At 38.9% G+C, this 72,089-nt stretch overlaps 1 protein-coding gene across 1 annotated transcript; it reads right to left on the bottom strand.

Moving 5' to 3' along the window:
• Window positions 1–35,722: 35,722 nt before the first annotated feature.
• Window positions 35,723–44,838, bottom strand: LOC106028439 (uncharacterized). The gene is made up of 2 exons (XM_013156308.3): window positions 44,219–44,838; window positions 35,723–38,828 (listed from the first exon to the last, which is right to left on the bottom strand). The coding sequence occupies exon 2, from the start codon at window positions 38,759–38,761 to the stop codon at window positions 36,887–36,889; it is 1,875 nt and encodes a 624-aa protein (XP_013011762.2). The 5' UTR covers window positions 38,762–38,828; window positions 44,219–44,838; the 3' UTR covers window positions 35,723–36,886.
• Window positions 44,839–72,089: the final 27,251 nt, after the last annotated feature.

The raw sequence follows: 72,089 nt of genomic DNA, 5'->3' as shown, positions 1-72,089 counted from the left end.
TTAAATTCAGCATTACCATATGCCAGCATAAAAGAAACATATAAAAAGATTTTTAAGAAAAAAAAACAGATAACTATTACTGCATTATTTGTTTAAATTCAAAAAAGTTAATTACTTCATTTTAACAAGAATGTCTAGATAAAACTTCTGTTTTTCCTCTTGGCTCAGATCTTACTTAAAACTTGGAAAATCAGTCAAATGGGTCTCTATTTTTTAATAGAAGTAATTTTGCAAAGTATTTTAAATACTTTGCTTTGTAATCAGCAATACCAGGGCTCAAATCTGTATTCTAACTGTTAGTAGTTACAAAGTGTGGGGCAAGTTACAAATGCCTACAATGCTCAGTTTCTTCACCTGAACAAGAAAAATGATGATGCTTTTGTTACAGAATTACATTGTGAGAAATGCAAGTGATAACTTGGAATTTCAATAATGGAATGATGTTTTCGTAGCCTAGTTCCCAGTACATGGTAAGTGAACATTAAATGTTGGTCATTATTGTTTCTAGAAGATAATTTTCATATTAGCTTATTCATCAAGTTACTCTTGAAGAAATACTCAGTATGAATGGGATTGCAGGGGAAAAAAGGAATTAAAAGCTAAAGCTGGAGGGAAAATGATTATTACAGTTGCTAAATCTACTTCAGTACAATTTGGGATTACTGATTCACAATAACCCTCCATGACTACTTGTCCTTTTTTGTTCATTATGCTAAAATCTATGAACAGTATTTGGTGAAATAAAAGGAGAAAGAACCTATACCTTTTCATGATGCAGTTGAGCTGTCCAGCTTAGGTTTTGTGTCTTGAGAAAGGGTGGAACAAGCTAAACATCTAACTGACCTTTCCAATAAATGTCTTCAGTGGTTTCTCAGAAATAATTAAAATGATCAGAATCTAATCAATCAGGATCCAGAGCAGTGTGTCATAAAACCCATTGTTTCTGGGGATTTAGCTCAGCAGCCTAAGCGCCTGCCTGGCAAGTGCAAGGTTGTGGGTTAGAGCCCCAGTACAAAAAAAGAAAATAAAAAAAGAAAACCCATTGCTGTGTTCAGTGTAAATCTTTTAGTTATTGTGCCAAACACACATCACAGGATAAAGTTCCAGAAACCAAAGAGGTCTCAGAAGAGAGGATCTCATCCACATCAGTGCCTATTCACCAGTCACTAAGGCAGCATTTTAATATTTCAGCACTCATGTGGCCATTCCATGGTGTGCCGTTGAATGTCAGCTTTGCACATCATTTTCCCACAGTTGATTCTGATCTCCACGCATCAATTCACTGGAGTCTCACTTCCTTGAGCATAAATTTTAATGATGAACGTAAGTTGGTGTGTTTTAAAGCTCCATAGACAGTATCAGACGATAAATAAAAATTAGAGTTTTGGAGCTAAGATGACCCTTTGAGTCTTGTCAATTAACAGTTAAATGACCTTCAGTGAGTCACCTAAACACTCCAAAGCTCACTCGTGCATTTAGATATGCTTTTATTTGATAAATGTCTATTGAGTGATGAGTGATGCACACTACTGAAGTTTCTCTTTTAAAATTTTATTTTATTAATACATGTGTATAATGCATAATATTTACATCCTTTGTGGGAAATTGATACATATATGCAACACATTTGAATTCCTTCTTTCATCCCCTTTCCCTTTCTCCTTTCCCACATCACCCATTTCTTGATCCCTAGTTTTTTAAATATGTTTGCAATACATAATGTTTATATATTATGTGTGAAATTGATATATATATATATATATATATATATATATAAAACTGAAGTTTCTTATCTCAAGTTTAACATTCTAGTGGAACAGGTACCATATTTAAAAAATGTCTTAACAATATGCCTGTACATGAAGATACATGTTACTAAGGCAATATTAAATGAAAAGAATAGATGGAGAGGTAAGATGGAGAGGTATCATTTAGAGAGATAGTTAGAAAAACTTTATCCATGTGTATAATATTTGAGCTGATATCTGGAGAAGATAAAGGACTCCTTTAAGAAGAGCTGGCCAAAGGCATTGTAGGTGAGTAAGACAACCAATAAAATGGCTATAAAACATAAATACATGTAGAGTGTTCAAGGAATAAAATAAAGGAAGTGTGTAAGAATATATTAAGAGATATTGTCAGAAGAGTAGAGTGGCCAGATCATGCAGCACTGGCCAGTCATCAAAGTTGAGATTTATATCTTCTCATTGGGGAAGTTGTTGTTTATTTCCCAAAGGGACTTGGTATAATTCAATTTTCTCACCAAAAACATGGGATGGTATTATTGGCAGTGGAAGAGTAAATGAAATAAAGCATGGAAACTGCTCAGCAAAATCTTTGGAACCTTTGAAATCCTTAATAACTAGTATGTTAAAAAATTTTGAATTCTATTGTTCATCCACAGAACATGATTGCCTCTCCAGTGTAAGAGAAAGAGAACAAAAGTTGAGAGGAAATGGTAGAGTACAGCAGTGTATTCTGATTTCAATTGGACAGCTGTGGGCCAGAACTCAGAGTAACAGTCATTCTTTAACTTTTTTTAGTTGTGGCATGCTGGGACTGACGTGTTTATGAGCTTGATGAGTTAGATGAAAGGCTTTCCCAGTTTTGTGTGACACTAATTATGCTTAAATTAAATCTTCTTGATTGGTGCAAAAATACCTTGAAATCTGTTTCCTAGGCAGGAAGCCAATGTCACAGAGTCAAACCCCAAATACTGTCACTGGTGTGGTCACATCTCTGAAGACTCTGTTTACCTCACCTAACATGAGATTTTCTAGATTCACAGTTCCATTGCTATGTGTCATTAATAAACATCACATAGTAGATTAAAGGGAAATCGAATCATTCTCTTTTCCTGAGACTACAAGTCTTCTGATAATATCTGTTTTTAGTATATTTTCACTCATCTTTCAAAACCATGTTTTGAAAAAGATATTTTATCTTGAATTAACAATGACCTATTATTTCTTCAAGAGGCAAGATGTCTCCCAGTCATTCCACTGCCTCCCGAATGTCCTTGTATGTGAGAAAATATCCTCTTTTTGAAGAAGTGATGAAAGAGCAGAGTTCAGTGCACTGAGTATACCTCCTAAAGCCCTTAGCTGTCTTTCCATTTCTTAAAATATTCAAGCTGTCAAGACTACTCTACCTCAAGACCTGAACCAACTAATGTCTGACCAGAGTACATAGAGATTGCATGAAAGTCTAGATCATGAGCACACCTACTCATACACCCTTGAGAACAAATCCATGCAGGCTGGTAGGTGAGAAAGGTCTGATTAAAAAGGCTTAAATTGCTATAGTATCAAAATATAGTAAATAAATGTTCAGGCATCTATCACGCAGCATTGCCATAGCTCTCCTCTTGTTACTATAACCACAAGGTCCAGAAAGTAATTTTGTGTTAACCTTTCTGCTTCAGTCCCTGAAGTGTCATTGAGACCTCGGAAAATCAGTAGAGGTTGATGAGAGCCTGTATCTGGTATTGGTCTTTAGCTAGCAATGGCATCTAAAGGTCAGGGACTGGGTCCAGCCTTCCACGGAGATTTCAGAGACAATAACCGTGAGTGAACATGCTAACTTTAGTGCAGAAATCTCAGAACAGGGAATAGTAATTTATTACTAAGGAGTAGAAAATGTAGCAGTTACAGAAAACTAAAATCTGGGTATTTGTGTGATCATTTAACATTTTTCCTTTGAGAGGATGCAAAATCAAAATCAAAAGAAAACTTTGTTGAATCACCATAAAATAGAAACTGTTGAAAACTCCAAATCACCAGCATTTTTTCTACTATGCGAAAATTGCTTCACTGATTTTTTGGGTTTTTTTGCTCTAGCAATAGAAATCAATTCTAACTAGCATATGTTAAATATGATCTTAATGCAATCATCTGGGGAAGCTCATACGGAGAAATTAAAGAAGAGTTGAACTTTACATAGAACAAAACCCAAAGCAACTATAGGAATCAGGCAGTGAGCTAATGGTTGTTGTTTTGGGGCATGAATTAGTGTCAATAGTCCTTCCTTCTTTTATCACTCCATCCGTAATTCAGCTTTCTGGGAGAGAAAGTTTACATTAGCTTGAATCAGATGTCCACCCCTTGTTCACTGAAAGGCAGAGATTCTTAATGGTCCCACAAATATTCCATGTGCTAAAGGTGGCACCTGGATTTTAGGTTGACCAAGGAATGGATGCAATAAAATGAAAATCTGAAGTTGTTTGATAAGCATGGAATAAAAACTACAAATACACACAGAGGCACATACACAGATACATATACTTTCCATATATGTATAATAATATACTATGTTTTTGGACATCTTAGGGCTTCATGAACTCCAGTGAATCTACCCCTCAGGTGTTAATTTCTTCTACTTTAAAGTTCTGTAAAACAAAACAAAAAAACACCTCTCATTAATAACTATGTGAAAAATATGCTAACAACAGTGTAGAAGAATCAAGTTGAACAGAGAATGTTGATATATTTAGGGCATAGTGGAAAATACAGCACTTACATAAAAGTGATATCTCTGTTTACATAATATTTTTCTGTGATAGAGGATAAAAATTATTAGCATTACAGAAATCTATGTTCAGATGCGATATAATGACTTATGTTTAAGTATGACATTAGTGTTCAGATCACCCAGTCCAGACTCCTCACACTTAGGACCACTATCTACCAGCCGTAATCAGCCCAGGGCCAGACATCAGCCAGTGAAGAGCAGTCCCTCCCTGTTCTTCAGAGCCTGCAGAAGCTATGCAAACCGGCTAATTTATGGGTTGTTGTCCAGGTTCTCCTGTTTTTGTGGTAAATGCAATAAAGACCTTTGTTGACATTTCTCCTGCTTCGTTTGCTCTGCCTCTGAATCTGCTGTCCCCAGTTAATCTATTCTGCTTGTCTCTGTGATGCGGCATGCTTTCTGTTTTTAGAGAATGTGAATTATCTTCTTTCATGACTGTCATTTACACATCTGAGTGTCTTAATATATTTGAGTAAAACAAAATCTCAATATGCCTGAACCCCTTACACACACATGCACACAATTCCCTTAAACACAATTCTGCTTCTTTCTACTGCTCAACTGAGTTACTTATGTATTCTAAAGCTCTTGTGATCATTTTCAGAGATGACTGGAGACTCTCCAGGTAGCCTATTCTTAAGAATTCTTCAATAATATGTTTGACAGGGCTCAGGACTTAATTTGACCCAGTCTTAAGACCAAATACATATAGCTATCCTGTGGTGATTTCAGGCCCTCTCCCAAAGAACGAGAATATGTGTATGCTCGACTATTTGATTTTCAATGTGTAATATTTGCATAGAAGCTACACACATAATTCATGTATTTTAAATCATTCCTAGATTACTTTTCATGCCTAATACAAAGTAAATGTTATGTGAATCATTGTTATACTCTGTTGTTTAGAGAATAATGACAAGGGAAAAATGTTCATGTTCAGTACAGAAGCAAATTTTAGACAACATTTTCCATCTGGAGTTGATTGAATCCGTGGATACAGAATGCACGGAGCACTCCCAATGCCTCCTAAAATTTCAAAATATTCAAAATGCTTTCTTACTTCATTATCTGCCACCAAAATCCAATCCAAAAGCAAAAGCCTTTCTTCCTTGATGAAGAAACTTTCTCATAAAATATCGAAATAATTTCAGAAGAAAAATAATGAACTGGGTCTCAAATGTCACTGAGAATAACACAATCAGAAAGTTTAAATATCCTGTGACCTTTTCAAACCTCCATGCTACCTGTAAACACTGACATCTGATTAAGCTCGCACCATGGCATGAAGGTCGGTGTTGATGTGTCACCTAAAAGAGTTAACACAATTTCCAAAGATCCTCTTCTTGTTCCTAGGGAATAGTTCAAGCAACACCAGTCCCTGCTGGCAATCAGTTCCAGCCCTAATGCTTTTAAAGAGAAAAAATGTGAACTGTGTGTGGGTGCAGGGGCTGCCTTTGGGGATGCTTTTACTTTAAAAAAAAATCCATGCTAAACACTTTAGAGAGTATGACTGTGGATGGTGCCAAATGAAAAATGGCATAAGAGCCTTCAGGGGAATCTGTTCATGCTGAAGTCTGAAGTTTTTAAGTTCCTCCTGAGGGTGATTCTAAAGCAAAGGAAATAGTTAATTAAAACAAAAAAGACCTTGAATTTTGTGAAGGTGCTTCGTGTTGGGAGGCAGAGATTCTCCTTCTCTTCTCTTCTCTTCTCTTCTCTTCTCTTCTCTTCTCTTCTCTTCTCTTCTCTTCTCTTCTCTCTCTCTCTCTCTCTCTCTCTCTCTCTCTCTCTCTCTCTCTCTCTCTCTCATCTCTCCCTCTCTTCATCAAGGTACTATTTCACGTATTTTGACTTCCCATGTTGTACATATGTGGTAAAAGAGGGCAGAGAAATAGGAATGAGGGTCATAAAACTGACCATAGTCCAGATTAGTCTCCATACACAACACTGTGTTCACAGAGTAACAATTTAGCTGGTTCTCTTGGTCCTTGTACCACAGAGACAATTAAAAAGAAGGGGAAAGAGATTTCACCCAAGGATTATTACTGCTTTAGGCAATTTTCCACTTTTCTGTTCATTGTTGGGCCCTTCTTCGGTGGCTAAAACTGTCAGGTACGAGCCTTCAGAACATGTTAGGTAAGAGAGAAGAAAGTTCTCAGGTCTCACTCCTGACAACTGACACTGATGTGAGCCAACCAGCAACCGTCGAATAAATACTGGCACTTTGTGGAGGTCCCCCCAATGGCTAGCTTAGAAATTTCCTAGACATGTTAAGGTTTTGGCAAATCGTCATATATCTGAACGTTCCATTTGGCCAGTAAGCCCTTTTCAGAATCTGGAAGCATCCTTCAGCCACACTGAAAATGAAGTTAATATCTGTGATTATGGCAGAAATCTACTGTTTGAAAAATGAAGTTTCAAGAATGTTAATAGAGAGGGAAAGGAATAAAAACTTCGTGAAAGAAAGTCATCACTGGTTCATTTCTTCATTCAACAAATGTTTGTTAGTAGATTATGAAGGTGACTGTCATGAGAGGTTCTAGGGCACATGCTTGAGTGAAGAGTAATTTTAGATAATTTTTTCTTGCTCATCATTAGAAAAGAAGCAGGCTAATTGTACATGATGTGTAACTATAATGGCACCAGAGTTAGAACTTAAAGTAGGAACAAAGCCTATGGCACTCTTTGGTAGACCAGTGGCCAAAGGCTGCAATCAGTTTTCATAGAGTCTGGGGGAACATTCGGGTAGAAAATTTCTGTTGGCTTTCTCTTGTGTCTGGGAACTTCTTGAAGCTTCTAACATTTGTATCTTATAAGAACACTTGGCAGTTAATTTTGTTTTCCTAATTCTTATTTTAATTACAGGAAAAGTAAAATGCAAAGAGGTTAAATGAGTTTCATTCATTCCATTCAATACTACATTGAACAGCCGGCAAGTTCCAAATTTTCACTTTGTTCTAGAGATGTAACCATCTGCAACAAAGACCAGACCTTAGTCTCTTGAGTACTCTCATTCTAAACATGGGTAGAAAAGCAGGCAGAAAACGCATAGGTGATTCCAGAAAGAAGACTTATTCGTATTCACACAGTCATGTGAACCAAAGGGCGATTTTTCTCCCAGATTCCCATGTATGCTTACCACACTGTCAGAAATTTCCAGTTTCTAAAAGCCAGACTTGTTCCTGTGTACCAGAGTTTACCAACAGAATTTAGAATTTATTAGTGTCTTTGATTTTTTTACCTGTGTTATCCTTTTACCTTGCCCTTGCTAATATTTCCAACTCAATTCACCCCCACGGCAATGATAGGGCATCTGGGCAGGGGAGTCATGTTTGACCTGCCCACGGTAAAGCTGGATGCTGGACTTGTGGACCTCTAAACCTTGATTACTTTCATAGAACTCTTTGGAATATTAGTGTATCTTTAATTTTGCCCAGCACAGTTTTCTTAATTCTGTACTCTTTTGAAAATATGCATATAAATGTCATAGTTCAGGGATGGTGGGCCTATGAAAAAAATTTTATACTCATCCCCTGATAGCTGTCTAAATATGAAAATAAAATTGTATAAGTATGCTAGAAATAATAATAAGACTTTCACCTTAAAGCACGCAGGACTGATAGGGGAGAAGTATTCTGTGCATGTGGTAGAAAAGATTTCTATGCTATTTACTTCTGATGTCAGCCCTGTTAAGAGTACTCTAGCGGCCTCTTTGGACAGTTGTCAATTGCAAAGTTCCATTAAAAAACAACTTCCAATTGAAAAATAATTTTTTAAATGTTCTTATAGGATAAATTGTGTTTGTCCCTATCTCAAATATGTAAATTGAAGTCCTAACCCACAATATTTAAGACTGTGGCTACAGTATTTAGAGACAGAGTTTTAATACAATAATTAAGGTAAAATGAGCTCTTGTCACTGGTCCTTAATTAAATCTGATTGGTGTTCTCATAAGAAAGAGAGATTAAGACAAAGAAAATGCACAGGGGGAAGACTGTGTGAAGGCAAGGGGGACAAGGTAGCCACCTATATGCCAAGGAGACAGCCCTCAGGAGAAATCAGTCCTGCCAAAGCCTTGTTCTCAGACTTCTAATTCCATAATCGACAAAATCAGTTTGTGTCTCTTTAGCCACCTAGTTTGTGATAGCTTATTGTGACAATGCTAGCATACTAATGGAGATATAAGGAATACCCTATTGAAATATAAAATAAACATGTTACAGCTAGTTCTATGGAAAAGTCAAAAGGACAGGAATACTTAGAGTCCATCAGGAAAGGTAAAGTGAGTTTGGGTATAATTTTTATTTCTATGGATAAGAATTATTTGCCTTACTACCAGGATGCTGCAACTTACAGATCTATAAAATAGCTGAAAGACAATGAAAGGCAAAGATACCCAGAAGAATCTGCTAGTCAGGATGCCTGCTAATTCTTGACTGCCCATTCAAACCTTTCCCAGTTGTAAATGATAGAAACAAAGCTGAGGACACCAAGAAACCTGGAGCTCTCACTGCTTTTCCCCAAAATTATGGAGACATGAAAGTGCTGGGCTTTGAGCTCCCTCAGACTTACCCAGGTTCTCATGTTTACTCCACTCACACCTAGGAGTTAGCCTCCCTGAAGCAGGAGATGCTAAGGACAAAGAAGGGCCCCATATTCAAGGCCGGACACTCATCTAAGCCATCTTCCTGATTCCCTGTCAGAGCCTTGCGGTCTAAGAAAGTGAAGCAACTGCGTTGGCAAGTGCCTTCAGCATCAGAGGAGGGACCTCAGGGCAAGGTCTTTTTGTTTTGTTTTGTTTTTAGTTACATTTAATTTTTTCATATGAAAGAGAAAGAAACTGAAAAAGAAAAACAAAGAGACATAAACAACTACAAGAACAGCAAAAGACTCAAAACAATAACAGTATGCACTTTCAAACCAATATGATCTGAATTTAACAATGATTGTAATATTGCATATTGTGATCATCAAAAGAGTTGCTTAGATTACCAGATATTGACATAAAATTGATCTAATCATATAAGAATTAACTGTTCTTTCCCAAGAACCAAAATATTTAGTAGTATTATCATCTTAGCTACTTTATGTGTATATAAACAAATTTATACCTATTTCCTTTCTTTTTCTCCTTTCTCATATCCTAATTATTTTTCCCCTTGGGGTAGTTCTTACTCACAATATCTATTGAAGACCTTATTTACTATTTAGGTTTTTTTATACTAGGGAGATATTATAGCATTTATACAGATGAGTCTGTTTTATTTCACTTCTGAGCATGGTCTCAACTCTCATCCATTTATGAATAAAAGCCTCAATGCAGTCCTTATTTATAGCTGAGTAGTACTCCGTTGCATAAAAATACCACATCTTTTTTATTCATTCTTCATTTAATGGACATTTAGGTTGTTTCCAAGGTTTTTTGAAATACAAATTCCTCAAGCTTTAAAACTCAAAGTCAAGATTTTTTTTTCTATTTTCTATAGATTTTTAATCTCTGACATGCCTCCTGGAGGTACTGAAGGAAAAACACAGCAGGTACGTGGAGGCATTAGAGAAAGGGAAGAATTGGGAGTGTCACCAAACATTCGTCATGCGAACATAGAATGTGTTTGTCGCTGTGCCCAGTAATTTCACTTGCTCCCTCATTTAATCTTCTTAGTGCATTTCATATCTGGGGACTATTATTAGCTCTCTGTTCTCAGGAATAAGAGCTTGTAAATGAGGGTTCCAAGTTGGAAGCCCAGTTGTTTGTGACTTGCAGACCCAAAACTGTAACCCTATTGTACCCATGCTTTCTTTGGTGAGAGGAGGAAAGCTGAGCATACATAAAGCCCTCATCCTTTTTCCCAAGCCATGTTCTTATGCCAGATGAAACTTCTTGAGATATAACTTTAATTGGCTCCCATATCTCCAATTCAGTCTTTCCTGAGTTTGACTGTGAGAATACTTTATGAGAGGCTATTTTGGTTTCCTAATGCTGTGCAATAAATCCCCTCTCAACTTAATGTCTCAAAAGCAATGAGTCATCATTTTTCAAGATTAATTTTGTGTGCTGATTGATTTCTTTGCTGGTCTTCTGGGGTCACTTGTGTGGCTTCACTCAGCTGACATAACTGGGCAGCGAGGGACCAAGAAAGCCCCGAACAGGTCTATGAGCCTCAGACTTTTCTTGTGGAGAACAGAATTTATGTTCTACTCTCTATATCAGTGTGTTCCTCAAATTTGCAATTTAGTTACTTTCTTCTTTGTGAGACACAATGCCCAACATCTCTAATTTAAAAGAATAGAGACTTATTTTGGCTCACATGTCAGTTCATGGTCAGCGGGATCCAGGGCAGGCTAATATGGCAGAAGGGCATAGTAATGACTGCTCACCTCATAGCAGGTAAGAACTGGGAAAGGAACTGTACCCTCCTGGATCATGCCCACCAGTCTGCCTCTTCAACCCACAGCCTACCTTCAAATAGCATGTTAGCTATCATGCCCCATAATCCAATCACCTCCCCGAATCCCCACCTGAGATCACATGAGGCTTTGGGGGAGCATCTAGAGAAAATCATACCTATCTTCCTCTGCCTCATTTTGCAGTTTACCATGTAGTACAGGATTGCATCTACTTCCTTACAGCATGGCAGCTCACTTCCAAAAAAGCATCCAGGAGACTTCTAGGCCTTTTAGCAGCAGTATTTATGCAGTGTCATCAAAGGAAGTCACATATCTAACACAGAATCAAGGAAAGAACAGATTCCTGCTTTTGCTGAAAGCAATTTTTGCAGGTCCTATATTGGCATTGCAAAAGAAAAGGCACACACTTTTGCAAGCCTATCTTGCTGACTGGCTGGACATATCAATCTGAAAAGTCAATTTTCATTATTCCTCTGATTAAAATTCTCAGTGGATCCTCATCACATAAAGATAAAGTTCTAACTGCATCCTCCGATATTTATGGTCTTTTTTGATAGTTCTCAGCCCCTTCACTCCTACTTCACCTTCCGTCTTTTTCTTTTGCACAATCCTACTGCTCTATATCCCTAAACACACAGATCTGTTCAGTATTATATAAACTGTAGAAAATATTTAGTTTAACTATCCAAAATCTAACAGGAAGACAGCATTCATGGTCAGCCATAACCACAGTGGTTGGAATGCTTCACATCTAAACTACTCTAATGGGGAATTTAAATTAATCATTTAAGAATATGTAGACAAAGAGAAGTTTTTTGAACTTGTCCCTTTCTATCAGCTATAGGGTGACTAATGTATCAGTATAGTATATAATTATTGTATACCAGATCCAGTGTATTTAAAATGTGCTCTCTACTAGAGACCAACAGATAATCATAAAGAAAATATTCATAAGTAGCCACAACATAACATTTTCAAGCAGTCTTTTTTAAGTATAAAATTTGATATAAATATTTATTCATATGTCAGGTCATTTCAGCAAAGTTATGAAATGAAGCAGACAGATGCATTTATCACATTTAAAATGGTACTTTTCAGCATTTTGATTTACATTATAAACTTCCTCAGAATTCGGTATTCATGGACACAGCACTGGGGAAGCTATTTAATGATCATAAGTTTTATTTAATAAATAGGTTGGGTTTGTCAAAATGATGAATGTTAAATAGTATCCTTAAGAACATGACAGAAAAGGGATGGAGACCACTATATTTTATTCTGGTATTCTTGTCCCTACTGCCTTAGTATTTTTAGCAAGTTTTCCCACAACAGTCATAGAACTTCCAGAAAGGACACTTGAAATTGGGCCATTTTTCTTCTAAACTGTACATGTTATCATTCATCATCTGTTTGCAGTATTGAGTACAGTATCATATATCTGCTCCCGTTGTCACAAAGCAGTTATCAAACACTGGTGACAAAGGGTGAGGAAAGAGTTTTACAGCTTTTTGTTATTATCAAGGACTAAAAATTATCTAGTTTACCCATCTCAGGCCGTGTTCCCTTGATGTAGAATTCAAGAAGAAAACAACTTGCATCCAAATTTAACCTTCTCAGAAAAGCTAAACTATGAATTTTGGCTTGTGTTAATGACGTGCTTCCATTTCTCTGCCAAAAAAGGACAAAACCTCAGTCAGTAAGTAGGTTTCACTACCTGAAACACTTAGGCTTGAAATTCAGAAATACCAAGATTTTAGGAACATTGATGTAAGGTATCAAAAAACTTTGAAACAGCCAAACATGTATCTTTATGTCCTCATATAATTTTTATTAAAACCACATTACACCAGTTCATAGATTTGATTAAAATCCTAAGTCACCAGGTTTTATTTCTTAGAATTTCTTAGATCAGACTACTTTGAAAATGTACAGATACACAAACAAAATGCTACTCTAAATAACAGGGGCTTTGTGGATCTATAGAATCCTTAAACTTTTAGTACCTCTATTAGTCATCTTTCCATATCACTGGGACATGATACCCAACCCCTGCAATTTAAAGATGGAGAGATTTGATTTAGCTCAGTATTTAAGGGACTTAATCAATGGCTGGATTCAAGGCAGAAAGAGCATGGTGGAGGGGCATGGCAGATGAAGCTGTCACTTCATGGTAGCCAGAGAGCAGACATCAGGGAGGAATCAGAGAGGAAGACACTCCTTCCAAAGGCATGCCAAAGAGACTCAGGTCTTTCAACAAGGCTCTGCCACCCTACAGAAATTAAGCTATGTGAATTAATCCACTAGTATAAAGACCCCATGATTCAATCACGTTCCAAAATCTTTTTTTTTTTTTTTTTTTTTTTTTTTTTTTTTTTTTGTCGGTACCAGGGATTGAACTCAAGACCATGGGCTTACAAGGCAGGTGCTTATGCTGCTGAGCTAAATCCCCAGCCCGTATTCCAAACACTATGTTGCTTAAATTGTTCTGTTCTGACCTGTTATTATATTGTTATGTCCTTTTTTATCTTAATCTCATTCTTTAATTTTTTAATTAAAAAGTATATTCTATCAATTAATCTAAAAAAAAATTCATCTCCAAAATGGAGACTGGGAATATTTTAAAATGAAACTATAACAGCAACTGAAAAAAAGAACTCCTGATAGAAACAAACTGCCTGATCTAGTGCCTGCCCATGTTTCTACCTTTGGTTTGTTTCAAATTTTATAACTGTCTTTCTGTTTCATCTGCCTTGGATTTCTTTTGGCTTCTTAAACATGCCAAACTCATTTTTGTACCGGGCCTTTTAACTGGTCCTTCTCTGCATTAAAATGTTTTTCTGAGATCTTTGTGTGCCTGGCTTCTGATTACTCATGTCACCTACGTAAGTGTCGTATTTTAATGCCGTGATCTTAGTGGCATGACTTTGGGAAGTCAAGAATATTTATTGCGACTCCAGATCACCCTTGTGCATTTGCACATGCGTGCAACACTTATGAACACAGACACAAACAGAGGCAAATAGAGTATTGTGTTAGCCTGTGTTAATCTCTTCATAACCTGGTCATGATTGCAGGTACCATGCCTAATTTGCTCACCATTATATCATTATTAACTGGTATCTAAAATATAATGAATATATAATTGTAGAGTAAATGTATGAATGAATGAATGAATGAATAACTAAAAGACTAAAAAAAGTCTTTTGAGGTCAAGCTACATTTTCCATGAAATTAACTGAAACCAATTTGTGCTAATAAACATTGCATAGCATTTAAAACTTCACCATAGGGAAGGTTTATATGTAATTTTAATATCTTGCCTACCCTTTGGCACCCTGAAATAAAGACATGGTATGGGGGCAAAAAACCCCAAACAAATGTAATCAACAAAGAGATCAAATGGTTGGGAAGATTTTAAATAGCTCCCTTTGTTCTTACTTTTTAAAGTCATTCACATGTTTTTCAGGTGATCAAAGGTGCAGTGTTTAGCAGGAGGAAGTTCTTAAGAGGCAAGTGTTTTGACAAAGTCTATACCAAAAGATAAACAAAGTGAATAGTAAATGAGTAGCTTGCATGAAGGTATGAGAAAGACATATTTTGCTGGAGCAATTGCTCCATGGTGCTGAAATGAATCATGAGAGACTTTGAACAAGCAAGGCATATAAATCACAAGATTTATCACTTCATACCTGCTGTTTTCCACATGTTCATTTTGGCCCTGGAATTGGCAGCTGGGATTTGTAGGTTCTGGATAAAAAATAAATGATTAACATCCCATTGTTAAAATTCGACATCCTGAATTCAGCTATTGTTTTACCAAATTGTTGCATGAGAGTGCTGCTCTTTTATATACACTCAGGGCATCTTTATTCTCATAAGAAATCTCCTAAAGTCTAGCAAGGTGGCCTTGATCTCTAGGAACTGATTTTTCTCTCCAAAGATTAATACTATGTAAGGGTAAGGAACCACAGGCAGAAAACTTAGCCGTTTTCAGGGATGGTGCTTGTGTATTCTCAAAGTTAACTATCAGTTCTGGAAGGGCCCACTCATTCAGTGCCTAGGAGAATGCACTGCAACTGATAAAGGGTGAATTGAATTGATGGCTTCTTCCATTGTCCAGGACAATGTGCTGATGATGTCACGTGTACTTGTATGTCAATTCTCTGCTGGGTTAATTCACATTGTTTTCCCATCATCAAATTTAATTACTTAACCAAGTCAAAACCCAGTTTTGAAACTATGCTTATTTAATAACAATCCTTTCTATCCCTAACCCTTATCACAGTAACTGATACTTCATATGAACATGTCCTTTTATTTAATATCTGACTCCTTGGTCAAAATGTTAGCTCCACAATGGCTGGGACCATGGCTGTTTTGTTCCCTTTTAAGTTTACTGGTGAGAGTGCATAACATGTAGAATTCCAGTCAGTCAGACATTCAAACATTCACTAAAAAGGGTCCCCTCACAAATAACTTATTGTCCAGTGCGAGAAATAAACACACTTACTGGCCATTACAATATAATATGGTAGGGGCTACATTAAAAATATAAGCAAAATCATGAAGGTTACACACATAACAATATATACATCTGGATAAGTAAGTTAGGGCTGACCAAGAAAGACAACTCAGAATATTTAGATTTGATCATTTTGTAATAACAAGTAATAAAACTGCTTAAACAGGGGAGCCGGCAACAAACTCGCTGTATTAGAAGCCCAGAAGCCCAGTCCTGCCAGCTACAGCACAGAAGCAGGAGTGACTGCTCTAACACTGCAGACAAATAGGGCACTTGGCGTAGTCTTGGCTTCTGTAAAACCAGATGAGGAGTTTATAGGTTCAAATTTATTATTATTTGTCAAAAAATGGCTCCAAACAAGAGTCAAGGTATCGTCTAGAGTTGTTGTTATTAATTTTAAATGTGAATTTAATTTTAAAAGGAACTAGTCTTTATACAAGACAGATGTCAAGTATGTATCTATGATTGTGCTGGGTTTTTACTGTGTCAGGTTAGTTAATTTGGCAGCTTAATCTCACTCAGGTGTCTCTCTTTCCTGGATCCCACTGTAATCTTGATCCTGAGGTCCTCCTGCCAATGCTATTCTACTGAAGATGACACAGTCAAGGAATAGCTGTCACCAAGCAGCATGTGCCTTGCATTTTGGAGCTTCAATTTTCAGAATTGTGAATTTGAGCTGAGTGTTTAAGTATCCTCAGGCAATGTCTACACGGGCACTTCTAGAGAGGCAGTAGATGAGAGCATGAAATATGGACTCAGACTCTTGGGTTCTAATCCAGTGGCACCAATTCTTGGATATGACTGGGAAATTTAAACTTTCTCTGTCAATGTCTGCAGGAGAAACAAGGATAAGTGATTCTTCAACATAGATTTGTTTGGAAACTAAAGACTTAATTTTTTTTCCTGATACACTTAGAACAATGCCTAGCAAAATAAAGCTGCTACTGCTTCTCCTGTTCTTTGATCCCCTCTTTGGATGACATTCAGATTCTTTTGAGCTGCAAGTTGCTCTTCTGTGTGCCTTTTATACCATTGAAGGGTTTTGTACATTTAGTATAACCATGTGTGAAATGTTTAGCTCCTTCCAATACTAGTCTATCTCATGTCTCATTTCCATGGATCTCTGTTTGTCTGCTAGGTGCCTGCAACAGCTACAGCCCTTGAATGAGTTCACCTGTGCTAGTAAAATACCTAGTTTAATTGTGTTCTCATTAAGAAACTTACCATGTAAATTTTTAACCGGGAAAAATAGTAAATGCAATCAAGAAGTCCATTTGGAGAGAAATTTTAATGGTAATTTCAAATGGGTTACAAATTGAGGTAGCTACTTTGCTTCATGTGTGTTAGGTAAGTCATTTGTATGCTTTCAGTCAGTCCATCATTCCATGTAACTCAAATTTTGTATATAGAGCAGCTAAGTAATGTACAAGTAGCTTGGTCCTTTAAGTTCCCTACACTCTTTGGAGTGCAACTAAAGATCTCCAAGATTTTCCATAAAGTTTCCCCTGTTGTATTTATCATAAAGCCTTCACATAATAAACTTTTCCAAGTAGCTCCTTTCATCTTATCTTTTGTGTCTCAGTAGATGTGCTTTCATTTATTTTATTGTTGCAATTATATTTTATGGGATTTCTTACTTCTGCCCTTTTAATATCAATTTTTGCATTAATGGCACTGCTTTTTATTATGTGAGAGCTATTAGTCATTAACCAATGAACAAAGTACAACTTTAAATATTGCAGACCAAAGACTAATAGTCATTTTTCTAGGATCTTAGATATAAAAAACCTGGAAAGATGTCACCTGTCAAAATTCCACTTTTTTCAACTCAAAATTAGCATTAGCCTAACTCAATCAATGTAAATGAAGAGACATATATGGAGATATATATACATGTATAGTTGTACTTTACACAAATATGAACTTTGTATATTAATATCTTTTCACAGTTTGACCTTGTACTATGTTTTTGAAAGTCTCATAAAATTGAAGGGCAATTTAGAATTCACAAGAAAAAGAAATATGAAATTGCATTTAAAATAGGGAAAATTAGAGAACAAATGTAATTGCTTCACTGTCTTGCAAAGTACAAAGTGTCAAATGAGAATTTGAGTTGTATCTCTATTTATACTTAGACACACACTCCACTCTGTCTCCTAACTATCCTAAAAATGATCAGGACGGGTCATAATGTTGAATTGCTTTGTGATTCTCATTATCACCTCTCTATCATTACACTTTTGGAAACACGATCACTTCCTCCTTTTGCCAAAGTCTATTTTCTCAAATCCAATGCAAATCTATTTAAGAGGAAAAGCAGGAAATGCATTTTAATTTTTTCATCAACAGTTATTTGTCAAATTCCTCAACTGCTGAAATTTTGCTAAGGAATCAAATGAAGTGATTTCGATAATACTCAACAGAGGTAATATGGAAAGGAATTTTTGTTTTTGCATTAGCAGCCTCACAGTTTCAAAGAATACAGTTAAATTCTGAAACCCTTTTTTTTCTTGAATAATACAAAATTTTAAGCACAGTTCTTTGATGAAATCGTCCAAAACTAGTGTAAGATATGTTGATCTAATACTCCTTTTAAAATTCTATCCCAAGATGGTTCCTCTCAGAATGGGGGTACAACTGTCCTATAAGTTTCTAGTTCTCACATTAGAGTCCTGCAGAGGGTAGATACTGAATTTGTTTTGATTCTCAGGATCAAACACCATGAATGGCACATGATCAAAACATTAAATATTCACAATCTGAATGCAATGTTAATATTGATTTGAGACCTTAAAACATAAAAAATATAAAAATGTAGTTTTTTTCAGAGGAGAGAGGTATATACAGGAATGCAAAACCTGTTTTCCCGATTTATGAATAAACTTCTAAAATCCAGTACATTTCTAATTTTATTTCACTTCTATATTACTTTACTATTGCTGCATTAGAAATTACAGCTTAACAGCTTTCATGAAACATCTCCCATTTAAGATCTCACAGGAGTATCAGTCATCAGTCCTGATGGGCTAAATAAGGATTTCTAGACATGATCTCATTAGACAAAATCAAGGTATTGTTTAGATTGTATTTTTATCCAGAAGCTCTGAGGGACAATCTGCTTCCAAACTTATCCAGGTTACAACAGAATTCAGCTGCTGGAATGATAGCTCACCAGTTATCCAGGATGCTATATGAAATGACTAAGATCGGTAGGGATTAGTCTTAGAATCTTAGCTACCACTAGAATCTTAATTACTGTAACTTGCTTTTGTAACAAACAAATACTATACTTATGTAAGTACTTGATAAATACTGAAAAATAAATGAGTGAAATGCATATCAGTAGAAGCCCTTGCCACCAATAAAATTAGATGAGGAACCACACTGGAGAAGAAAAGGAACCCTATCCCCAAAGCTTGACTTCCTATTTCCTCTTACCCACACATCTTCAGAGCCTGGTCCCTTCTCCACATCTTTGAAACATAAAGAATATCAAAACTGAGAGCATCAATAAGAGACTTTATTCTAAACTATTTTGGTTATGGTGCTGTGTCTTCTTAGTCACTTTTCTATTTCTGGCTAAAGTATCCACAACCTTTAGGTTAAAGGAAAAACGCTTTATTTGGCTTAGAGTTATGTCCAAGATGGGATGGTTCAGAGGGAGAAATGTTCATTACAGCATGGTGCAAAGGGAATGAAGTGTGTTCAACTAATGAAAGCCAGAAAGTGGAGAAGGGAAGATTCAGGGATGAGAATATCTTTCCAGCTCATATCCCCCATGAGCTACTTCCAACCAGGCCCCTAACCTCTAACAGCACATTTAATTGCTCAGCTTATTGATGAGTGAATTCACTGATGATATAGCACCCACACAATTCAACCATCTTTCAAGCACATAAGATTTTTGGAGAACATTTTAGATCTAAACCATAGCATCTACCCTGAGCCAACTTTGTAAGCACCTCCATTCTGATGAAACTTCAAACTTTCACATATGCTTTCTTGTTCTTGATTTTCACTATATGTCTGGTTGAAAGTAGCCAACAGTACTCATGCCACAGCCTAAAAACAGCTTCTTTGAAATATGCTCTACCAGATTAATTAGTCTACCACCCTTTATCTCACTCTCCCATAAAATCTTGAGATATGGGAAAAATTAACAGAAATTTTCAGCCAGGGTATAACACAATGACCTCTACTCCAGCTGTCAGTGGAGTCTTTGTTTAAAATTGAAATCTCCTGAACCTGACTATTGTAATCCCAAATGTCGAGTTTAGTCATCCAAGTATTGTAATGCTCTTTTTAGTTTTTTTTCACAATCCAAAAAGTTATATTTGTAATTTCATTGAGACGTTATTAGAATCCCAGCAAGTTAATTTTAACCTACCAGCACCAATGCAACCCACCACGAGAGTAAAGACACCAAGACATATTCCAAGTTAAGGGCAGCCAAGGGGTCCCAAATCCAGTCCCCCCTTGAGCACATGCAGACAAAGGCTTTGATTCTAGGCTTCTCCCAGAATTTATTATCTTGTGAAGAAGGGGGCCGGCTCAGGGATGAGTGACAGTGAGGCAGGAATTATGAGAGCAATTTGAGCTGGCTGGCCAGGTGCAAGAATGGCATCTCTGTAAACTACAGAGATAAAGATATGCAGAAAGATCAATTTACACAATCCAATCAAGGTAGCAATGGAATTGCTCTTGAGAGGCTATTGCTTTGGTTTCTGATATGTAAACTCCTATGCCCTAGGGAGCCATAGCATTTTTTATCTCATACCCACTGGACATTCCCAGAGCTATTGGCTCTAACATCTCGAGTGCTCATATCCTGTACATATTCTGTATGGAGAACACCTTGTGAGGAAATAGGACTATCTGTTGGCTTTAGAAATTGCATACCAGCACATCAGCTAGCCTTATTTGCAATACTTAGAGCCAATTGAAGAGAAAAGGAAATACCCTAGCCAACTTTTTACATATCATGAAATGAGTCTCCAAATAATCAAAGTCACAGAATTTGTTTTGCATTCAAAGGGACTCACTGGAGTTGTCTCCCACATCTGACCTGAACAATCTTCATTTTCTTATAAGCATCCTGGTCTTCTGAACACTAATCACTATCACACATCAAGCAATGCTCACCGAATTCTGGGAATCCTTTTCCTAACATCTTCAAAATTTCCAAACTCCTCCTGTAAACTAGTTCCAAAGGCTACTAAACCACATGGTCATGGATAATCACAACAAAAATCCAATCTCTCTAGTGTCAATCTATGTTTGCCAATTTTCAGTTGCTAGGTCAAAATACTTGATACCCACTACTTACAGAAGTAGTTTATTTTGATTCACAGTTTCAGTGGATTCAGTCTGTGAAATACTGGCTCCAAGCCAGAAATGCCATGGTCAGGAAGAAGAGCAATAAAACAGGGATCAAAAACAAGAATGTATACCTCCATGTCATGCCCCAGTAACCTGCCTAAATGGATAAACCCACTGATGGGTGCAGTATACCCTTGTTTTAAACATCTTCCAAACACACATGAGACTTTTAGGGGATATTCAGCTCTAAACTATAACATGCTGTATAGCTACAAACTAGCTTTTATTTATTTATTTATTTTCATTTTGGAAGTATTCATGCCTAGAATATTCTTGGCTTCTTAAAAATGCTTAAAATAGTACACAGGTACAGAAAAATATATGTAAAATTATAATGTCTAAATCAATGTATCTTCTGGTATTTGACAATGAAAATGCAAGCATGTCTGACATCACACATAATAGTGTAGACACCAGCTAAATTAGATGTCATATACAAAACTATTTTTAGCCTTGAAAATTTCTTATCCTACAGATACTTAAGTTAGATTTGAATGTGACATTTGAAATCAAATGGCAGCTGTGCCAAATGATTTAGAAAAGTGATTTTGTTGACTCTAAAAAGTGGAATTAACAAATGTTCAAGGTTCTTCCTGAGACTTCGTTCGAGGCACTGAGCTGAGCAGTATTTTGAGCTGTTTTTCACAGGTACGGATAGATGCTGACCTGTGACAGATTTTGTGCATAGCTACAGAAAAGGCAGAAACTGTCAATGTGATGAGTTAAGAGTTTTAAGTATCACTGTGTCCTCTCAGCAGTTAGAAAACCATTCCAGTTTGAGAAGCCTTATAGCTTCAATACCCAACTGCTACTAGGATTTTCACACTTTTAGACTTAGGACCTGGTTGGATACTTAGTTTGAACATCTTTGCCCTTTTAACTCATTCCCTGCTTCTGTCTGATACTTCATGCAGAGATGTAGATAAGCTAAGGAGAAGGTAATTATATTTCCTCATTAATGTCAAATAGGTTAGCCATTTGAGATAAAAGAAATCAGATAACTGGACTAGTGGAATTCATAAATAAATGTAAAATCTAGGTGATTTTTTTCGTAATGTCATGAGAATATCCAGTAGTGGTAAAAACTTTAAGGCCATTTTGCTGGCTGAGGTTACAGTTATGAATTAACTAATGATCTTACTTCAAGAAGTTCGTATTTAAGAAAGGAAAATAGCTCTTAATCAACTAATAGTCTAATTATTTAAATGTAGGGTGACCAAAAACTCATTTTTTCATTAATTTTTGTAAGATAATACAACATGAAATTTAAAAATGACAATTTTATCAAATTTATTCAATATAAGAATCTACTGACTGCAAGGACATGTTCCTGAGAGATGCTCTGCCTGGTCAGTATGAGAACAAACACATTCCTAGAGTGATACTTTATATAAATTGTCAATTGATTAAATAAAGCATGTTGTATATTTTATCATTGAAAGGGTACAAAGTGATTAGATGAAAACAGGATTCCACAAAACCACTAGGGAGGGTTCCAGCATGATTTGCCTGCATCAAGAAGTGTTTTCCAAGGAGATGATGCATAGTGGACAAAATGAATCCAGAGAGAGGAAACAAGTATTTGAGATAGAGGAAATTTGAATTTCCAGGGCCAAATATATGCAAAGATCTTAAGAAGAGGAAGAGTATAGAACAATGATAGTCATTGTGACTAAGGATGAGAAAGTGAGTTCAAAGTGGCATGAAATAGGGATGGAAAGAGAAAGAGCAATGTTAAAAAAAAAATCCAGCTCTTACTAGTGTATCATACAGTCTGGACTTTCCTTTCAAGTCAGGAGAAAGAAATGAGTTAGACCAGGCTGGGTTACATCATAGTAACAACCCTGCCCAGTTTTTGTGATAACACAAGAAAAAATGTTATTCTCTACCCATACTGTATCTGTTCCACACAGCTCTGTGGACCCAAGCAGTGGAGACTCCGCTGTTTAGATCTACACCACCTGCATGGACAGAGAATGCAGAATTGTGCATGGGATCTTCATGGTTTAAGCCATAAAGATGAATGTCTCTTTCTTCATGTTTTATTGACATAACTATGTCTATGGTATGCACTAACTGCAAAAGATCTCTGTAATGTAGGGGAAGAAATGGAATATTGGATAGGTATTATTGTCTACTCCAGAGCAGACATAGAACGGCTATGAACAGGATGGATACCATTCAATTTTCTGAATGGTTTTTGGGTAAACAGCAAGCCTGACTCATACATGTCATTTTTGTTTCAGACTGTGCCAATATTTGATTAATAAATTATGAAATACGGCAGAGTGTGTATCTAGAATAGAAATGAGTTTATAAAATTTTTCAAAACACACGGATGGTCAGAAAGGCAAATACAGTGTATTTTATGTGATCTGTGTTCGTTAAAATTTGTTGAATCATCTTACCAATTGGGATTTTGTTACAGTCTGGGGAGCTACATAGGGATACAGCACAGGCTTTCCCTTCAGTCTTGTGATGTTCAATATTTTAAATCAATAACTTGAATAAGGACTTAGAAACGATGTCACTGTCAATGCAGTTTTCAAATTGATCTAAAATAGTATTAAATGCAAAAGATCATGATGAATTGATGAATGATATAACAAAGCTGATGTATTTTAGTAGGGAAGACTCTACTTAGAGTCCTATTTTAGTGCCACAAGACCAGTTTATTTCACAAAGGCAATCTCAGTCATGTCATTCTGTGGCTGTATTCTGTAGCAACGTGTGTACTGGAGTCCAGGCCCAGGACCACTGGTCTCCCGCTTACAAGTACACAACAGAATAAAACAGACAAAACCTGTTTCAGCTACAAGGAGCACCACCAATGTGGTCAAAGCCCAACAAAAGTCTAAGACCATGAGGCATGATGTCTTTGATTTTTATTAGGTGCACAGCTTGATTGAAGGACCTGCTGGTGGGTTACAGGAAGCAGTGGGAGTAAGCTGTTGATGCAGCCAAGGCTCAAAATTGAAGAACAATTCATTTTTGGGAAATCAGACAGGCTCAAGGCATTAAGGTTAACTGGTAACTTGAGTGTTAACTGGATTACAGAGCTAGACAAAATCTGCACAAGTTCTCATCTGCTGTGTTATCTTGCTTTGAGATGACATTGGTCTCAACTCTGGCTGTTGGCTTAAAGATCAATCTGTCCCTACTCCATCCGGGGGCCTCACCACAAGCCATGTAGGTCTACAACATTCTCTCAAGTTATTTTTAGGCCAATTTATTAATATTAGTTATTACCTGCTCTACTATGTCAAGCTGGACCTCAGCATGTGTGAAGCAAATCATTGCCAATACGATAACCTTCAGTTCAATATGAATGAAAACCACACCAAAAAACTAATGTATCTAAAGATCAAGATAGAGAAAGCCTGCTTCCTGCCCCACCCTTCATGCTGATCAATCCAGAGGTGAGATATTTATAGCAAAATCATCAAACAAAAAACACTAAAGCTAAACAATGCAGAATAGGATTCACAGGTTGTAAACTTAGACCTACAGAAATATAGTTAATTAGATTGGAAAGTAGGCAAAGCGAGAGAAGTTGGGAAGAAGTGTAAAAGTAATTGAAGATAGTTGTAAGACAAATTGGAGCAAGGTCACAAGAGAAAACTGGTGTGGCAAAGGAAGGGAAAATAGAGTGAAATGAGGTGTGGCTGAAGGAAGAGACAGACTTGAGGGGGACAGAGTAGTGATTAGCTTTAATCACGGAACAGCTTTCAAGTAGGAGATGGATGAAAAGTATTTGACCTTAAGGTACAGAACCAGGGCCACTGAATGCAAATTGTAGGGAAGTGGACTGGAGCTCAATATTCTAGCATCCAGCTATGTCAAGAGGAGCAATGAGCTGCCACAGGAGAAAACATATTCCCTGTTGCTGCAAGAGTTCAAGCACAGAAGAAAAAGAACATGCAATATTAATAGGAAACATGAATAGAAATGCTTGCAGGTATTGTGTTAAACCCTAACTTACATTGTCATCCAATATTCACGAAACCCTGTGAGACAGGCATGGTTATTTTGTCTATTTTGTTGATAAGGAAAGAGATTCAGAAAGAGTCAGTGATTTGAAACAACCAGGATTCACTCTCCAGCAGTCTATTGTAGTTGTCTCTGTGAAGGTTTCCTGCTTGGAAAGCAACCCTTTCAGGGAACAGAGGCCTAGGAAGTCACACGGGGGAAGTTTTCTTCAAAAAGGTGTGCATGGTATGCCACACACCTGAAATCTCAGTGCTCTGGGAGGCTGAGGCAGGAGAATGGCAGTCAACTTCAGTCTGGGCAACTTAGTGGCTTGATGAGACCCTGTCTCAATAAAAAAAAAAAAAAGTAAAATAAAATAAAATAAAAAACTGGGCATCTAGCTTAGTGTGAAGCCAATGGACTCAATCGCTGGTAGTTTCCCCTAAGCAAAAAAGAAACTTCTTCAGTTTTTAGACTTCACATAAATAGAAAGACTGGCTCTAGACATGTGAGAAAAGCAAATTAACTTGGAGCAATAAAATATAATCCACTTGAAAATATTCTACAGTGTCTCATTTGGAAAATGCCCCATGGAAGGGTCTCCATAATCTATTGAATTATATTTCCTGTCTAATTAAAGTTTCTGATTAAAACCCCTTACTGTTGGGGTGGCTGCCCAGCACCTCAGGGGGCCTGCTGACTGTTCTCAGAACAGAAAGCCCTGGGACCTTTGCACTGGCTCTCCTATTTGTCCTATTATTTATGAGTGATTTCAGGAATGTTTAATGGTCCATTTCCAGTTTCTGAGTGATTCTAGGAATGGTCAATGGCCTATTTCCAGTTTGCTTAAAGTTGTCTTCTCATGTATGTTCTATGTGCCACATAAAAATACACACCCCTTCTTCCTGAAAATGGTCCCCAAACATGCCCCTTTACTCTGCTCCCCTTTCCTTCCTCTGTAGCATTTAACTGTTAATGTGCTCGTTGTTCCCTTATTTAGTATGATCACTGGTTAGCATCTGGTTTCTATTGTTTTTCAGTCTCAAGGCACAAACATTTTGTTTTTGTTCAGCAGGGCATCAAAGACTCCGTGAAGGTGGCTGGCACTTAGTAGGCAGACAAAAAGTATTCCTGGGATGAAGGCAGAATGTGCTCAGACGTTATCATGGTTTGCTAAAGATTACATTGGAAGACAATTTAGCACAAATATATCCCATCATCCATTCACCTCTTTGACAGATTATCTTGATTAATTACAAAAAGACAACTACGGTCATGGTCATCACAGACTTTTATTTTTCCCTGTTTGTGATATATAGCAGAGGTCAACATAGTTTTTGTTTTGTATTGTTTTGTTTCTTTTGGAGATAGGGTCTTGCCTTTATAATGCAGGCTGACCTTGAGCTCACTGTGTAGCCTAGGCTGGCTTGGAACTTGTGTTGATTCTCTTTTCCAAAACTCTCCACCACTGGGATCAGAGGAGTGCACAACCACACAGGCTAACTGCTTTTTAAAAAAAAGGTCAGATTTGAAATATTTTAGGCTATTCAGGCTGTACACAGGCTATACTCAGCACTGCCGCTGTAATGTGAAAATAGTTACCTACAATATGTAAAGAGAGTGTTCCAATAAAACTTTATTTACATAAAGCAGCATTCAATTGAATTTGGTCCACCATTGGTAGTGTGTGAAACTTAACTCAGTAGTGTCCAGTAATATTAATGTGACTATCACTCTAATTAAGCCAACAAATGTTTATCCTAGGCCTCCTATGTGCCAAAAATAGTTCTGGCTCTGATAAACAAGCCCTTAAGCAAACAAACCATGCTAATCTTACAGATAGCAGCAAGGGAAAAGGCAAGTATGTCATTTATTATGCAGGTAAAACACACGGAACTAAAGAACCCTTTGCTGTCATTCTCTGAGATGTTGTCATAGCAGACTATACGACATAGTAATTCATATGGAAGTATAAAGAAAGTATTCCCTCCTTAGATGACAGAAACAAAAGGTACACACCAAAACAAGACGTATCTAATGGTGGACTAGCTGAAATCAGATAGGAGTGTGGGATCAGTTAAGCAAAAATATAGCCTCATCCTGTCTGAAGTGCTCAGTGTGGCTGTGTCAAAAGCTCAGATCTGTACTTAGAATCTATTTCCTGTTCCGCTATTGACTCCTGCAGTTATGCTCGCTGAATTGATTCCCCTTCCAGGAGTTAGTTTTGCCATCTCTAAGTGAGTAGGTTAGGCTAACGCCAGATTAGCAACCATCAAATCAGTGTTGCTCTCTCCCATGTGTTGTTCTATATCCATGGCCAAGACAGTAGACATTTATCATGGCATATTTTGCTGCAACACCTAGATGGAGCATGAGAATCTCACTCAATGGGAAGTGTCAGGTGACAGGACAAAATCACTAAGCACCAATACTTGAGGTAAAACATTCTTGAGATGTATGGATAAGATGCTCTCCAAAACTCATTTCATTTCTAAAACTAATACATTTAAATACTAAAGTTAGATTCTGGAAAATAGAGACAATAAGCAACCAGGGCATATTTTAGCTTACAAGGTCAGCCCAGAAAATTTTACGAATGTGCACCAAAGGAATTTTCTTTTTTGGGGGAAATCTTTCATCGAAGCATAGTATCTCAAAAGGTATCCACTAAAATTTCTTCTGTCATATTATGAGGTTACTATAAACACATCATAATAGGGGTGGGGAAATATCCAAAAATTGAAGTGCTTCTCTACATGGTGCTTAAATATATTCTATATCTAATAAACAATAAAAACCAGGTGAGGTAGTGATATAGGGGAATGGAACTCCCAAGCTACTATATGTCCAGAATGAGTTAGTGTTGCTTAAAATAGAAGAATCAACCTCAGGAACAATGGAGGTTAATAGCAGAAATATTTATTGAGAGAAAGAAAGCTTCTGTCTGAGAGAGAGAAGCAGAAGGGGTCCCAAGTGGGTTGCCAAAGATTCTATGTTTTCTTGGTGAAAGATTCTTGCCCTAGTATAAATTACTGTACAGTTATGACGGTGGTCTAATGTGACGGAAGGTCAAAGTAGTCACACTTACCACATCCTCCTCCTTCTCCAGCCCTAATTGCAACTCTCTTTCCTGTTTGTGAGCAAAGAGAATTCCAGTCAGTTCCTCATATGTCATCAAAATCCACCAGATGCATCACTTTTGATCAGAAGTCATATAACCCTCAGCCTCCTTGTATCTGGTGAAGGAGACAGCCCAACCACCATGGTTGTGTGCTCCTTTTAATGTCCTCAACTCAGTAAACTTGTTCTTTTTGTTTTGTACTTTTTGCTTCTCTATTGCAATAGAATACTCTAACACTCGGGATTTTTATAGAGTAAAATCATGAGGTGAGGCAGGTCTAAAGTTGGAGAAAACTGGAAACTTGCAAAGCAGATGGGCATGAGGCAGGGCAGAGCTATGGTCAACCAATAAGTTTAATTGTTCAGGTAAAATTGACCTAATCAGGGACAAATGGGGAAGCAAGTCACGTAGCAAACTAGCATTCTTCGTGTATCAATAACTCTTCCTATAGGGGATTGGAATAGTGACTCCTGGCTTCTCAAAGTGATCCAGATTTTATCCCTGTGGATTATATTTAAGGGTGTGGTTGAGCTTGTTTTGCCTTCTGTCCTGAGATCTGGCCCATAGCAAGAGGTGTATCTTCTCCAAGGTCATCAGACTTCTTGTCCTCTGTGCCAGCTTCTTCAAGGGCCTAGCCCTGTCTGACTGCCTATAATATTTCTAACCAGTTCAGCTGCCTGTCTCATTAGCACATTACTATAACCCCACTATTTGGGAGGCTGAAGCAGAAGAATCTAGGTGTTCAAATCCAGCTTGGAGTACCTAGTGAGTTCAAGGCCAGCCTGAAGTACACAATGAGACCCTGTCTAATATATATTTTGCATATATATATGCAAAAGTAAATAAATCGACTAGTAAATACAATGACCACTATAGAAAAGATTGGCACATGATCAGGAATAAGAGAATCTATTTATGAAATAGCTGATATACAAATAAAGTTTAGCACCTGCCATTTTCTTTATTGGCTGTTTAAATTGGCCCAGTGGCAGCCTATAATACTTTCTTGCTCATTTGAATCACCAGTCCCAAGGGAACCTTTTGATCAGCCACACAGTTCCCACTCAGGAAAGTAGGTTGTTTACCAGGACAGTATGCTTTCCGAGAAAGGTAACAGATCAAGGTAAATGGTTGTCTTTAAAACTGGAAGCTTTTTGAAGCAATAAAAAAAAATGAGAGAGAGAGAAAAACAAACAAAAAATCTTTTGTTGTACCCTACCATGGCCTAAAATCAACTTTATTGAGTTTCCATGGGGAGGAGAAAAATTTTGTTTTTGAATTTTACATGCCCTTGAGCTAACAAAACTGTTCTGTAGAAGATCATTCATGAGTTCCTGGAATCTCAGTCTTCTCTCCCACGTATTGTAAGGTGCACTTGGGCCATGGTAGGAGCAAAGAAATTGGACCCTCAGTGGTCACATACACAACATCTGAAGGATGGGAAAATAAATGGGTGTACTCCCCCTTACGCTCACCATTTGGTCTTCAAATGTTCTCTGCCAGTGACTGAATCACAGTGGTCCTTTATCTATGTCCTTCTTCCCTCCTTTGTCCTCTGCCTTCTCTTGTTTCAAAGAGATTACACCCATCCATAATGTCTGTCTTTCAGAGGATGTGCTTTCTATAGCATATTCTGGAGTGAATCCTATACAATGCCAAAGCACTTCTACAAATACTGATCATATTTTCTGGCATAACTTTGGTATGTCAGTCACTAACAAAGTTACTCTTGTTGACCAAAGCTTGGGAAAATGAACAAAAGGTGTAGATACTAGAGGAAAGAAGACTCAGTCCCTTCAAGAGAAGAGCATCGTTTGGAGGGACCTTACTTCTTCTTAGGCTTAGGGTATATCTATCTTGATCTTGGGTCACAAATATATTGGAAGGATAACATCATTTTCCAGGCACTTAGAGCCCAATATCAGCAATAGAATTAGGCTCAGAATGAATTTTTAGTTGGGTTAAATGACTTTTATACTCTTATGCTTACATAGTTCTTTTAGAACTTGATGAAAATTATGAAATTTTTCTTCAGAAAAATGCATGATTTCCTAGAATCCTGTACTGCCTTGAGAACAGGCATAGAGATGGCTGAACTCAAGTTACAGTGGAAGTTTAAGAACTCTTTTGGTAAGACATCTTGTATGACATCCAAAAGAGTTGCATTTATGTGATATTATCACCATGCTGTGTGATCTAGATTATAAAAATGAAGTGAGGGTTCCTCTAGTTCCATAAGTGAGGTATTAATACAAGTCCCTTATTCCTAAAATTAAGGTGTCCATAGACTTCATTCCTTTCTAGGACCTGGAGAGGAGAATCATGTCCTTGATCATTAACACTGTTGTGGTCATGGAACTGCAATTCCTGTTTCCTTGCTGTCAAATGAGTGTTATACTACTTCTAGAAGTCACACTGACACATCAGCTCATGAGTTCTTATCTCATTTTTGAAACTAGATTCTCGGGCTTCAAGATCTTCTCCAGACTTTCTTCTAATGCACTCAGACTGAAGCTTCACTGGTTCACATTTAAGGACCCTTGCCATGATCTTGGGTCTGTCTTCATAATCTGGGATCATCCCTCCATTTCAAAGTTGACTGGTAACCTTTATTCTATCTGCAACTTTAATTGACTTTTCCCAATATCAAAGATTGGAACATGGACATCTTGTGTTGAGAAAAGGGATGAAACATTATTCTGTTTAATCACATCTCTCAATGATTTTATTTTATTAAGCAACAGAGAAAAAAAACCCTTGAGGATTTGCTTTAGCTAGAATGACCTCAATCAATACTAGTGTGGAATGCTCACAACAATAATAGATAGAATTGTTAACAAGGGAACTTAAAATGGGTATAGTAATTATTTCTGCAGGACTGACCCCACAGGGGCAAGCATTGAGTGCCTGTTGTAAACAAGGTTTTTCAGAGCACTTAAAAGGCCACCAATAATTGGAGAGCATAACTTTATACCTGCAGGACGAATAAAAACCAACTAGCCTCGGGTTAGATGAATGAAACTTTCCAGAAATAGCTTCACATGTGAACTGTAAGTCTTAAGGAGCTCAGAGAAATGAAGATGTAAGAAGATTACCTTAGATAAACTCAAAATATAGTTCTGATGATGACAAAGATACCGTTGTCAAATATCAATGGGAAGAAATTGAATAAGATTGTTTTCTAAAATGTATCAATGTAAAAGTGATAATTCAAATTTAAAATGTGGTTTTACAGAAATAATTTAAAATGCATATATATTTAAATTTAACATACTCTTAAAATTACAAGTAGGCAATTCATTCTTATATTTTAAAATTGAAGTAGCCAAATAATTCAGAAATTTAAAAAATGAACACATCATTTGAAAACATGAATTCACTTTATGCTTAGGATTATCTTAATTGCCGTATCTAGTTATAACAGAATGAAACTTGTGATCTTAATTACCTTTCTAGCTTACCTTTGGCTTTAAAAAAAGCAACCATACTAAAATGTTTATCGACAGAAATTCCCTTCAGATACAAGATTGAAGGTATTAAAATAATTGTGTTAATGTTCCACTTAGGATATGGTATTATGAAAGAAAAATCATAAACAGAACAATTCAAACCAGATTCTCTTGTTCTTTTGTATTAGAACAAAAATTCTGTCAAAAACTTAGACAAGTTTTAATAGCTACAAAAGTAGAAGACACACTGGATAGTAAAATCTAAAATTAATATTTCACTCCTTGATCTCCAAACCTTCTCCCCAAATTCATCAGTGTTACAATCTTTTGTCCAAACCAAAATTCAGAAGAAAAAGTGTTCAAAAAAGTTGGGTGATATGATATTACTGGATTGCATTTGAGGACATAGCTATCTGCAATTAGAGGAGAGAGGTGTGTTGCTGGAAGTCACGGGATAAAACAAACCAGAAGGGCTTGCTTGGAAGCAGAGCACAGTGGTACATAACTGTAATGCCAGCACCTGGGTAAAGCAGGAGGGTTCTCATTAGGGTCAATGAGAAAGCTAAAGACAGTGAAAATGACATTTTAAAAAAGTCTTCACAGAAATAATGGCAGAAGATCTCCCAAGTGTGGATAATGAATTTTGCATGCAAATAAATAAAGTGTATAGAAAGTCAAACAGCCATTACAAAAATAAAACTACACCAGAAATATAAAAGTCAAGATCCCAAAAATTCAGCATGAAAACAGAACATGAAAAGCTGTTAGAGAAAAGAAACACATCGCCTATCAAGGAAAGCCCTTCAGAATCATGGCAGATTTCTCAACACAAACCTTCAAGTCAAGAAGAGCTTAGAGCAAAGTATTTCAAGTCCTGGAAGAAAATAAATTCCAACCCAGACTGATGTATCCTGTAAGACTATCTTTCAAAGTTAATGAAAAATAAGATACTTCCATGAAATTGAACAAATGAAAAAATTAATGATCACCAAACCAACCATAGAAAGGGTACTGAAAAATATTCTAGACAGAGATAAAAATGTCCACATTCCTGGAACAACAGCGGAAAGAAATCACCAGGCAGGGAAAGCAGTTAAACACAGAGAAAAAGTAGGGAACCAACAGCAGAATGATAGCATGAGAAAGACAAGCCAATATCATATCAGTTATAACTGTCAATTTAAAAGGCCTCAAATCACCAATCAAAAGAAACATACTGAAAGAATGAATCAAGAAACAATACGTCAACTCTATGCTGTATACAAAAAACACATTTAACTCAAGAAAATTCATAGTCAAAGTCAGAGGATAGAAAACAATATCCCATGAAACAGAAACACCTCCCCCAAAACAGCAAGGGTAATTATTCCATTTGCAGACAATGTAAACTTCAAACCAAAAATGAACAAAAGAGATAAATAAGGTCACATGTTAGGGGAAAGTTTCAAGAAGATGAGATAACAATCAGAAGTATGCATGCACCAAATATGGGAGCATAAGCCAATTATTAATACATATGAAAAATCAAGTAAGTTTTCATCATTGCCATGAAGAGATAGATGAACTAGACAAAAAAAATCAGCAAAGAAATAGTAGGACTGAACCAAACTTGTGAACAATGGATTTAATAGATGTCTTCAGAATATTCTACACAATACCATTAGAATACACATTCTTCCAAGCTACACAAGGGTCATTCCCTAAAACAGACCATATACCAGCCCATAGGACATGCTTAAGGAATTGAAATCATTCCATGCATATTATGTGACTACAGTACAATAAATTGGAAATTAATGGCAAAAGAAACCATAACAACTATAAACACATGAAAACTAAATATCACCTTCCTAAACAACCAGGGGATAAAAGATGGGATTAAAGAAGAAATTAAAGAATATCTACAGCTAGACAAGAATGCAGACACAACATACTTAAACTGATGGGAACACAATGAAGGCAGTCCTAAGAGGAAAATTTGTAACATTGAATTCCTATATCAAGAAAAGATGATGAACTCACATAAACAACCTAATATTGCACCTTAAGCTTCTTGAAAAAGAAAATCAAGATGAGCTCAAAGCCCACACAAGGGAGAAAATTATAAATAGCAGAACTGAAGTTAACGCAAAGGAGACTAAGAAAACAACACAAAGAATTAATAAATTGAAGAGCTGGTTTTTGAAAGAATAAATTAAATTGATAAACCCCTAGCAGGCCTTATCAAAACAGGAAATAAAATACTCAAATTAATTCAATAAGGAATGAAATGGTAAAATCTCTACAGATCCTATGAATGTGGAAGATCATCAATAGCTACTTTCAAAATATTTACTCACAGAAGATAGAAAACAAGAAATTGACAGATTCTTAGCAATGAATGAATTGCAAAAGCTGAACTAAGAAGATACAAAATTTCTAAATAACCCAATACCAGTTAATGAAATTGAAAATGTAAATAAATACTTATCAACAAAGAAAAGCCCAGGTCCTGATGGATTCACAACTGAATTCTACAAGAAATTTACAGAAGATTTAATGACAATACTTCTCAAACTATTTAATGAAATTGCTAAAGAAATAATACTCCCTAACTTGTTCCTGGAGGCAAGTATTACACTTGCCTAAAATCAGAGAAAGACTCAACCTAAAAAAGAGAACTACAAGCCAATCTCTCTAATGAATATAGATACAAAAATCTTCAATAAAATACTACCAAAACAAATGCAGCAAATCATCGAGAAGATTATTCACCATGACCAAGTGGGATTCATCCCAGAAATTTAGGGATGGCTCAACATAATGCGAGTCAATGTGCACAGTACTTTATATCAGTAAAGCCACTGACAAAATTCACATGATCATCTCAATAAATGCAGAAAAAACATGATGATGAAGTCCAACACTCATTCATGATAAAAAACCCTATGGAAAATCAGAATAGATGATCTTTATTTCAGTCTGATAAAAGCCATCTATGACAAACCAAGAGCCAACCTCATGCTAAATGGACAAAAACTGAAAACCTTCACTCTAAAATCAAAAACAAGACAAGGATGTCCACTATCACCACTTTTATTCAACATAGTTCCTAAAATGTTAGCAAGAGCAATTAGACAAGAGAAAGAGATTTTAAAAAATAAGAATAGGAAAGGAAGAATTTAAAATATTATTATTCATAGATGACATGATATTCTACATAGAAAACCTCCAAAACTCCACCAAATGACTTCTAGATGTAATAACCAGATTTAGTAATGTAGCTGGGCAGAAAGTCAGCACTCAAAAATCAATAGCATACCTGTACACAAGTAACAAACTCACTAAGAGAGAAATAAGAGAAACCACATCCTTCACAATAGCATCCAAAAACTGAAGCTTAGGAATCAATCTAACAAAGCAAATAAAGTGCTACGGATTTAGCTTAGTGGTGCAGTGTCGAGTGTCTGCCTGGAAAGTACATGGGCCTGAGATCCATCCTCAGTACACCTTCCAAAAAAAAAAAAAAAAAAAAAAAAAAGTAAAAGATCTGTACATTGAAAATTAGAGTACTCTGAAAAAGGAGAACAAAGAGGACTTCAGAAAATGAAAAAAGCTATCCCTTGATTTTGGATAGGAACAATCAACATAGTGAAAATTGACATACTCTCAAAATTGACATAAAGATAATGCAATCACAATCAAAATATTATTATCATATCTCAAAGAACTAGAGAAAATCTTCCTAAAATTAATTTGGAACCAAAAGAGACCTAGAATAGCAAAAGCAATTCTGGCAACCAAAGCAAGACAGGAGACATCACAATCCCTGCCTGACTTGAAATTATATTACAAAGCTACCATGATAAAATCAGCATGATACTGGGAAAAACAAGACCTGAGGTTCATGGCACAAATTATAAGATGCTGACACAACTACAAACACTCAGCAAACTTATCTTTGGCCTAGGGTCACAACACGTCAACTGTAAGATAAATGGCTTGTTTTAGAAACGATGCTGGAAAAACAGACTGTCTACATGCCAAAGACTAAGCATAGATACTTGTCTATCACCATGTACTAAAGTCAAAATAGAGATCAAAGATCTAAATATTAAAATAGAAACAATAAATCTACTAGATGAGAAAGAAAAAAGTCTTGAAGACATAGGTGTAGGAAGAGAGTTACATGAACAAAATACAAACTGCACAGGAAGTACTTCAAAGAATCAACAACTGGGATCTCATTTAAAAAACTTATGCATTTCAAAAGAAATAACTAAAAGAGTGAAAAGAAAACCTACAGATTGGAAAAAAAAATTGCCAATTGTCGGTGTCGATCCCGGCCGGCAGGAAAAAACACACGACACGAGTAGTCGGCGGATAGCCTCTGATTTATTTTCTCTCTCCGTACGCCCTGTTCCGGGATCTCGGATCCCGCCTGAGGGAAGCCTCCTCTGGTCCGTTCCCTACGGCTCCTTGTGTGCTTCTCTCAGCAGTCCCTCTTCTTGGTGTGTGTTCTCGCCCCAGGGGTGGTGTCAGCATATATATGGACACATCGACCAATCACATCAAAGTAGGCAAGACGAGCTGATTGGCCAGCGTCAGCTGTTGCTGGGCAGACTAGCTTACAGGGCGTGTTGTTTACTAGCTAGGGAGCAGGAAATGGGCGCCATCTTGGCATACTCGATGGGAGGGGTAATCTAGCTCAGGCTTCACTCCTCACCACAGGCCTCATATCACTCGGTCGACGGGAGGGGCAATCTAGCTCAGGCTTCACTCCTCACCACAGGCCTCATATCACTCGGTCGACGGGAGGGGCAATCTAGCTCAGGCTTCACTCCTCACCACAGGCCTCATATCACTCGGTCGAGCTCCCAACATCTCCCCCTTCTTTATTTATTAAGATAGTGTGGTCTGTGGGTCCATGTGAGGTGTCTGGGAGTGGGCCTATTTTGCAGGCCGAGGCATGAGAGAATGTAGAGGTCTATACCCTGCTGTGCATCACCTTGTCTCGTACATATCCTTGCGCCAGGACCATGCTCAAGGTGAGTGGTTCATTTTTTCGCAGGGCCAGGCTTTTGTGAACCGAACCTGGATGCATATAGACATTTATTCCTGCCTTCCCCTCAACCCTCGAGGCGGATGGCACTGCAGTACCCTTGGTCTCGCATCTCAATGCCATAACTCTCACTCCCTAGAGGACCCTCGGAGTAGAGCCTGTCTTAGGTTGATCAGGAGAACTTTTCCCGTCTTACCCGTCGTTGGCTTGCCCACTCAACTCTTAAAGCTTATATCTTGGGGGAGACACGGAGGGGTCAGCCGAGTGACATTTGAGGAACCGCGTAATTACTAATTACCAACCATAATCCCCGTTCACTACAATCACTAATTACTATTTTCTAATTATCAATGGGAACACGCCTTAAGCGTGGGGTCCTTCTAGTCTAAGTTCGCAGCCGCGACGGGGAAGGAGACGTACGTAATAATACTAGAACATCCGTAAGAATAATGGCGAGGGCAGCCACGTACTGGTTAAAGGAGCCGTGCCTTTCTAGCCTGAGCCCAGAAAACGCTAGGTGTGGAATCCCCTTGACTCTGGGCCAGCAACATCATCAATGTCATATGTGTCTTTTGGGTCGCCCTTATCGACCGCAGGCACCTAAGAGTCACGAGAGTGACAATCACAAGAGCAAGAATGATCCCATACGCAAGAAGTGACGAAGGTTTGAAGAAGGAGCCTATCTGGCTTAGGACATCATCAAAAAAGGAGGCTGTAAGTATAGGCACCTCTATCTGATCTAGCTGCCGGATAGTCATATCCAGGCGCACGCTAGCGTTCCAAAAGGAAGAATTATAGGTGGTGAGAACATAATCCTGAAATTGCCTGTAAGCCGAACGGTTGACCTGGATGGGGGTAACGCACAACTGGGTGAATGCCCATCTGGCGTCACATAAATTGTTAGCCACCTCCCAGAGTCCCTGGACTTCCTGAGCGATTAGGTCGATCTGCTGCTGTAACGCCATTATGGCGTTGTGCTGGAGGAGGTTGACTTCTTGTTGCTCTCTCAGCGCCAGGGAGGTGGTGTCCGTAAGATTGGTAAAGGCCTGAGCCGTCAGCGTAGACTGGGTCAGAGCAACGGCAGCCGTCACAGCCGTCGCAGTCAGAGTCACGAACAGTGCTGTCAGGGCCGCTGTGATCCCAAAATCTCTCTTACGTCTGAGCATGGGTAGTTGGTCCTGCTGATAGACGGGATGAACCCAAACAGATTCGTTAAAGGGAACCCACATCAGTGGGGGTCGAAGAGCCAACATAGCATACGGGAAAGACCCATTCCAGCAGTTCCCTGTAAAGCATGGTTGGTTACTGCACTTAAAGGAGATGTCAGCAGAGAATACCCATAAGTAGGGCGGTTTTACGCATGCAGCCTCAGAATTAAGGGTGACATTGGTGGTTCTATTAGAGGCAGAAGCGTTAATAGCGAGCATGGGTCTTAAGTCCATGCAGGCTCCGGTGGAGAGGCACAACCAATTTTCATTAAGGGGGAAGGGGAAGCTTATTGCCCACTTGTTGTTCACTCTCAGGTAGGACTCCCACCAGGTCAACGCGAATATGTTGTTACTACCGGATGGAGGAGAGAACCGGGACCACCAAGACATGTTTAGATGAGTCACTCCCACGCCGTCGACAGTACAGGGCTGCCATGAAAGTTGTGACAGGTCCACCATCTGTCTTTTTTGGCTTGGGGACACACGGTATGGGCATGTGGGGAAATCGGGACGGGTGTGCATGGCTGCTCGGGGTTTGCAGGTTGAGTTAAAAGTGATGACTCCGCCGCTAAGTGTGCCAGCTTTAAAACATCCAGGCGAATGCAGGGATGGGACAGACAACCTCACCGTCAGGGAGGTATTGTACCATTTTACAAGGAGGGGCAGGAAGCTAACGCAGGATCCCCGGTGACACGAGGGGTTACTATTAGTGGAAAAAATGACCACGTCATTGGTGATGGGAAGGTCAAAACGTATGGGTCTGATGGTTAACGGTATATCTGGTATGCAAGGCAATCTGGCGGAGCAGTTTTTTGCATACAACTTTGGGAGAGAGGGGGCTGTGGTGGAGATAGCGGCTAGCGCTGGCGGATGATGTATTGCTGCCCACACCAAGTCTGCTCCTATTTCAGTAGTGGTGGTGAGCATCAAAACCAGAAGGAAGGGGGCTGCCGGAAGGCGGCGTGGCCTAGCCACTCTGGCTGCACCGTACCCTAAAAGAGAGCCAATTACTATCGAGAGCATAATCATTACTGTGTCCCATAAGTCATACGGTATTCCTCGGTCGAGCAGCAATATCCTGGTCGGACCGATCTTGATTAGGCTGTCCGCTGCCGTTGAGTTTTGGAGTGTCTCCTGCATTATGTTTCGTTGGATTCGCCACACGCGTCAGCCGTTCTGGGACCCACAATGGTTCTCGTCCTGGTTCCTGCGGGAAAACACAAACCGCACCTCGGTTCCAGCTAACTACTGGATCCGGGCCCATCCATTGTCCCGTCAGGACATCTTTCTATTTCACCCATCCCCTATTGCCAGGAGATGGATTACAATGTTCCATGGCCGGGGAGTGATTGTTGTTATTCAGGTTCAGAAAATTGTATGTGAACAGTGCCATGGAGAGCCGTGCCTTTGGGGGCAGGCCCTGACTTATTCCCCCTTTTTGTTTTTGTAGAATATCTTTAAGGCTCCTATGAGCCCTTTCAATAATTCCTTGACCTTGGGGATTGTATGGGATGCCATGTTTTAATTGTACCCCCATTTTTTCACAGAACTCATTAAAGGCTCTGCTTGTATAAGCTGGTCCATTATCAGTTTTTAATATTTTTGGTTTGTCCCATGCGGCCCAAGCTGTCAGGCAATGATTGATTACATGAGACACCTTTTCGCCAGTTTCAGCAGTCGCAAATATAATATGAGAGCAGGTGTCCGTAGAGACATGAACATATTTAAGAGATCCGAATTCTATCATATGTGTGACATCCATTTGCCAAGTGTCGCCAGGAATCAATCCCCTGGGGTTAACTCCCGTTGATACGACGGGTGTGTATGTGGCGCAAGAGCCGCATAACCGTACGATGTCCCGCGCGTCAGCCCTGGAAATGTGGTACTGGTTGGCTAACGTCCTGGCGTTGACATGAAATCTGTCATGAAACAGACGGGCTTGTTCTATTGAAGATAACATATTGAGTATCCACAACGGGCGAGTGGCTACGTCAGCTGCCGCATTGCCCTGTACCATGGGCCCTGGCAGGCGCGTATGTGCTCTTATGTGAGTGATGTATATTTTGTTGTGTCTATTTATCAGCAGAGTCTGGATAGACAAAAACAAATTAGTCACTTTGGAGGTTGGCTTAATCGGGCCCGCAGTCTCAAGGACCTGCATGGCATTAACAACGTATTTTGAATCAGAAACAATATTAAGGGCCCCTGGGAACTTCTCGAGGACGGTTTGTACAATTTGTAACTCTACCACCTGTGGTTGATCTGGTTCAAATTGTATGCTGATCGGAGGCATACCTGAGACCACATAAGCCCCTATCCCGGTTTTTGACCCGTCCGTATAGATCGTTGTTGCAGGAGTAAGTGGTGTGGACGCGGTGATTTTTGGAAATATCACCGGATGTTGAGTAACAAACTGTAGTATGGGGTCCTTGGGGAACTGATTGTCTATCTCCCCAAGAAAAACACATCTCAGGATGGCCCAAGTGTCTATGCAAGCAGTCAGGATTTTTATTTGAGAAGCGGTATAAGGCATCCGAATAGCGTGAGGCGTGGAGCCAAAATGCTGGATGGCTCTACCATGTGCCTCCAGAGCCAGGGAAGCAACTGTTTCCGGGTAGTGTTCAATAATCTTGGCAGGTGAAACCTTAGGGTGCACCCACAGAAGTGGTCCTTTCTGCCAAATCACTGCCGTGGGCTGAGAACTGGTCTGCAACAAGCAGACCTCAAAAGGCTGTTCTGGGTCAATTCTCTGTAATGTAGCTTTGCTTAGGGCCTCTTCTATCTTTTTTAGAGCAACTCTGGCTTTTGGGGTGAACTCTCTAGGGGAGGCAATATCCGGATCTCCTCTCAGGAGATCAAACAGGGGCTTTAAGTCCGAATTAGGGATGTGCAAGTAAGGTCTGATCCAATTTATATCTCCCAATAACTTTTGCATGTCATTTAGGGTTGTAAGATTATCTGTTCTGATGGTCACCTTCTGTGGAGAAATCGATGTAGGGGAGACTTTGGTACCCAAGTAGGTTACTATGTCTCCTCCCTGAATCTTGTCAGGGGCAATATGTAAATTGGCCTTTTTTAGGGCCTTGACCAGTTGGCCTAGCATGTCCTCTAACCTATTTACATCTTTTGCACTGATCAGCAGATCATCCATGTAATGAATACACCTAACTCTGGGGAAGGCCTCGCGTAGGGGGGCCAGTAGAGAATCAAGGTAAATCTGACACATGGTGGGACTGTTGGCCATACCCTGGGGTAATGTAACCCACTCGTATCTCTGATCAGGACTTTCTTGGTTAATGGTGGGTAGGGTAAAGGCGAATCTGTGGGTGTCCTCTGGATGCAGGGGGATTGAGAAAAAACAGTCTCTAAGATCTATGGCATAGACTGGCCAGGACCGAGGGATGGCTGAGAGGGCTGGTAGTCCCCTCTGGATCGCCCCCAGGGGCTGCATCTGTGAGTTGACAGCCCTCAGATCATGGAGCAGCCTCCACTTGCCTGATTTTTTCCTGATAACAAAGACAGGGGTATTCCAAGGGGAGGTTGACGGCTTTACGTGTCCCGCCTGAAACTGGGTTTTGACTATCTCAGTTAATGCTAAAAGCTTCTCCTTGGGTAAGGGCCACTGAGGCACCCAAACTGGATTTTGAGATTTCTAGGTGATCTTAATTGGAGCGGGCAGGAGAAGTTTCTCAGTGACCCCTAGGAAAAACCCAACCCGTGTCTACCTTCCCTTTTTTCTACAGGTACGGGGGATGTCCGGCCCTGCAGGGCTGCGCCCAGGCCCTTGCCGGGGACATATCCCTGATTTTTGAGTATCCCTTTGGCTTGGGGAGAGCAGGTGGATGTAAGAGTGACATCCATCTGGGTGAGAACGTCTCTTCCCCACAAGGATACTGGCAGCTGCAAGACAAAAGGTTGAAAATGTCCTCGGTGACCTTCCTCATCACCCCAAGGCAGGGTCACGGCACTAACCTGGGGGGCAGCCACTATCCCCAATCCTTGGAGTGTGTTGTCAGCTGTGTTGGTAGGCCAACTAGGGGGCCAGTCTTTCTTGGAGACGATGGAACGGTCTGCCCCTGTATCTAGGAGTCCTGTTATCTTTTTTCCGTTAATCTTGAGCGATAGCATGGGCCTTTTATCAAGAGTCATATGAAGCCCTTCAAAAATTTCCTTAGAGGAGCCAAGTCCCTGACCCCCTCTAACCCGTTGACCGGACCGGGGTCTCTCATGGAGACTGGGGAACAGTAAAAGTTGTGCTATCTTATCCCCTTTATCAATTACTATGGTCCCTATATGAGATTGTACCATGATTTTGATGTTTCCTAAATAATCTGGGTCTACAACTCCAGGGATCACGGTAAGGCCCCGGAGGGCTGTGGAGGACTGTCCAATCACTAAACCAACTAGCTTGTCGGGTAGTGGTCCTTTGGAGGTGGTTTCAACCACCTGAACGCCCATATCGGGTGTTAATAGGAGTCTGGAGGCGACACAGAGGTCCACGCCTGCTGGCCCGGGGGTGGCCCCTGTGGGGGGGTGCCATCTTGTGTTGTCCTGTCTAGGGAGTGGGGGCCCGTCCGTAAGGAGGGCCCCCTCTGGCCGTTTTTTGGCTCCGTAGTCTCCCTGCCACTAATACGGTTCCCCTGGGCATCAAAAATAGATCTGCAATCTTTTGCTTTGTGAGAACCTTTACCGCACCTTTCGCAGGTTCCCGTTCGTCTGTCTGATTTCTGTCTCTTGGATATAAACTCCCCCTGTCCGGTCTTGGGGCAGTTTTTTCTTATATGGCTGGGATCCCCACACTGGAAACATCCCCTGGGCTTACCAGGGTGATTGGTCTTCTGAGGCCCTGTCTGTTGTAAGGCGGCGGCTAAAAGGGCAGCCACGCCTGAGTTGGATAATGGCCCCCCTATTTCTCTACAAATTTTAATCCACGCCTCTATGTTTTTACCTTTATGGGGTGCTATGGCTGCCCTGCAGTCCTTGGTGCACTGTTCGAAGATTAACTGTTTAATAAGAGGAGCAGCAGCACTCGGATCTGAAAAGAGTCTGTCAGCTGCCTCCTGCATTCTGGCCACAAAATCCACAAAAGGTTCTGTGTTGCCCTGAACAATTTTAGAGAGGCATTGTGAGGCCACCCCTGTGTTGTTTACCTGCTTCCAGGCGCGGATGCCTATGTTATGTATCTGTTCATACACATTTGGAGGGAATCTAGTTTGATCTTGAGCGTACTGACCCTTACCCATAAGCATATCCTCATTTTGCCCCCTATGGCCCCTAGCCGCATTTTTTTCAGCCTGTTCGGCGGCAAACTCAGTATACCAGGCGCGCCAATCCAGAAAAGCCCCGGGGGCCAGGCAGGCTTTAGCCAGTTGGGTCCAATCACTGGGCGTCAGAAAGCCACCGGCAGACAAATTCTCCAACATAGTTATAGTGTAAGGAGCAGTAGGGCCAAATGTGGCAACCGCATTTTTAAGCTCCTTAATTTGCTTGATCTCCAGTGGTTCCCAGTAATTGGGTCCTTGGCCTTGCGCTAGGAGCACCGGATAAAGCCCACATTGTTCATACTCATTCGCCCCTTGAGGAATCTGTTCCATTCTAAATGTCCATCTACGAAAATACCTTCCCTGGGACCTTGGCATTTTTTCACAGGGTGGTGCCTCCCCATGAGATGTCTGTCCCTCCCTATCACAAAATTGTATCTCTTTGTAACATGGCCGACCAGTCTTTGGGGCACAAGATGGCGGGTCGCCAGGCAGACAAGATGGTGGCCCTACATGTGACAACGGTCCAGGCCACTCCCTCCATGGGGGGGGGTGACGGAGGATGGCCCCAGGCCGCCATCTCACCACAGGAACCGGTGTTTGGGACCTCCCAGGGTTGCGCGGAAGGCTCTACGGCTTTCCGTTGGGGAGTGCTCAGGAGTTTCCTTCCCTTCTCTAGGTCTGTCTGCATCTTGACTAGGTCTCTATGTAAAGCTGCAAAGGGATTAGGGGGGTCACTTGCCTCATTGTCCTCACCTTCCGAGGTATCTGAGCCCGAGGAATCCGAGGCAGGGGGTACCTCTCTCTTGCCTCGCTCTCGCGAGCGCCTCCGCACGCTCCCTGCGACGGACCCCTCTCGGGAGGACTCCGAACGGGCCCCTTCAAAAGCTCGGCGGGCCTGAGAGAGCCCATCTGCGCTATCCTTAGCCCCATTCCTCTCCCCTTTGAGGCATGAATGAATCATCTCCCAGAGCGGCCGAACCGAAAGTGGGAGTCGGCGCTCCTCTTCTGCTCTTTCTAAATCCTTACCTAATTTCTCCCAGCAAGGTAGGGACAAGTGCCCCGTCGGCAGGAACCAGGGTGCCGCCTCATCTACTTGTTGGAGAAACTCCGTAAGTGTCTTGGAGCTCATTGATATACCTGAAATCTTGAGCAGGTCTTTCACCGCTCTTACCAGTGACTTGGAACTCTTAGTGGGTAAGTTGCCCATGCCTGTCACTGAGGAGTCCGTTCTCACCGTGTGAGGCTAACCTGCCACATACACGTGAGCTTGAGGGGAGTCTAAAAAGCCCTGTAGGTGCGCGCCACCCAGAGCCCAGGTTTATCCCCTACTCACCTGTCCTGCAGAGCAATACTGGAGCGTCGTCCGCCTCGCCTCGGGGGTGATCAGTTCCCCGTACGGGCCACCAAATGTCGGTGTCGATCCCGGCCGGCAGGAAAAAACACACGACACGAGTAGTCGGCGGATAGCCTCTGATTTATTTTCTCTCTCCGTACGCCCTGTTCCGGGATCTCGGATCCCGCCTGAGGGAAGCCTCCTCTGGTCCGTTCCCTACGGCTCCTTGTGTGCTTCTCTCAGCAGTCCCTCTTCTTGGTGTGTGTTCTCGCCCCAGGGGTGGTGTCAGCATATATATGGACACATCGACCAATCACATCAAAGTAGGCAAGACGAGCTGATTGGCCAGCGTCAGCTGTTGCTGGGCAGACTAGCTTACAGGGCGTGTTGTTTACTAGCTAGGGAGCAGGAAATGGGCGCCATCTTGGCATACTCGATGGGAGGGGTAATCTAGCTCAGGCTTCACTCCTCACCACAGGCCTCATATCACTCGGTCGACGGGAGGGGCAATCTAGCTCAGGCTTCACTCCTCACCACAGGCCTCATATCACTCGGTCGACGGGAGGGGCAATCTAGCTCAGGCTTCACTCCTCACCACAGGCCTCATATCACTCGGTCGAGCTCCCAACAGCCAATTGTCCCTCAGACAAAGGATTTCTATCCAGAATATATAAAGGATTGAAAAAATTAGGCCCTCCAAAATCAGAGACCCAGTCCACAAAAATGGGCATCTGATATGAACACATTTCTCAGATGAATAAATACAAATGAAAAATAAATATACGAAAAAATGTTCAACATCATTGGTCATTTGAGATATGCAAATTAAACAGTACTGAGATTCCATCTCACTCAAGAAAGAATGGTTCTCATCAAGAAATCAACCAATCACAACTGCTGGAGGGACTGCCAGGAAAAAGGAACTCTTCTCCACTGTTGATGGGAGTGTAGACTGTTACAATCACTGTGAAAATTAGTATAGAGATCCCTCAGAAATCTATGATTAGAGTTCCCATTTGACCCAGCTATTCCCTTGCTGAATATTATCCTAGAATAATTAAAAACATCATAAAATATCACATCATAAAATACATCATAAAACATCATAAAATACCATATCATAAAAACATCATGAAATATTGGAAACAGCTAAGTTTTGGGAACAATCTAAATGTCCATCAACTGTGGAATGGATAGAAAAGATGTGGTAATGGAGTACTACTCAACTATAAAAAGGATGAACTTGAAACTTTTATAGGTAAATGGAAATAACTTGAAACCATAATCATTGGTGAAATAAATCAGACTTGCATGTGTAAACCTCATATTGTCTCTCTAGGGTAAGAAACTTAAAGAGTAAATGAGATCCAAAATATACAATAGATATTGTGGGATGGGAAGAAACTGTTCAAAAAGAAAGATAATCTGGGATTGGGGAAAGGAGAAAACAAGGAAGAGAAAAGAGGAAGATAGATATACTACTAATTTCTATTAGTTAATTGAATAGGAAGATCTTTGTTTATACTGCATGATTGTTTTTCATGCCATATTTTGTAACCTAAGTAACTACTTTGAATATAACAATTTCAAAAATGTGTTAGCCATCATTATCTCCTGCCATCATCTTTTGAAATTTTGTATCATTGTTTTTGTTGTCTATTGTCTTTAATATAAAAATGATACCATACATACTTCGGGCCACTCTATGAAATACAGTAGAAGGAAGAGGCATAAAAAGTCACCCATTGAAGTGTGGTAATAAAAATTAAACCTGGTTCTCAGAAAAATAAAAGAAGAAGAAAGAGAAGGAGAAAGAGAAGAAGAAGAAAAGGAAAGAGGGAGAAGAAGTAGGGCTGAATAATGCTGAAAAAGAGAGAAGAAAACAGTCTGATTCAAACTCTTGAGATTGTAGGAAGATGCAAAGGTGGAGTCTAATTTGGAAGCATCCCTATCTTTTCTGTGAAATGTGTGGTAAAGGCAAGATGGTACTCATGGTATCTTGAGCAGTATAAAATTTCTTGATGAAAAGTATGAAGAGAGATAACAGGGGGCACAGTCCAGTCACACAGATGAGGAGTCAGTGGGATTCACTCAGAGTTAAACAGTTACAAACGTGCTGCTTTCTCCCCTCGTAACCATGTCTGCCTGTTCTCGGAACAAAGGAAACACCTCCTGAGTATTTATAGAATCTTGTCACTTTATTTGAAATTTTGGTATTTCAAGAGACAGAAAAGCTACACAGAGATGTTTTATTTCACTCACCAAGTTTAAGTTCATTTTCAACAAGTCTCACTATTTGTAAAATGTTCTAGTGCCCTATTTAAAAATATTTGCTCTAGAGGTATCCCAAGGAAGAAGATTTAAATGTGAAATGATACACTGTTACGTTTTACTAGAAAAGATGAGACTGTTGGAAGACTGATAATAGTCCTGAGTACTTACATTTTCTTATACATGATGCAAAAACAAAACACACAAATAAAAAAAATAGACCAATTGAAAAATGAAGCTGTTGTAAGCTGATCTCTATGGAATTGCTAAAATGCAGAGAAAAAATATCAAAAGCAGCAAATTAAATTCAAGATAATCAGCCTGTGGCTCATCCTCAGTGGATTCACTAATCTGGCTCAGCCTAATTGCATTCATTGTAGGGCATCTTATTATTGTGTTCCCAGTAGTACCTTTTTCCTAATTCTTAAGTTGGGGGGCTACATAATATAATCACTATCTCTTTATGTTATAGAATGCCATGATTTTAAAAAGGAAAATTTCATGGACTATGCAATGTCAATCATCTCTCTTGATGAGAGTTTTTGTCATTTATTTGGCTTAAAATGGGCTTGGGGAATTTATTCTTTATTCTGAGAGCAGTTGACTTTTAAGCCATATATCTACCTCATTTGCATAAAAGTGTAGTTAATGGATGCTGATACATTTGGGAGTGGAACTGTACTCTGTCCAAATGAGGCCATTTTATATTTTTATTATATCTTTCCAAGTAGCTAAACAGGATAATATAGCAAACATTCCCCGCCTCCAAACTTCACCACTGCCTTCATATTTGTACTCCAAATTCTCACATGTCTTCACATTTTAACACTTGTAGACAAGGCTAGACTTCAGATATGGGCATGCCCTCTCTACTTCTCCCATTCTTTTGAAGTTCAAGTAACACAATAATTAACACTCATTGAAGGCTTCCTTAGAGTCCGGTAAGTATGTGTAATTCATGAAGTGACCCAGCCTGGCAACTCTGATGACCTCATTCAAAATGTAATAGAAAAAATAAAAACCAGACATGCTTAAAGATACATGCTCTCCTGGAATCAGAGTCACAAGACACTTTACTCAGCTTTCCCACAGACAAGGCCTTGTACTAGTTTTTGCATGATTCCAAGCTGATGGTACAGCAATACCAAAGCATAGGAAAATATCTGAGCCATTGTATGTAAGACATAAATCAAGGATCCATTCATTCTTGCCAATTTAAGGCACCAGTAAACTATTTTCTTTTTCTGTTTCATTGAAGGTAGATATATAGATGTCCTGTAAAACTAATCTTTCCTCTTAGATCCAGACAACCTCACTCACCTAAATTTTTATATGCCCCTTTGTAGATTTAGCTTTCTCCTAAAACCCCTTTGGTAATTTGAATCCATCTGTGTCTCATTCCAGAGGTTCTTATTAGCTATCTGTAGATTCTGGCTCCTAGCTAACTGAACAGCTAAAGTCAAGGTAGGTTGTTAACAGAGAGGGTTTTATGGTTTTCTTTCTCCAGTGGTATTTGCATTACAAAAAGAAAATTACAGAAGTATGGGACACTAGAATATATCAATATAAAGCATTGTTGAGCAATAGGCAGTTCAGAAGCAAATGTAGAAAAAACACAAACTTTTTAGAAACTGAAAACAAACAAACAAAATAATCAAAAACCTTTCCCACTCCCTACCCTAACACATGCCAGGAAGGAAAAGATCAGCCACTGAAGAAAATGTCAGACCCCTCTCAGCCTGTAGAGGCTACTGGAGGACTCTGCGTCACCACATTTTACTTACCTGCCCTTTACCTGTCGTTTATCTGCTATCTCACAAGCTGTCATTGCAAGAGACTCAAAGGCCACTTCCACTGTCTTGCCATTTCTCTAAAACTTATTCTTCTCTATTGAAGATGTTAGAGTTCAAAACCATTTCTTTGAAACAAGTGTACTAATAAGCTTCTCTTTATTTCATTCTTGTTAATCTGCATTCTATAGGCCAGACATGGTGGTGTATGCCGGTAATTCCAGCACTCAGGGAGACTGAGGCAAGAGTATCGCTGTGAGTTTGAGGCTGGTCTGGGCTACATAGTGAATTCAAGGTCACCCTGAAATATGAAGTAAAAATCTGACAAAAAAAAAAAAACCCTGCTTTCTGTTGCAGTTAAGAAACTATAGGTTTGACAAAAAGTTGTTCTTTTCCTTACAGTGCTTCTGATGAAAATCAGACTATTGGCAGTATTTTTAAGTCATTACTCAGCAATGACACACTATAGGTAGAGGATGTTTTCACTCTGTGACTTTACACTTAGCCAGTTTACCTGATTTAGTGAGTGGAGCATTAGAAGATAAGATGAATTCAGAGGCTTGACATGTGCTTGCATGATCAGGCGTGCACTATTGATCTCTTCCATGAGAATAACATATAATTGGCTCAAGGAAGCTACAAACTCAGGAAGTTGACCTGGAACCAAATAGCAGTGTGAGACTAAGCCTACATCACCCAAACTTCAGCTGACTTGTAGATGTGAGAAAGGGAGGTAAATATTTGTTGCATGCCTCTGACTTACGGAATGGTTTGTTTTGCAATGATTTTTTGTGACAATAGCGATTACTGTGGGATGGAGTTCTTTGGACAAGAAACTGACACTCGTGTAGCTAATTTTTTTGACCTAGCACAAAGATCTAGGTCTGGATAACCCACCAAGGTTGTGATGAATACAGGTCAACTGATTGCACTGCTCGTTCATTTTCAAGATTCAGAGACAAAAATGGGAGAAATTCCAGCCCACTGATTCTTTTTGCACCGTTTGGCCACTAGAGGGAAGGATTTCTCAATGGTAATCTGCAGAGGGACCTTAAAGCCTCCAAGGATAAAGGTTGTTTTCTTAAAAGGAAATGCATGCTGAGCTGTCAGATACTTTTGGCCAAGGAAGATTATACAAGCCGTAGCTTTCCAAAGTAACAAAGCCAACAAGCTATAGAGAGATACGAAAGAAGAAATTCGTTATGGGAATTGACTCATGGGAAGATGGAAACCAGGAAATCCCTTGGTACATTGTCTGCAGATAGAAAAATCAGGAAAGCTGGTTGTGTCATTTCAGTCACATTCTCAAGCCCAAAAACCAGGGAAACATTGCCAGTGGTGTAACTCCTACTTCCAGAGTGAAGGCCTGAGAATCTGGATTCATAGGCAAACCTCAGAGGCTAAAAGATTGGATGGTACCCATTCCAGTGTCTGAGAGCAGAAATAATTAGAAAAGAGAGAGACAGAGACAGAGAGACAGAACATGAATATATATGAGTGAACCTGTCTTTGTTCTTCTAATTTGTTCTGTTTGGGTCCTTAAAGGCCAGTGTGATGCATGCCTACCTCACTGGTGAAGGCGGATCTTTATTCAGTCTACTCATTTACATCCTAATCTCTCCAGATTATCTCACAGACACAGCCAGAAGCAATGCTTTACCAGCTATCTGGACATCCTTGTGCTCAGTCAAGTTGATACAAAAAATATTGCACTAATCATGTTTAGCAGACTTACTGGCATTGAAATCCAGGTCTGATACTTTCATTAATTTGTTTTGCGATTTTTTGTAACTCACTTTGCCCATCTGACAGTTAATGGTCATAGTTGGAAATGGAGGTAATATTTGCACTTCTTCCATCAAATTGTTAAGCCTTTACTCCCACTTTCCCGGGAAATATTATGAGGACTTAGTATGTACTACATATTTGGTTTAAAACTTTCTGTATTATTACATTTACTTACAACAATCCTATGAAATAGAATATTATTAACTTTATTTTACAAATGAGGAAACTAAAATGGACAAATCTAAGTTGATTTTCCCCGTTAGATTATTAAGAGATAATTCTGGGTTCAGACTCCAAGTTTTTCTAGATTCTGAGCCTGAGTTTCTAACCTCAATTACTATGTGCTAGTGAAATAATACTTGTGACTATTATTTTCCATAAAAGAGATTGAATTTTTATCTAATAGTGAATGAAGAATTAGATTAATAATCAAGGAAGAATTAGATTTTTATCTAATTCTGACTTCAGCCTAGGCTTGTTAAATTGAAAATGTACACAAAAATATATCTATTTACTTAACATGAGTATCTCATTTCAAATTCCATTATCTAGGAAGACAGATAAAGACATAAACAGAATAGTGAAGAGAATCCAGGTTTTTAAAAAGAGGAGAGGGGTAAAGCAGAGAAGCAGCTTAAGAAATTAACAATGTACATTTCATGTATGTGGAAACTGCCCACAGGGTTGTCTAGCTAAAATTCATTAGATACATTTTTATTAAAGTCTCATAATATCGAACTTCTCTGCATTCAGTAACATCAGAGGTTTAGTATTAATTAAAGTATGTCAAATATAGCCAGCCTTATTTAGCAGGAAAACAAAATACAGAAGTTATGTCAACAGTTATTTTGAACACTGAGATCTTTCTCCAGATACACAAGCAAGATGTGGATGTGTTTTTGAAAGTTTGGAAGGTAAGTCACTTATTTGTATGTGAGATCACAAAACTGTTCAAATCAACACATGATAATATTTCTGCTTTACAAGAAAATGAGTTGCTTTTCATCTTCAACTATTCATTCCCCGGATTCTAACAAAGGAGTCACACATTTTTCAGAGATAAAGCTTTTATAACAGAAAGAACGTGGGAAAGTGTGTAAGAGTCATGACAATGTGAAACACGAGCATGAAGCCACTATATGGGAAAAGGAGTCCTTTGTATGTATCTCTGCTTCATATAATCCACAATGCATGTTAGCATGATATGCTTTGAGCAGTTGTGTGATTGTGATTATACTTATATAGGTTTGACCATGTGATGCTTCATGTAGGTGACGTTACATCACAGGTAGTGAGGATTCCAGAGAGCATTTCATGAGTATTACAGGAATTACACTGCAAAAGTAAAGGAAATACACTTTCTAAGAATAAGAAAACAAATGCAGGGCCAAATTAACGATGTTTCAAGTGTCTGAAGTAACAGTACCATAGGGTATGCTGATTTGCACCTGAGGAGAAGAGAAAGAATGGGAATAGGTTTGAAAGCAACAAAGTAGAAATTATTATAAATGGGAAAGGGCAGATCGTTCAGGTTACACAATGAAATGGTTAATGTTGCTAGGGAAAATCCAGATTTTTAGAGGATATCAGAGATAGTTTATATATGACAGTAGGACCAGAGACTAAACAAGAGAAACTCAGAAGACTCTATCTAGTCCAATAAATGTTTATTATCTATATTTAATGCTTTTCTATTTGATCCAGAAAAAACTTTAAATTTCAAAGTAACCATCCTATACAACTAAGATAAAGTTAAAAAAAATTCAGTGTGGTCAATAAAACCAGTTAGCATAATTAAAGTGTTTTAAGCATGACTTTGTGGACATAAATGAAGGATAACCCAAATAAGAACATAAATTTTTTCATTAGAATTTTCTATAGCAGGTTAATCAGTTGCCATCAGTTCTGTTTGATGGAGACTCAAAGGTATGAAAAAGAGGGGAAAGCTACATGGTAGGTAAAAGGGAAAGCTTTCAGTATACCCTGGTTAGAGGTTTTTGGCTTGAGGAACCTTTAGACAGGTTGAAATGTTCCTCCTGTCTGCAGTTAAATACACCATGAGAGGCATGGATGAAACAGGGGGGCTTTTGAAGGCTCAAAGATCTTGGTGACTTAAATGGGATGTTACCAGCCCAGCTAGTGAGATAAATTTGAGCCTGAAAGTCCAAGATGTGGGTGTTCACAGGGCTATTTTCTCTTGGTCCTCTCTCCTTGCCTTGCAGCTGTGCCTTCTGGCTGTATCCTTGTGCACAGTTTTATTCCTGTGCCCCCGCAGTCTGCTGCCTCTGCTTCTTCTCCTTATGAAGACACCAGTTAGATTGGATTATGGCTCAATTATCTCTCTAAAGTCTCTATTTTCAAGTAGAATAAGATTCTAAGGTGCTGTAGGTTAAAGCTTCAGCATATAAATTTGAGGGGGACATAACTCAGTCTCCAACCGGAGCTGAATCTAGATTTTCCAATTCTAACTTCGTTACTATTCCCCTTACACCACAGAGTCAATAAGTCACATTAGCTCAAAATATCACCGACTCAGGTCTTTCCTGAACTCCTCACTTAAAAATCACAAATTGTACACTTCCTTAGGGCACTTTGCCATTCCTCTTTCCTACATAACTTTATTCTTTCATAGAAGTCCTTTAAAAATATCATATATATTTTCATATATTTTGCATGTTGTCTTGCTTACCCCACCATTATGCAATCCATGAAGATGGGATTTTTCTGTTTTATTTACTATCCTATTTCTGGCACATACAGAACCTCACATATCACAGGTATTCAATAAATATTTTAAATTTCAAGAAGGGATGTGTTAAAAAAGAGAATGGATGTGTATGTGCATAAATAAATCTCAATCAAATATTTTAACCCACTTGAATGCTGAAACTACATAAGGATCCACTTAGCAAACCCAGAGTAGAGTTACACACATTCTCAAAACAGGATCTCTATCTGCCCTGTCATTTAAATAATCCTAACAGGAGAACAGGCCACAGTGACAACCCAGAAGCATATGTTTTTGTTCCTTTGATGCTTTTTTTCCCCATGTAATATTTGGCTTTCAAGACTACTGAATCCTCCAGGTCCAAATTTATGCTCCTTGTATCTCAGTAGCACATCCATCAAGTATGTGATGTCACCAAACAGAAGCCATAGAGAAACAGTTTCTAAATTATCAGGAGTTAATCCAACTCTGGAATCCTGACTGCAAAATATTCTTTGAGATTGACAATCTCTGGTTGTGTGTGGGACTGTGGACATTTATGTTTGCCACACTTGAGGGGGATTATTTTGAGAAGAAAACATTTCTTTTAAATGCAATACTCAAATGACATCTAACTTCTGATAATCTATCTTGTGGTGTAGACTATAAAATTGTAGGAAGAGAGAATAGGGCTTAAGTTTATTTAGCAAAGCCAAGGAAAGGCAGGAAAAGATGAGGAGAGCATGTTTGGGCACTTAAGGAGGAGCAGAACTATATTGTCCATAAGTTAGCATTTGTTGTTTCCCTTCTGAGTTAGTCTCCTGTGGCTGCCAAAACAAAGTACCATGATCTTGGTCCCTGAAACAGCAGATTCCAGGAGAGGAGGCTGGATGTATGAAATCAGGTGCCAGCAGGACCACACTTGTTCAGTAACGTAGAAGGGACTCTTTCCTTGCCTCTTCTTAGCTGCAATTTTTGTCATTTTTTAACTTAAGACTGACAATATTTGTCATTCTTTAATAATTCTCGTCTGCATAATTCCCATCTCTGCCTTTGTTATCACGTAACATTTTCCCTTTGTGTCTCTGTTCACAGGTCACTTTTGTTTATAATGGCATCACTCATGTTACTCTAGGGACCCATCCTACTCTAGCAAGACCTCATCCTGACTAATGACATCTCCAGTAACTCTAACTCCAAATAGGGTCATATTCCAGGTTAACAAGGATTAGCATTTCAACAAATCTTTCTTAAGGGTTTAAAATGTAATTTACCCTTTAGTGCCTTCTTAAAACATAGAAAAAAGAAACTTAGAAGTGCTTAATTAATCAAGTGGATACTAAATGTAAAAGGACTTAACTCTTAGGATTTTTGGAGGCATGTGAAGTTGTCAATACTGTTGTCTAGAATGGCGGTGGAGCCTGAAGATGAAAGGAAAAGGTTAAACAGAAAGTCAGAAATGACCTTCCATTAATCACCATTCTGTCACTGAAAAAAAAAAAAAAAAAAAAAAACCTGAGATAGTTAACTTACAGAGAGGAAAAGGTTACTTTGGCTCATGATTTTAGAGGTTCAGTCTATGAGATAGTAGTCCCATCACATTTAGCCCCCTGACAGGAGTGCCAGAAAACATTGCAAGACTGTATGATGGAATAAAACTGTTTACCTTTTGGCAAGGAAAAAAGTAGACCAAGGAGGGTATCGGGGTCCCATAATCCCCTTGAATGGCACACTCCCAATGCCTTGAAGAACCTCTACTATACCCTGCCTCTTAAAGTTCTCCTACCTCCTCATGGTGCCACCTGGGGGACCAAATCTTGGGGAACGCTCAAGGTCCAAGCCATAGTAGATTCCTTGTTAAAAATTTGTTATGAAATGAGGATGATACATGCAGCTAGCCCTAATTTAGTTCCATTAAACAAAGATGAAAGGAAAACTATAATCAAATTGAACACAAATTGGACTGCCCTACTTAAAGGTTGGGACAGGGGAATTTTTAGAGTGATCTCATCAACTGGAGTATCTTCTATCTCCTCAACCACCCTAGAAGTGACTTCACACCTGCTTAATTCAGTTCCATTCACTCTAACAGTTAAGAGAATTGAAATTCAAAATAAATGAGATTTTTCTAAAGCTCTTCAGACATTCAGGGACATACAACCTAATTCTTTTCTTGCATAATATTCTTGAGCTCTGAGACTAGGTGGGAAGCCGGGGAGAAATACTAATGTGGATGACAGATCCCCAGCCTGCACATGCAGAAAGATAGCTCTCCTTTTTGTAGAACTCAGTTTAGTTGCTCAATCCATGTGTTCTCTAGTTCCCCACCCTGAGTAGTTCTTATTTGCCAGACAGAAGAGAAGACTGGCTTGCAAAAGATAGATGTTAGGGTGTTGTCACTCACCTTATTTTGTGTTGTCATTCACCTTATTTTGAAAAAGCTACATGACTGGAGTCTTAAAAGGACCACTTTGTGGTTGCTTTGGTATCCTAATCCTGGCCTTTTCAGGTAGTGCCATGACCATTCAGAAATAAGAGAAATATTTGGGTTTTGCTTGAGACCAGTGGAACTCTAGGAAAATCTGGGGTGATGGCACCGGTCATATACTTGGGTTTCCAGGTAGTAAACTTAACTTTATTTTTTTTTAAATTTTATTTAAAAGGAAAAAGAGAACAAAACAAAACAAAACAAAGCGGTGTAAGGGTAAAGTAATAGAGAACTACAAAAAAAAAAAAAAAAAAAAAAAAAAAAAAAAAAAAAAACCACCAGTAAGAAATCACCAGTTAATAGATTACACATTTTCATCTTAGAGATACTTACTCAAGTCACAGTATCAAAGCATACAAAGTGGATATTCAAACATTGAGACTGCAAACAGTTGTGTTCAAAAATCCAACCAAAAACATTACTATGGTCAGCTATTTAACACCCCTAAACACACTTGCAGTTGTATCATTTACAGCACGTTTTTTTCCCTCTCTTTTTTACAACAAAATTTACACATTTTGGGTTTTATTACTCCTTAGTTATTATTACTTTTTTTTGGAAGAGAATAAAGTCAAATATGGCAAAACAAAGCTGTCAGTCAAAACCAAGGATAGACATAGTACATGATGTAAAAACAAAGTACAAGGTTATCAACAACGGATACCACAATGCCTCTTGTTTCCTTAAAAAGAATTGTCTATCTCATTAGGTATTATAAATTGAACAAAGAGCAGAGAACAAGACCAATAAAACTTAAACATTGTAAACATTACAGGACTTCCAAAGGAGATAATAGTCAAACCAGAATGGGCATCTTAGTGAATCTTATTGCCTTCAAAGTAGTTGGCTATACCCTCAAACTTGATACTATCATACAGAATAGAACAGAGTCTAATCAGTCAAAACAAAATCTTGGGAGTATTACAGGACTTCAAAACAAGTTAATAAGAAATCAAAAAAAGTTACTATAATATATCCTGCTAATTTTTTAAATTTTCCCCTTAATTAAAAAAACCATAAAAAATAACTAAATAATTTTTTAATGAATATGGGAGAGACTGAGATAAAAGAGGACATAACAACATAACAATACAGGTCAAAGCATGACTGTTTCAGCAACCTAGTGCTTCACCACCAGATCACCCAATTTAATAGTAGTTACCATAGTGTCTATCTTTTTCCTTGAAATATTTGAATATAACTTCATATACCATATCTTCAAATATTTCCATATCAAGAAGCCCAGAATAAAGCCTTTCCAATTAATAAGTGAAAACTTTATAAGACTTCAAGGCCACATAATGGGGAATCATGATTACCACATACTTTTATATATTTGCATCATTACTTACATTAGGGAAACTATTCAGTATTCACATATGTGAGATTGATTTATTTCACTTATGAGTATGGTCTCAAGCTATGCCCATTTATTGATAAATATCTCAATGGGATCCTTCTTTATAGCTGAGTAATACTCCATTGCATAGAAATACCACTACTTTTTTATCCATTCCTCAGTTGATGGACACTTGGGTTGTTTCCAAGATCTGGCGATTACAAATTGTGTTGCTATAAACATAGTTGCACATATATCACTGTGGTATGATGCTTTCACTGCTTCTGGGAATATGCCTAGAAGTGGAATAGCTGGAATAAATGGGACTTCCAATCCCAGCTTTTTGAGAAATCTCCAGACTGATGTCCACAAATGTTGTACCAGTCTACACTCTCACCAACAGTGTAGGAGAGTTCCTTTTTACCCGCAGCCTCTCCAGCATTTGTTGTTGTTGGATTTCTTGATCCTGGCCATTTTTTCAGGAGTGAGATGGTATCTCAGTGTGGTTTTAATTTGCATTTCTCTAATGACCAATGATGATGAACATTTTTTCATGTATTTATTTTCCATTTGCATTTCTTCATCTAAGAAGTGCGTATTCATCTCAGATGCCCATTTTTGGATTGGATCTTTGAATTTTAGGGGTCCGACTTTTTTAATTCTTTATATGTTTTAGACAAGAGTCCCATGTCTGAGAGAGAGTTCACTAAAATCTTTTCCCAGTTTGTGGGTTCTCTTTTCACTATGCTGGAGATTTCTTTTGACATGCAGAAACTTTTTAATAAGAGGTGGTCCCAGTTATTGATTCTGGGAAGTATTTCCCATGTGGTTTGAGTCCTGTTCATGAATTCTCTACCTACCCCTATGTCTTCAAGGTTTCTACCCAATTTGTTTTCCAATATATTTAGTGTTTCTGTTTTAATATTCAGATCTTTGACCCATTTAGACTTTAATTTAGTACATGGAGATAGGCATGGGTCTAGCTTTAGTTTTTGGTAAATGGAGAGCCAGTTTTTCCAGCACTATTTATTAAAGAGACTGTCGTTCTTCCAGTGAACCTGCTTGGCTCCTTTATCAAAGATAAGGTGGTTGAGTGTGTTTGTAGTTGTGGTTGTATCTTCTAATCTATTCCATTGATCTTCGGCTCTGTTTTGTTTCCAGTACCATGTTGATTTTACTATTGTTGCTTTGTAGTATAACTTAAAGTCAGGGATTGTGATGCTTCCTGTCTTGCCTTTGCTGCTTAGAATTGCCTTTGTTATTCTAGGTCTCTTCTGGTTCCAGATGAATTTTAGGAGGGATTTCTCTAGATTTATAAGGTATGTTGATGGTATTTTTATTGGGATTGCATTGAATCTGTGTAACAGTTTTGGGAGAATGGCCATTTTCACAACGTTTGTTCTTCCTATCCATGAGCAAGGGATGTCTTTCCATTTTCTGAGATCATCTTCAATTTCTTTTTTCAGTGTATTATAATTTTCCCTATATAGGTCTTTCACTTCTTTTGTAAGAGTAATTCCTATTTCATTTTTTTGCTTGCGAATGTGAAGAGTGTGGTTTCTCTTATTTCCCTCTCTGTGATTTTGTTGTTAGTGTATAGGAATGCTATTGATTTCTGAGTATTGATTTTGTATTCAGCTACATTACAGAATTTATTTATTATATCTAAGAGTCTTTCAATGGAGTTTAGGGGGTCTTCTATGTAGAGTATCATGTCATCTGCAAACAATGATAATTTAACTTCTTCTTTTCCTATCTTTACCCCTTTTATTTCTCTCTCTTGTCTGAGTCCTCTGTCTAGTACTTCCAGTACTATATTAAATAGGAGTGGTGATAAAGGACATCCTTGTCTTGTGACTGATTTTAAAGTAAAGGCTTTCAATTTTGGGCCGTTTGGTATGATGCTGTTTGTTTGTCATAAATGGCCTTTATTATACTGAGGTAAAGACCATCTATTTCAATTTTCTGTAATGTTCTTATCATGAATGAATGTTGGACCTTATCAGAGGCTTTTTCTGCATCTATAGAAATGATCATGTGATTCTTACTTTTGGCTTTATTGGTATGGTGGATTACATTTATTGATTCATGTATGTTGAACCATCCTTGCATTCCTGGAATGAATCCCACTTGGTCATGGTGTATAATCTTAATGATGATTTGCTGCCTCCTTTTGCCAATATTTTATTGAGGATTTTTGCATCTGTGTTCATTAGGGAGATCGGTCTATAGTTCTCTTTTTTTAGTTGGGTCTTTCTCAGGTTTTGGTACTAGAGTAATATTTGCTTCCAGGAATGACTTAAGAAGGACTGCTTCCCTTTCAATTTCATTGAATAGTTTGAGGAGTGTCAGCATTCGGTCTTCTTTGTATTTCTTGTGGAATTCTGCAGTGAATCCATCTGGCCTGGGCTCTTCTTTGTAGGTAAGGACTTAATTACATTTTCAATTTCATTAACAAAGATTGGGTTATTCAGCAGTTTTACATCCTCTTGATCTAGCTTTGGTACTTCATATGTTTCTAAGAATCTGTCTATTTCTTCTGTGTTATCAAACCTTTGAGAGTAGAGGTTTTCTAAATAGGTGTTGATGATCTTCTGTATTTCTGTAGAGCCTGTAGTGATTTCATCTTTTTCACTTCTTATTGCATGAATTTGAGCTTTTTCTTCCCTTTTTAAATAAGGTTTGCTAGGGGCTTATCGATTTTATTTATTCTTTCAAAGAACCAACTGTTTGATTCATTGATTCTTTGGATTGTTTTCTTAGTCTCTATTGCATTGATTTCTGCTCTGATTTTTATAATTTCCTCTCTTCTTTTGACTTTTGGCTTGACTTGCTCTTCTTTTTCTAGCTGTTTGAGGTGTAGCATCAAGTTATTTATTTGTATTCATTCTGTTTTCCTGATGTGGGAACTCAGTGCAATAAATTTTCTTCTAGGACGGCCTTCATTGCATCCCACAGATTCTGGTAAGTTGTATCTGTATTTTCATTTTCTTGTAGGTATTGTTTAATTTCTTCTTTAATTTCTTCTGTGACCCATTGATTACTCACGAGTGTGTTATTCAGTTTCCATGTGTTTGTGGGATTTTTGCTGTATCTTTTATCATTAATTTCTAATATCAGAGCGCTATGATTCAATAACATGCAAGGGATGATTTCAACTCTTTTGCATTTGTTTAAATATGTTCTGTGAGCTAATATATGGTCTATTTTAGAGAATGATCCATGCATTGCTGAAAAGAATGTGTATTCTGATGTTGTTGGGTGGAACATTCTGTATATGTCTATCAAATCCATTTGTTTTCAGGTGTGATTCAGTTCTGTTATTTTTTTGCTCATTTTCTATCTGGTTGATCTGTCCTTTGGTGACAATGGCATATTAAGGTCTCCTGTTACAATTGTGTTACTGATAATTTGAGTTTTCATTTCTGTTAATCGTTGTTTTACATAACTGGGTGCTCTGGAGTTTGGTGCATACATATTTAAGGTAGCATACATATTTAAGGTAGAGTTTTCCCCTAACAAGTATGTAGTGACCTTCTTTGTCATTTATGGTCATTGTTGGTTTAAAGCTCATGTTGTCTGCAAACAGAATGGCTACTCCTTTTTTTGGATTCCTGCTGCATGAAGTATTGTTTTCCATCCTTTGACTTTCAGTCTGTGAGTATCCTTCTGGGTTAGATGGGTTTCCTGTAAACAGCCTAAGATTGGATTTTGTTTCTTGATCCATTATGCTAGTCTGTTTCTTTTGGTTGGTGCATTGAGACCATTTACATTAATGGTTATTACTTTTAAATGCTAGTTCATTGTTGACATGTTATCTCTCTGCTGTTGCATCATCTTTCTGTTCTGTTTAATTATCTGCTTTGCTTAGTGGTTTTTTCCTTTGTGTATCTAAACTGTCTTTCAATATTTTTTGCAAGGTTGGTTTGGTGTTCATGAATTTCTTCAGCTGTTCTTTGTCATGGAAGTATTGTATTTCACCATCAATTTTTTTTTATCTGCTATTGTGCTTTTTTTAAATTTTTATTTAAGAGGAAAAAGAGAAAAACACAAAACAAAACAAAGCTTCACCATCAATTTTGAATGATAGTTTTTCAGGGTACATCAGTCTAGGTTGGAAATCATTTTGCTTTAGGATCTGGAATACTTCATTCCATGCTCTTCTTGACTTTATTGTTTGTGCTGAGAAGTCTGCTGTGATTCTGATAGGTTTTCCTTTATAAGTGATCTGTCTTTTCTCTCTGACAGCTTTTAATAATCTATTCTTGTGTTGGATTTCTGGGATGGTGATTATTGTATGTCTGGGAGTAGTTTTATTTTGGTTATAACTATTTGGAGTTCCATATGCTTCACTGATCCTGATGTCAGTTTCTGATCTCATGCTTGGGAAATTTTCATCTATTACTTCTCTAAATATCCTCTTGACATCCTTTATGTTGTCTCCTTCTTTTTCATTAATCCCTATCAATCTTATGATATTTTTCTTTGCATCATTTTGCAGTTGTTGAATTGTTATTTCCTGATTCCTTGTTATTTCAAAAAGATCTTTCCTTTCTTGTTCACTAGCAGCAATACTGTCTTCAAAGTCTGAAATTCTATCTTCACTTTCGTTGAGGTGGTTTTTACAACTTTCAGTGGAGTTTTTGATTTCCTGTATATCTCTGTGCATCTGCATTATGTATTCTGTTTGTTTCTTATATTGCTCTTAAAAAATCTTATATTTTTTAACTGTGTTTTCTTTAGATATATTCAGAATCTCTTTCATTTCTTTTATCATTTCTTTTTTTACCTGGGAGATTATTTCGAGTTTGAATTCCCTTAAAGCTTCCTGGAGTTGCTTGTTAATTTCAGTAGCTATTATGTCTGATATTTGAGGTAAATGGCATATGTTTTCTTCTATATATATCACTCCTAGGGTTTCTTGAGATGGGCTGGAGGTTTGAGGTTGTAATTTGGTCTTTTGTTTTGTCACTTTCCTATATTTCTGTGTTTCAAGTGTCATTTGAAAGCTTCCTTAGGGTCTGTTGGAAATCCCCTTCTATGTTTGCAGCTCCTGGGACTCTGGCACCCAGTTACCCCAAGCCACTGGGCCTGTAAAACTAGTGGCCCTCTTTTGCCTGTTTAGAACTCTGTAGTTCCAGATAAGCTGGGCTTCTGGGACACTGTGTGCCCACCCCTTGTTGGAAGCTCCACAGTTTTCCAAGTGCAGCCTGAATGGGGAGGCAGATGTAGATGTTTCAAACCCACTTAAGCACTTCCCTGAACCTGGAAGCCTGAAGGGTCCCAAATAGTTTGGGCTTGGGGCAGAGTGCACTGAGCACTTACTGCAGGCCGCGGAGCCTCTGGAACCTGCGATGCTCGCCTGCTTGCTGAGATATCCACAGTCCTCCAGACACATGGGGAGGTGGATACTGGCACCCCAGATCCACCTGGCCCTTCCTCTGCACCCAGATGGTGTGGTGCAGGAGTCCCAAATAGGCTGGGCTCCAGGGATAGTGTTCGCCCACCTACTGGCTGGAAACTCCACAGTTCTCCAAGCGCAGCCGGAATGGGGAGGCAGATGTAGATGCCTCAAACTCATTTATCCACTTCACTGCACCTGGGAGCCTGGAGGGTCCCAAACAGTTTGGGCTTGGGGTAGAGTGCACTAAGCACTTACTGCAGGCCATGGGGCCTCTGGAACCTGCATTGCTCACCTGCTTGCTGAGATATCCACAGTCCTCCAGACACATGGGGAGGCAGATGCAGGTGCCCCAGATCCGCCCAACCTTTCCTCTGCACCCAGATGGTGTGGTGCAGGAGTCCCAAATAGGCTGGGCTCCGGGGATAGTGTGCACCCGCCTACTTGCTGGAAACTCCACCAGTAAACTTGACTTTGAAACTCCCTCGTGGAAGAATTCTGAGTGAGAGTTGAAAGAGTTTTTGTCCTAGAATAAGTTAGATGATACTAAGGCAGAGGGAAGTAGAACCAAGGAATATTTACTTTGAGGTCACTTTCTCCTTCTCCTAAGACAACTTCCTTTTTTCTTTCCCAGTGGCATGAAAAAGGTCCCAATCAGCTCCTGACATGCCATCAACACCCACCCTAAGCACCACCCTGGCCAGAGGTTATATGTATATCTCATACTCCACATTCCAGTCAGACGATGCCAGGCCGCCTATGGTCTTGGACTCCTCTCCATGTCCTTGGAATAAAGGCTGCTTTTTTACTTTATATTTATTTCTCTTTCATTGCATCAAACCCCTAACATTAATGGCTCCTTGACTGGGAAGGCAGAGTGAGTGGCTGCTGGGAACCTCCTAGTTCCCACTCCCCTGTTAATCCACGGACCAGACCATATCTTGAATTAATTCCCCATTTTCAACACGTGCTGCTCAACTTGTCGCTGCCAGCCTGCAAACAACACTGGCCTATCTCATTTATCATAAGTGATGCATTTCCCATCCAGGGTTCTCTGTTATCATAGGCCAGGCCCACACCAGATTACCCATTCTGTCCCTGGGCCAAGATCACAGTTCTCACATTCCTTGGACAGTCTGAGGCAGAGTTGATACTCTGATTTTCTGGGATCCTGACCGATGCTTTTTGGTGACAACCAATGAGGTTGGATTGGAGCCTTTCTTATCATGCTTCCAAAATAAGTGATGATCTCTTGTTAAGTGTGATCTGGGATAATTTTCACATTCCTTGGTAGGGAACTAACGCTCTTACATCCTGAGGCAAAATTGTTCTTTTGACTCACTTTTAATTTGGTCATGGGCAATACTATCTCCAGGCCCCCAAAAAGCACATGCCTGGGTGCCTGGTTCATAACCTCAGTACTCTTGGCCTAAAGAAGACTATAAAAATTAAACAATTAATCTTTTACTGCCAGGAGGCCTGGCCAACCTACAAGCTTAATGGCAGCCCATGTCCTAAAGAGGGGGTGTTTGACCCCTGTATTGTTAAAAATTTATATGACTTTTATTACACTAGCGACAAGTTAGCAGAAATTCCATATGTACAGGCTTTCCTTACCCTAAGGACATGCTCTTTTCTCATTAAATCATGTATGGCAGCTCAAATATTTCTAACTAACTCTACTATACCAGAAACTCTTCCTTCTCCCCCTCCAGACCTATTAGATGATGTGTCCCCACATCTTTACTCCCCCTCTTCCCTGTCCCCAGGATCAAACCCTGCAGCCTTCTAAGCTAGAGGTTTCTATACCCCCTGTGCGTCCTCTTCCCCTCCCTCCCTCACAATGGCCTCTAATTCTTCCCTTGACATCTCTCCCCAGTCTGCAACTTCTCAATCCCCCCACCTGAGCCCTTTGTTCTATCTGAGGGTTCTTTGTCCCCTTCCCCTGCATCACCATTTTCTCCCCTGGCTCACCATATGTGGTCTTGTGCATTCCAGCCTTCCAGCAGGCCACATGATGGCCAGCAACCATCAGCTCTCATGGAAGACAGCTGCATTTTGCAGCCCTCTTCCATGTGACAGGGTGCCGCCATCTTGAGATGGGTCTCAGGTTCAATAGCTGCCCCCTTGTGGCCCCTTGTGTGATCATCAGCAGCCATCCTGCTGCCGGTCACATGATGACCAGTTGCTATCTTGCGCTCCCTTACGGTGTTACTGGCAGCGGATCATACAGTAAGCTACCAACAGCCTGTGTTTCCTTGTTGCATGGTGACAAGTTGCCATTTTGTAGCCAATCGTCAAATAATTACCCACACCTGCCTGCTGGATGATTGGCCACTTGGTGGCTATCTACTCCACAGCCTTCTCAGCCACAGTCTCTACTGTTGCTTTAGGAACAGGCTGGCCCCAAGGGATTAGTTAATATTTATATTCCTTTTTCCCTCTCTGATCTATCTCAGATTAGCCATAAATTAGGTTCCTTTTCTGGTATTCTTATTTCAAGAGATCTCTATTAATTAATTTACAAAAAGGTTTATTATAGTTCAAATTGACCAAATATATTTGAGTGCACTCTAATTTTATAACATGTTTGTCAGTCTATATATCTGTTGTCTTTTTGTCCAGTCTGTTTATACTGTACAGATCATCTGTTCATGTTTGTCCATTTGCCTGCTCTGTAAACAGCTGTTCCTTTTTATTTGAGCTCAACAATCTTTTTCCTCTTCTTTTGCATTTTCAGACCATTAAATTAAGGTTTATTTGGGTTACAGATTTTTAAAAAAACATGTTTCCACTTAGGTTGTCAGCTGTTTGGAAAGATGCTAGAATTAATTAAACAAAATCCCTGGGGGTCAGGAAACATTGGACAGGACTTCAATTGATGAATAAGAAAGTGAGCACTGGTAACTTTAACCAGCTCTTGCTTATTAATTGGAGGTCCCAATAATCTCCATAGCCTTATGGCAGATACCTCAACTAAAGTTCATATAACTAAGACAATTCATTATTGCTGATCTGATGGCATATTCATGCCTTCAAATATAAAATTGGGATTGTTTATGTTGACAAGCAAGTGTTTTCTTTCATATCCAGATGTGTGCCTTTTTCTTGTGCTCCCACAGAAGATTCAGGTCAGACCAACATGAGGTCACCATTCAAATAATAATTTTTAAATAAAAATTTATGTAATGTATATGCTATACTTAGAGATGATTAAATAGTGAGCAGTCCAAACAATGTCACAAATTTCTTCAGTGTGCAAATGTTAAAATATCCATGGTTAATAGAAAATAGTAGTTCCATTTAATGTTCTATGTTAAACTTACTGCCTCTACTACACTGTACTGTTATCCATATTCTGGATGTTCAACAACTAAAATTAAGAGATAATTATAAATTCCTTTTGGATTCATTTTGCTGGGATCCACCAGATCTTTTACAAAAAGGTTATACAATGCATATTGGGGCCATAATTAACTATACTCAACTGGCATTAAATGACATTGCAGCTGATCTATCTCCTAAATAAAAAGGTAAAATTAATAAAACATTCCATCCTCCAAAAATCAGATGGCATTAGACATTCTAACAGCACAGGAGGTACTTATACAGTGGTAAAACTTAAATGTGTGTATGACAAATGAATGACATGTCAGTTTCTTCTTTTTTTTGCATTGCTTTTTATTTTAAAGAGGATAAGATTAAACATAACAAAATGGAACAAAACAGATCATAAGGAAACAATTTTTAAGGAATGCAGATTTCAAAGAAAGTCCACTGGAGATCTTCACTGCCTATCATATTGTCTCTAGTTTTCTTATAAATAGTTGCCCCATCTTCACACATATTAAATACATGTTGAACATCATAAAACTAATCTACTCATAACAGGATGATAAAGGCTTTTTAGGTCTTCAAGACCTGACATTGGGGAAGTCAACAATGACTGCCATAATGTCTCTCATTCTCTTCTAAATAGCTGTCCCTATCTTTATGTATGCTGAAATTAAACATAAGAGATTAGACTAATATCACTCTGAATAAGTGAATAACAGTATTGCTAGATTTTGTATTATAATGCTACAGAATCAGCACTGGGTATCTTAATGTCTCTTCTTCTTCAGAGTATCTGTTCCTTACATCGTTCATTATATAATCTGTTTCGTAAACTGTTTAGAAATTCTCCACATGTGTGAATCTCTACATGTATATCTATCCTTTCTGTATTATAGGGAAAAACAGATCAAAATAAGACAACAAACAAATTACTAGAAAGACATGAAAAGAAAAAAAAACATATAAAACCACAATATTAGGTGATCTACAGTAGTTACTAAGCTTTCTCTTGTTATTTTCCATAGAATTGTCTATATCATCAGACATAATCAAATTGAACATAGTATTGTATAGCAATTTTAATAAAAACACAACATTGGAGACATTGTAGGACTTCAGCAGCAGTTAATAATCAAACTGGAATGGATATCTTATTACATCTTGTCATCTTCAGAGTAGTTGCTTCTACTCTTAGACTAATAACATCAAGCATACCAAATTTGAATAAAATCAGTCAAGACAAAGCAGGGTCCAACAAACTAGCTTCAAATAATATCAGTCATAGTAAGACAATGTAAGTAATACAGGGCTTCAGTTTAAGTTAATAGGAAATTAAGGATAGTTACCATAGTATAGCCTGCTATTTTGGGGATAGCTGTCTGTGACCTCAAATCTAGTATGAGCAGACAGACCAGAATAAAGTAAAATCAAACTAAACAGAATGGTAAGACTATGTGCCTTTTAAATCCTGATACACTATTAACAATGTCCTCTGCCTTCCTTTTTTAGGCAATTTCTCCCCTTTCCCTTTTTCAGGGTTCTTTGTATATTTTGGGTCCCTCTAGCTCCTTTAGTTTTTACATTAGGGAGGCAATGTATTATCTATTTGAGTGGTGCTGAACCTTTTTACCCCTGAGCTTGATCTTGAGCTGTATTCCTGTACTAACTAAAGCCACAAGGTTTTCCTTCCTTCCAGCTGAGTAATTCTCCACGGCACAAAAGTGTCATGACTTTCCAACCTATCTGCAGCTGCTGGACGAGTTGTACCTATTTCTCTTATCACATAGAGCACCATTTTCTCATCTTTGACTTTCAGTTTATTAAGCCTCTTTCAGGTTGACTATATTTCTTATTTAGAGCATCTCTCTGAATCCTGCCTCCTAATCTACTCTGCCTGTGTTTCTTTTTGTTAGTGTATTAAGGCTATCTATATTAGAGATTATAGCCCACCTTCTCTGCCTCATTTCTGCTATTATTTGTCCACTTTTCTCCTTCATTGGATGTTTGAGACATCCAATCCCACCCATGCTACCCATGCCATGCCTATTTTAATTTGTCTCAGTGATCCTTCAATTTTTCTTTGCGGGGCTGGAGATTTAGCTCAGCGGCATAAGCGCCTGCCTTGCAAGTAGGCAGTCATGAGTTCGATCCCCGGTACCGATAAAAATGAAAAAGACAAAAAAAAATTTTTTTTTCTTTGCATTCCCCAATATCCCATAGCTCCCAAATATTTACAGGGACTTAAACCTATAATCAAGCACCTAAACTATGGTTTTCTTAAACCTATCTATTCACCCTATGCTCTTGTTCTCCTGGTACTCAAGTCTGATGGGTCTTACCGTCTACTGCAGAACCTTAGGGTAATCCGTAGCACTGTTCTCCCAATTCACTCAGTGGTGCCAAATCCTTATACCATGCTCTCTCATATTCATCCCCTCCACCACTCCCTTTACAGTTGTAGATCTTAAAGATGTCTGTTTTACCATCTCTCTACACCCCAGTTGTCAGGATTTCCTTGCCTTTACATGGAGTGATCCAGACCCTTACAGGTCTCAACAACTTACTTGGACAGAGGGATAGTCCTCACTTCTTTACCCAAGATCTTGATGCTGACCTTGCAGAACTTGATCTCACACCTAGAACTCTCCTTCAATACATAGATAACCTTCTCTTATGTTCTCTATCCCATACATTAGCCATATAGCATTCAACTAGTCTCCTTAATTTTCTTGCCAGTCGTGGGTACAGGGTCTCTCCTGCTAAAGCCCAAATAGCTTCCCCAAAAGTCATTTGATGTCTCTAGGTCTCTCTCTCACTCCTATCGCTTGTTCCATCAAGATTGTAAGGCAATTCTTCGAGATCTCCAGGAGCCCACAAGTAAACAACAGGTTATATCTTTCCTAGGTTTAGTTAATTTCTTTTGTCTCTGGATTCCTAACTTTGTGGCTTGAGCTCAACCCCTCTACAAAGCTACTTATCAGACCCCCACCCATACATGCCTCCTTTCATAAATTGAAAGAGGCTCTCCTAAGGGCTCCAGCCCTTACCTTTCCTGACCCCACAAAACCTTTCACTCTATATACTACCTCTCAGGGCCACAATGCTATAAGTGTTCTAGGACACAAAAAGGGACCTTCTTTTCAAGTGGTAGTCTACTTGTCAATGCATTTATACAGCACAGTAAAAGGGTGGACACCTTGTCTCCAAGCTCTTGTGGCTGAAGCCCTACTAACACAGGAATCTAAAAAGTTCACACTAGGTCAGTATATTACAGTACACTCACCTCTTCATCTAAGTGAGCTTATCTCACATAAACACTCCCTGCCCTGATGACCCTTTTTCACCTTCAACAGGTATATCTAGCCCTCTTTCAGGACCATGTATCTCTACTGCAACTAGTGGTCCTCCTAATGTGGCAACTTTGCTTCCTACCTCAGAGGATCACCATCACTATGACTATATTGAGTTCTTACAGAGGACTCCCACACCTTTCCCTCACATTAGTAGCACACCTCTGTCTTTACCTTTGACACATGGTTCATAGATGGCTGTTCAACAAACACAGACAGCCAAAAGAAAGCAGAGTATGAAGTAGTTAATCAGTCAAAAATTATAGAGGCTAATTCACTGCCACCTGGGACATCTTCCCAGAGGGCAGAATTTATTGTCCTTATAAGGGCTCTTACACTAGCAAAGGACAAAATCAAAAATATATACACTGATTCAAAGTATACATTTAACATTTTACACTCCCATGCCACTATCTGGCAAGAAAGGGGTTTTCTCAACTCTCAGGGGACCCCCATCATTAATGTGCCTCTTATCATTAAGCTCTTAGAGGCAGCACAACTCCCAAAGCAAGCAGCAGTTATTCATTGCAGGGGACACCAGAAGTCTGCAGAGCCCACTGCTCAAGGCAATGCCTTTGCAGATTCACAAGCCAAGTTAACTGCACAAAGGCCTTATCCTTCTCATCTTCTCCCATTAGTCCCAAACAGTCTACCTCAACCTAATTATTCCCCAGAGCAGCTACAATTACTTCATAAACCGGGTTACACACAAAGCACTCAGGGATGGATTTTCCAGGGATCAAAACTTGTTTTCCCAGATCAGCAGGCCTTAGATGTCATCACTGACTTACATAACTGTTTCCCTATAGGATCAGAGGCCCTGTACAGACTCTTAGCCCCAGTAGTCACATACCCTTCTCTAAAGGCTATCATTCTTCAGATTACTCACAACTGTCATCTCTGTGCTAGGACCTCTCCTCAGGGACACATAGCACCCCATTCCTTTCCTATTCATTAATTTCACAAGACACATTCCTGGTCAGAACTGGAAGGTAGATTTCTCACACATGCCCCACCACAAAACTCTCAAATATCTTCCCACCTTTGTTTGTGCTTTTCCAGGATGGGCAAAAGCCTTTCCCACAACCAGGGAGACTGCTAATATAGTTACCAAAGTCCTGTTACAGGAAATCATCCATAGGACTACAACCAAGGTGGAGTGGCCCCTACCTGGTCTTCACAACCCCAACTGTGATCAAAGTTGTTGGACTTTCATCCTGGTTTCACATCACTCAAGCTAAGTGGTGCTTTCCCAATCCTGACTCTAACCATCCTGAGTGGTCATCTTCTATCGCCCACCTGTCTCCATCTCACCAAGACCTCACAGCTGCAACTCTCAGGCTAAGTCACATTTTGTTATCCAATTTGATTCCTAATCCCTTATAATCTATTTTTTTTATAGAAAGAATCATGACAGTCTTTCCTAAAGACTCCCACATCATGTGTAAAATCATCTTCATGCTGTTCTACATGATAACTGCCTTAATTCTCTCTACCCTCAGCTGTCTAGTTAAACGTGAGATCCCTGGGAGTTTAGGCTTTTAGTTCCCTTAGAGTGACATAGCCATGGACCTTCCCCTCTTCTACTCTGTAATTTCTCAAATATGATTCAACAAGGGCTTATATTTCTCATGCTTCTTATTCTTTCCAGCTCAACTCCTGGACCAAAGACGAGCCCCACTTACCTACATTTTTAACTTACACCCTTTCAGGTGGGGGAAAAATCACTTCTAATAATTTCACTCCTCCTAACCTCACATTTATTTTTCAGATTCTACCTCATTGTGGCCCTGATGGAATGGCATATTTAAATCAAAGACATCTTTCCTTCTACCTCTCCTGGGTACTTAACTATGATAGTGGCCTGCCTCCTCATAGCACCTTGTCTCTTTGTTTTTCCAGTCTAAGTGGTGGGCATGCACCAATGATGAAGCTGTCCTGGCTTAAACACCTGGTATCAGCTTCTAGATGGGCATCAATCATCATCCCATCAGCCTTCCTAAACCCCAATACAGTGCCCCCTTTTAGCAGTAAGTAGTAAGAGAGAGACTTTGCCCTTTTCCTAACAATACAAAGGTGGGAATGAAAGAGTTTTGCCATAGAATAAGTTAAATGATATTAAGGTGGTGGGAGACAGAACCAAGGAATGTTTACCTTGAGGTCACTTCCTCCTTCCTCTATGACAACTTCCCTTTTCCTTTCCTAGTGGTGTGAAAAACATCCCAATCAGTTCCTTGCACATCATCAATGCCCGCCCTAAGGGCCATCCCAGCTAGAGGTTATATGTATATCCCATACTCCATGTTCCAGTCAGAGGGTGCCAGGCTGTCTATGGTCTTGGATTCTCCTCCATATCCTTGAAATAAAGGCTACTTTTTTACTTTATATTTTTTCTCTTTCATTGCACTGAAAACCCTAACAAGATCACAGTGTATCCTAATCCCATACAATCTGAGGGAAAGAAACTGGAAAAGGCATCTCTAGTATCATCATTTGTTCCATGTCTACTGTTTATGTTATCAGTTCGGCAGGAACTTGAAGCTGAAAACCTCCTTCCTGCACTTTCCTGGTGTACTTTTTTTGACCAATGGAACAAACACTTTCCAGTCTTGCTTAGACAATGCCAGAGGATAAAAGGGGAGCTACCAAAAATGAAAGGCACATGGGTTGATGTTTTAAAACATGACCTTCCCCACAACAGGAACACAATTAATAACTCACAGCTGCAAACCCAAAAATAATTTTCAATTGCATTCTCTATAGAAAAGCTTTTTAATTGAAAGGAATTTTTCAGAAAGCTGATGGCCTTGTTTCTCACTCAAATTAAGTAAGATTATGCATATAAAACTTCCAGCACAGTTCCTAGGATAGGGGATTATTTGATAAATGTTCATAAGTAATGCTCACAAAATTATTATTTTGCCAGGCATTCAGTGTCAACAACTGCATTATTTGTAATTTTCCTGCACAACACTCTACAATCCATGTTTGAACTCCTCCTTCTCTGTGTTGGAAGGTGCTATCTCTTGGACTCTAAAATGTTTTGAAATCATTCTTTCTTATCTTTGTCAAGGAAAATGCCTCCAAAATATCTAAAAATCATAGATAGACACACACACATACATACGTACATACATATATTGTAACTATGATAAAGCCTTTGAAAGAAAAGTGCAGCACTGAACTAAAAAATCAACTTTCAGTATGTTAATTAGGGGAAACCCTAGCAAACGTAAGAGGGTGACATTAAACCCTTTCAAACATATTGTTCAGTGATGATATTTTTGATTTATTTTGTCGTTCAATTTGCCTTCCTTCTCTTGGCCTGAAGCCTCAGAAGCTTCCAGCTTCTCAACTGGACAATCAGAATTCTTTCTTTGCCCATTATTTTTCTGTTGGCA

This window comes from Cavia porcellus, unplaced genomic scaffold (assembly GCF_034190915.1).
Source record: "Cavia porcellus strain 051 isolate PalLab524CR breed Dunkin Hartley unplaced genomic scaffold, mCavPor4.1 scaffold_13, whole genome shotgun sequence".
Lineage (NCBI taxonomy): Eukaryota > Metazoa > Chordata > Mammalia > Rodentia > Caviidae > Cavia > Cavia porcellus.
This window is presented reverse-complemented; position numbering and strand designations above follow the sequence as displayed.

What these genes read in the sequence shown, in the direction of transcription:
- LOC106028439 (XM_013156308.3), bottom strand. Translation starts at nt 38,761, where the DNA reads ATGCAGGAGACACTCCAAAACTCAACGGCAGCGGACAGCCTAATCAAG.